Raw genomic sequence first — 72,089 nt, 5'->3', positions numbered from 1 at the left:
GCCTGACCCTTGCTCGTTTGGCTGCTGGGGTGTTGAAGAGTATCTCTTTACTGGTCATGGCGTATCTGGCATAATTTTTTCTCGATCTGTTCGAATCTCCGGCCAACGTTGGGCCCCCAGCTATCACCCTCGCTGCGGGCGGCTCGCGTCTCAAGATTCCTTCACTCTGCTCCCCTTCATCCGTTGTGGCCACCATCGGGAAAGTCCCATCCATAAACTCGTCCAGGTACCGATTTCTCACCAAATCTTCGACCTGGGTCTTGAGATCTCTACACTCTGCTGTAGTATGGCCATGGGTGCCATGGAACTTACAATAACGTCCTCTATCCCTCCTGTTGGGTAGCTTTGTTATTGGTGTAGGGAGGTGCAGCAGCCCTCGACCCTTTATGGCCTCGTACACCTCATCCAGGGGCATCTTCAAGGGAGTGTACCGCCCATAGTCCTGGTTCCGGTCGACCAGATGCACTGCTCTTTCTCTGTTTGCCCCACTGTGAGTTGGGGGCGGTGGGAGTGCTTCTGGTCTGCTCGTCCTGCTACCGTGGGAATGTTGATGAAGATCGCCGGATGCCGGATCATGTCTTCTCCAAGGCTCCCTAGCTGGGGAACGAGGAGGCGGCGCCCTGCTGCGCTGATACTGTGGCGGCCTCTGATGAGGCTGGTAAGCAATTACCCTACCTCCTGCTCCACTACCGGAGATCTGGTGGTCCCTCCTCCTGATCGGCCCATTAGTTGGTGATGCTTTCTTCTCTTTCCTCCCTAACCCTTCCAATTGGTCTGTCTTGATCCGTGCAGCCTTCTCCTCCTCAATCTCGATGTCTCTTTTAGCCTGTTCGTATGCGGCTGCATACGTTTGAATAGCTGGGCTTCTCAAATTGTACCACAGCCTTCCTATCTTCACCCCTTCTTTCAGTCCCCTTAACGCCTGAGGGTGGTTGAAGGCTCCCAAGTCGAGGACAGCCCGATGAAACCTCTTGATGAATTCCCGAAGGGTTTCTTGCTCCCCCTGTTTCATGCTCTTCAGCTCCATCATGTCATCTTCCGGTGACATTGCCCCACTAAACTGCTCTGCGAATTCCTGGCACATCTGCTCGAAGGTTTTTATGCTGCCCCGAGGAAGTTTCCTGTACCATTCTCGTGCACGTCCCTCAAGGGATAGTGGGAACACCCTGCACCTTTGGGACGGAGATAATCCCTGTACCCCCGTTATGTCGTTGAAGCGCTCCATGTGCATCAGCGGGTCAGTTCTTCCCGTGTATCTGAGGTCGGGGAGGCGGAAATCTCTCGGAATAACTGCCCTCATGATCTCTGCTGCGAGCGGTGATTCCCCGTCCAGCATTATCCTCCAACCAGGGGCTTTGTTCCTCCCTTGCATGTCATCAATTATTTGCGCTAGCCTTCGCACTTCCTCCTCCAGCTGTCCTGCGCGACCAGGGTCGCGCGCTGCAGCTTGATCCCGCTCTCGCTCTACATCATGTAAGTGTTGCCTCAGTTCCGTTTCCTCTGCATTCACCACCCCGTCGCCCCCGTCACAAGTCTGTCTTACCGGGGACTGCTCTCTTTCTCTATGAAATTCTCCTCGCAGAGGTACGTTACCTCTCTCACCACCAAATCTCCCAGCGGTTTGACTTCTCTCCGCACTATCGGTACCTGGTGCCGCTCCACCGCCTCTCACCCTTCCCTCTTGGGTTACCCTTCGCTCGTTCCGCAGCTCATGCAGGATGGTTGTCAAGGTTTCCATCTGCTTTTCCATTCGCTCCATCCGGTCGAACATGACTTTTTCCCGTGCTTCGCTGATTACCTCCCTCAGCGTCACGGAATCGTTAAGCCTTATGTCACCCCCTTGTGCGCTACTTCCTCCTATCTCCATTGCCTTTCGCTTACTCCACCCCTCTTCTTGCTATCGACAGAAGCTTTTTGCTCTGGATCCCCACAGACGGCGCCAAAATGTTGATGCGAGATTCCGGTTCTCCTCGTTCTACGATCAGGATCTCTGCTCGATCAACTTCGTCACTACCAGGAGGTCTCCTCGCCAGGCTTCTTCTCCGGAGGTCCCTGCGTACACAGATAAGTCAGAGTACGCCGGTTGTTTTCCCGGCGCAAACCCTCCGACGCTCAAGTCAGATATGAAGGTTCGGGAAAAGCTTGCCACAGGTCTTATGGCGTTTCTTGTGGTTTTCTCCCCTTTTCTCAAGAATGCCAACCCTTTTACCTTCGTTGGCTACCTTTTTATAGGCTTCCTCTGAATCTCAGTCTTCCGCTCTTTTCGAGACGGTATGGGACTTCAACTGCTGCGTTATGGGCAAAACATGGGATCTAGCGTGTTACGCCACGGTTCAGGGGAAAGCGTGGCTGCCACGGCTCTGTGAGACCTTGCGTGTTACGCCACGGTTCGGGGGAAAGTGTGGCTGTCATGGCTCTGTGAGATCTTGCGTGTTACGTCGCGGTTCTGGGGAAAGCGTGGCTGTTGTGCCTAGATTCTCGTGCTGGAGAGCACGTCTTGCCAACTGCCGTCGACCGGGTCTCCTCGCCTCTCGATCTCTAGCCGGAATGGCCTCATGCCTTTTATAGGAATTGGCCTCGCGGACGACAACATCGTGGACGAGCAGGATGTTTCTGATCCTGTTCTTCCACGCGCTAGGCTTTAACGGAACACATCGGTTCACAGAACTCCGCCATCAGATGTCTGCTCGTCATTCCTGGTCCCTTTGACGCATTTGTCCCAAACAGTATCCCTCCCAAACAAACATCACAAGCCAGGTGCTGAAGTTTGCCTAGCCATATCTTCACTGGCTCCTCCTTCGTCTGCTTCTCCATGGCATCATCTAGGACCTCCTTAATCTTCACCATCATCGTCTTCCACCCAATCAGATCGGCCTGGATCTGCGCTTGTCGAGCAAAGTGCCCAAGCCAATCTTTAGTCAGCTTCTGTAGTATCGTCTCAATAGATTCAGAATGAAAGTTAGAGACGGTTTCTCTTTTGCTGCCAAAACGAAAGGAATTAGCAAGAGTGAACTTTGGCATTTTTCTTTCTTTTTTTTTTTCTCTGTCGATCGATCGATCTGGTGGCTTCTTCTTCCTTAATTTAAATGGAGGGAATTAACAACCAAGTTACTGTGATTGAGCTTCCTGCTCCTTTTACATCCGACGCGCTTTCCTTTTGCCCCTTTTTTTCCCGCCGAACAACAACCGTTGGATGCCGGATTAAAAGGATGGCATCAAACGGCTAGAATTAAAAGTTAGGATTTTAGTAAATTTGTGGTGATTAATATAGGGATGACAAAAATCTCTACGGGGACGGGTACCTTCGAGGATTTTTCCCATTCGGGGAGGGTATGAGAATAATTTCATACCCAATTTCTTATTTGAGGAAGGGACGGGGAAATTTTTTTACCCAATTTCTTATTCGGAAAGGGGACGGGGATGAGGTGGAATCCCCATCTCCTACCCATTTTTCCATTTTAATTTTTTATTTTTTAAAAATTACTAGTAAATAAATTATAAAATTATAAATATTGGTAAAAATAAAAAATATTAAAATATTTATATTGTTAAACTTTTAGGCCTAATTAACTAATTAAAGTCCTAAATTTTTATTTAGGACATTAAAAAAGGGTAAATTCTATTAGCCCAAAAATTTTGTTTTAATTTTAATATTCATTAAATGTTTTAAACTTAAATCTATTTTTTATTTATTTTTAGATGTTATAATTACCCACAGTGAATCACAATTTTAATATCTAATTTAATCTAATCTAATCTAATCTAATCTAATATTTACTCTTGATTTGCTCCGACTTAACTATTGTGTTGTAAAGGGAATAGTCCACATTTATAAAGTGTCCACGCCACCATTGAAAAAGTTAAATTTTGAATTTAAATTCGATTATATTTGTAACAATTTTGTATTAGGCTATTAATTTATTCACAATAGTTTATAAAAGAAATTTGTATCCCTTACATGCTGTGTTACTTACTAATTTAATGTATGTGACTTTTGTAATAGATATTAATGTAAGATATATTTCAAACTTTACTTTTATTTGAATTTTTTATTTTAATATCATTAACTCAAAATCGAAAACAAAAAATGTATTAGTTATTTGGGGATCGGGGACCCTTGGGAATCCCCTGTTATTATTCGGGAAGGAGATGAGAATTCTCTCAAGTAATTCTGACGGGAACAGAGAGGGGACGGGGACATGCGCAAAATATCAGGGATAGATACATGGAGATTGGTCCCCTCTCCTCCCCTCCCCTCCCCTCCCCTCCCCATTGCCATCCTTAGATTAATACCAGGGTTGGCAATGAGACAGGATGGGATGGGATTTACCAATCCCAGTCCCATCGAGTATATACAAATGGGATGAAAAAATATCCCAGTCCCGTTCCTATATTTTTTTGGGACAAAAATATATCACAATCCCATCCCAAAAGAGATGGGATCCTGCGGGATCTCATCCCAATTGGAAAAATTTTCATTCTTAATCCGTAATTAGACGGGATGGGATGAAATTTTTCAATCCCACTCCCGTCCCGCATATGTAATTGGGATAAAAAAATATCTCACTCCTGTTCCTAAATTTTTTTATGGAATAAAAATATATCTCAATCCCATCTCAAATGGATCCCATCCCATCGAAAAAAATTACCATCCCTAATTAATACTAACTTAATCATTTGATTTTACGCGGCCAGACTTGAACTGTTTATATCTGTATCAATGCACTCAGTACGCGGTTTATTTAATATTTTAATCGTCACATGCTGCTTTTTCATTAATATTTTCAAGTTTAATAGTCGATAATTATCTTCGGATTTTTCATATAAATTACAAAGGATAGGTGATTGGTCCCAACCATCCCACCTTAATAAGAATTGCCTACACGAGATTCTTTCAGATAACTGAGGACGTGCACATGAAAATCCAATCGGGAAAGAGAGGAATAAAGTCATCATCTGGAATCAACACGGTTTGTCATATTGTCTTTTTTTTTTCCCCTAAAAGGTTATTTCTCGGTTGCTTCACTGTTTTATTTTTATAAAACAAATAATTAGCCAACTGTGAACTCATCGAAAGAAAAAAAAAATCGATATTTAAATCCATTGAAGAAAAAATAATCAGCATTTAAATCTCATTGATTTTAACCAATCATTACTCATTATTTATTTGAGCTCGGACTCAGGCCGCTGAGTGCATTCAACACAGGGTTAGCAAAATACGTTTTTGGACTTGGGCTTGAAAAGGGAAAGCGTAAATGTTAGGCTAGGTTTGGCTTTCACTGTTTCTTTTAAATTTTTTAAAATTATTATAAACTTAAAATGAATTGATAATCAACAAATTTTTTATAACAAATAATGAATTATAAAAAATAAATATTTTAAAATAAAATAATAAATAAAAAAATAAAACAAATAAAAATTTAGAAAATTTATTTTTTTAATACTGTAATCTTTTGTTCAAGCAACCTCCTAATTAATCAACGCTTAAAAGAGGGTTTAATACTATAATTTTAGAGTTTTTGAATCATTATTGATTTATAGATTAGGAATTTGAGTTTTCTTTTTCTATTTTTTAATTTTAATTTATTACTCTAATTTATAAATTTATCTTTAAAAAAATAGAGGGTCGGACTTAGCTTGAGCTTTTTTTTTTTTTCCCCTTAAGTCCTTGTCTAAGCCCTCGTGTAGAGGGTTGGGCTAAAACCCCGTAGCTTGAGGTGGTTAGGCTGGGCTTGGGTTGGTTTGGGCTTTTCTTCCTACCCTAAATCAAGAGAGCTTTTGTCTGGGAGCGGTTTAAACTAGTCAAAATGATTGAAAATTGCTCTTATGAGCTTATTATTATTGTGTCAACTAGTGGAGAGATTCACTTGTGGATCCTTGACTTAAACTAACTTGTTTTAACTAATTAGAAAATCATGTTTACACCAACTCAAATCTTGACTTAACCTTTTTTTTTTTTTAAAAAAAAAGAAAACCACTTAAGGCAGGATCGAACTCCTATTTATTATATAAATCAAATAATGAAGAAAATATAAGGAGGAGGGACAAAAATCAAAATCTCCTAACATAAGTAAGAGTAACAAGCAGTCTACCAAAAGTTCCAAAAACAAGCAAATAAATAAAGCGAAATCAATGTCGAATGTGTGGGATCTTGAGAATATCCAAATGAAAAATACCATACAAATTAACTAAATGGTTTCCTAAACCCAAAAAAAGAGAAAAAATGAGGGGGTGTGGGGGGACTTAAAAGACTCCTGAAAAATAACCATGCTACTGCCACAACCCTGACAACTCCTAAAGCAATACTGTAGCCACATCCACCACAATTCACAAAGTTATATTTAGAAACACTTTTGCTGGGCAAACATTTCATCACGATTATTGGCAAAGATCCCAAACTTTGGGTCTTCAATTATTTATCCCCATATTTTCATTGTTATTGAATTCAGTCTTCTCTGGTTCCTCAATATTTTCTTTAAAATCAGTCTCTTCTAATTTATCATATTCTTCAACTTCATCCACTTTGTTCCAAATTCTCTATTCCCACACCAAAATTTTAAAAAGAAATTTCTTATAATATGTATCTCGATCTCATACTCTAGACCTTAATCTCATCACACATTGATTGGCCTCTTGCTCATAGGGCTCAGATGTTACTCTTGGGCCTGAATCTCATTACATGAATCTAAGGCTCATAATCTTGGGCTTTGAGCTTGTAGTACGAAACTCAGCCTAATACACTTGGAAGTACTACGGTGCCTGAGTTCAGTTATTTTTTCGGCCCTTATTGTAGCATGAGTTCAATTATTTTTTGCTCTTGTTGTGGCCTAAATCTAATTATTTTTGCCTTTACTGCGGCCTGAGTCTAGTTATTATGGCCATTGTCGCGGCCTCAATTTATCGTCTATATTGTGGCATCATCTTACTTTAATGACCCTTATCACAGCCTTATCTTAATTTTATTGCACATGTCGCAGCATTATCTTACTTTAATGGCCCTTGTCGCGGCTTTATTTAATTTTATGGCCCCTATTGTGACATTATCTTACTTTAATGGCACTTGACACGACATTATCTTAATTTTATGGCCTATATCAAGACATTTTAGATCTCCCCATGTCATTCGAGTTATCCTCATGACATTTGAGATTTTCACATGTCGTTTAAATTGTCTTCATGCTATTCAAGTTGTCCTCATGATATTCGGGATTTCTCATGTCATTCAAGAATTGCTCATGAAACTTGAGATGTCCTCACAACATTCAACGAGTGATAATCCAAAAATTTAACATACTATAAACTATATCAATTTACAGCATTCACTCATAAACTTGTGAATATTATAAACTGAGGGCTCCTGTTATGCCCATATTTCTACCAAACTCAAGCCCAAGGACCCACATTCAATAATATGTCCTAATCTAAATAAGATAAAGTAATACATGTTCTAATCCTTGTCAAACTCGAATTTTACAAGATAACAGATAAGTTTTCCTAACTCAATTATACTTCTGATTATTTCTTTTATATAAAGATGTCACTATTTAAAGAAATACAATACAACACAAAGATATACATGAGAAATGAGTATATTGGAGGAGGGGGTACATATCTTTCAAGCGTTTTCTCTTACTCTCTTTTATTTCTTTTATTATATATTTATTATCGTGTCGCTCTCAATCTTTGACTTAAGCATTGAAATGTCTATGCTGGTAACACCCTTGGCAACCCTTGATGGGTTATTGTTTTGCGAGATTCTGACCATCGAGCCCTTCACTCTCAATAATAGCAATACTAAGGACATCACGCTCTTTCCCAACCTGCTTCCAAGTAAAAGAGTTTTTTTTTTTAACTCTTATCTTTGAGCCCCACATATGCACGCACACACACATGCACACACCCACATTCTCGCGCGCGCGCACACATACGTGCATGCGTGCACTCGCGGGCACACGGACAAAGGCAAGCTTCTCAATAAAATCAAATGGGGCACGGTGCACTGAAAAGGGATTGTGGTACGTGAAATAGTTGGTCAATGAAGATCAAAGGATGTACTCCATATAATTACAGTCCCACACCATTAATTATATTTTTAACTGGCGGTGGATTCATGCTGTTCTATTACGTCGTACTCTACTCCTAATTCATCAACCTCAATGCACATTTGATGACTTATCGTGATATTAAAATAATAAAATATGGTGGAATTTTGTGGTTCATTGTGTCACTTTCTCAGAGTAAAGCGCACTACTAAATTTTTAATGCTATTGAGGACTTTCAAGCAATTGGTATATATGGGAACTTTATTTTTTTAACTAAATATTTGAAAATGACTTCGGTTTTCCCCCCTGAGCCTAGTTATTGAGGCTGCCATAAGACACTATCGGAGTATCAGTTGTTATAATATTTATTAATTTAGCAATTTTTAGTGAAGAAGAGAGAATAAGATGATAAACAAATTGAGTTGTATTAACGTTAAAATATATATATATTTTTTAAAGGAAAAATATTGAAGTTTAGAGAGATTATACTTATTTTTTTTATTATATAATTTTAAAAATTTTGTTTAACCGATAGAAAGCAGGTAAAATAAATTTTAAATAACTAAAATCAAAACATTATCATAACTGACTACTAATTATGTGAATTGATGGTTAAAATCAAAACATTCTCATAACACCATTAACTAACTACTAATTTTTCCAACCCTAATTATTGGCAGATAAATAGTAAATTGCTTGTCGTTTGCTTAAAATCCCAACAACTAATAATTTGCACAATCAGCTAAGTTTTACACAAATTTACTCTTTATAAATATACATCCATATTTAAAAGTAAAAATTTGTGCAAGGGATCGCAGATCCATTCCGTACGTATATATTTATTCTCGTTATTACTTAAGTCAAGGTTAAGATAAGGAAAGTAGAGGAAAATCAGACGCACAAAGGTAAATAAAGAAATTGAAAGCGATAAAAATGTAAAATAATTCAAAAAATTCAAAAAACCATAGAAGAAAGAGAGTTACAATTGGTTCTCCATTAATTACTGTATCTACTTTCTGCTATACATTCTACCATATAAGACTTAATTTGAATTCTAAGTGATGTGGTATTTATCTATTGAATGGTGATTAAGTAATTTTATAAGTTATGACTTATGAAATCAATCATTCAATAAATAAATGACACGTAATAATAGGACTCAAACTGAAACTCAAATGTTAGAATTTCTAACATTATTATATCAACAAAGTAAAATAAGGGCAAACTAGTTCATTAATCTAGCTAGTTTTTACTCAGTTTTTTATTTTTTTAAAATATCAAAGCCTATCAACAACGTTACAAATGGTGCTAGCTAATTTTACGGTAAAACTTGTTGAAGTAAGATTATATGTTTGAGGTTCAAATCTATTCACACGAGTAGACAAGAAATCGAGTTATCGTAGGGCAGTACATTAATATATATATATATATATATATATATATATATATATATATATATAAAACTGGTGTCCGGTGGTGGGTTCATGTTGTTCTATTATGTTGTTCTTTATTTCTAATTAATTAGGCTAAACGCATATTTGTATAACCTATGTTGTAGTACTATAATGTTCCTGATTTTAAAATCATTAAGGGCCAGTTTGGGAGTACGGTTGAAATCCAATAAACAGTTTATTTCATAATTTTTTGATAAAAATAGTGATTGGTAAATTTTGTAAAAGCAGATTATTTCATAATATTCTCCATTTTGTCAACAGCTTTTAAAAGCAGGTAGGGCCCCGGATGGCAACCAACCCAGATAATCCGGTCTGGGTTCAACCCACACCGAAACAATTTTAATGCAGCATCCGAATTGGTTTTTTAGAACCCGTATACTTTCGGGTCCGGATCCGATTTCAGGTGAACCTGCAAATTCGGAACCCGGATCCGGATATTGTTTATTTTAATATTAATTTTTTTAGAAATTAATAAATATAAATAAAAAAAATCCTAGCTCTCTCTCTCATTCCGTCATTCGTAATTCGTTCGTTCCTCTCGGTCTCGGGCACTCGGCTCTCTCAAATCTCAATCTCTCTCGTTCATTCCTCTCTTGATCTCTCACTCTCTTCAACTCTACTGTAATTTCTCCTCTCAATCTCTCATCTGTTGAGTTCCTCTCTCAATCTCTCTCACTCTCTCTTTAAATCTCCTGTAATTTCTCTTCTTCAAATCAGATCCTTCGCGGTGTGGTTGTCGTCACCATCACGGTGCAGCTATGTTTCTTTCATCACTCATCAGCATTAGCATCACTCGCCTCATCTCTCACTCTGTCGCGGCCAGTAAAAGGGGGTGGATTTCGTGGCTGTGTTCTGTGTTAAGCTGCCACTGTGAATATTTGTGAGTCTTGGCTTTTCTCTTTACAATTTATGCTCTATTACGTTTTGATTATTCACTCTTTGCAATTTAATTATATTGTCTTTACAATTTACCTGCTGTTATGCTCTGATTATACTCTTTTTGGAATTTAATTATATTGTCTTTGTAATTTATGTGTTGTTATGCTCTGATTATACTGTCTTCGTAATTTAATTAGATTGTGTTTGCAATTTATGTGTTGTTTTGCGCTATTTATGACTTTGTGTCGTGTGAAGGAGGACTTCATCTGGCTGCCACAACATAACAGAGTAGCCGTAAAAAATTAAAATAGAAATTATATGACACATACAATAAAAAATTGACTATGACATTACTTTGTAACTTTAATAGCTAAACTCTATGATTTTTAATATCTATACTATGTTATGCTTCAACTTTATTATTTATAGTTTATTTATTTTTGAATTATTTTTTATTGTTGTTGTTAATAGAATAGAAATGGTGATACCATACGAAGGTCGTCAAGAGTATTAAAACCAAGCACTAGGTATGAAGGTTACACGTGAAGCATAATGGAATTATGCATGCAACATGCAAGAAGCATACCAAACGGTGCATGGAATTATGCATGCAACATGCAAGTAGCTAAAGGATAAGTCTGGAGCAAAAGGATAAGGCTGGAGCAATCTTGGTGAGATCGTTGCCGACTTGGTGGAGAATCGTTATTGATTTATTTTATTCTATTACCCGACTAGTTAGGATATTTAGTTAGTTGTTGAGTCAAGGTTGTTATCTTAGCCTACAATCTCGGTTGTTTAGTTGAGTTGTTTTGTTGTATTTCTTTTACTATAATAAGCTCCAGTACTCATGAATAAAGGGAAGAGAATTATTCAACTTCAACTTGTGTGGTCGTTCTTACCCTAAACAGAACAACTATTATTAACGCTTTGAGTGGGACCTTTATCAGTGGTATCAGAGCGAGGTTAACTATGACAACCAACAAAGAATGAATTGAGTACTTAGAAGGGGAGCACGGTAACTTACAAGACAGCATGAAACACATGGAGAGTTAGGGGTCAACGACAAGCTGCACCACCTTGAGGAAACACTTAGCAAGTTGGCTGACGCCATTGGAGTTTCCAGGGGAACGCCAAGCCATAGTATCCATGATCAGACGGAATCGTCACGGCCACCTCGCGAAGAGGCTGAAAGGGGTCGCCAGCAATTCGTGTCTCAAGCAACCAAGCTGGATTGTCCGCGGTACTCAAGCGAGGATCCAACAAAATGGTACAACTGGATAATGCAATTCTTTGAATATCAAGAGGCAACAGATGAGCAGAAAGTATCACTAGTTTCTTTCTATCTTGAAGGGGAAGCCAATCAGTGGTGGCAATGGTTACGACGGGCCTATCGAGAAGAATAAAGGGCAGTTACGTGGGAAGTATTTGTGGAAGAATTATGGGCCCGTTTTGGTCCTACAGATTGTGAAGACTATGATGAGGCACTATCAATGGTGATACAGACGAGTTCACTTCGTGACTACCAAAAAGAATTCGAAAGGCTTAGGAATAGGGTGCAGGGCTGGACACAAAAGGCGTTAGTGGGAACTTTTATGAGGGGGGTTGAAACCGAAAATATCAGTAGGAATCCGGATGTTCAGGCCAAAAACATTAAAAGAAGCGATTAACTTAGCCTGTATGAAGGATGATCAATTATCACGATAGAGAAGGTTGTTGCGTTATCCATATAACAACCGTACAACAGCATCATTATCGAACAACGCTCGTGCTATATTACCCAGATCCATCAAAAAGCTATCATGGGACGAAATGCAACGCCGGCGAGCGCAGGGGCTTTGTTTTAATTGCAATAACAAATTCACGGTAGGACATAAGTGTCAAGGCCCATAATTATTACTTCTTGAGAGTGAAGTAACAAATAAAGACTCCACATGTGAAGAGGTACCTGATGAATTGCAGAAATGATTAGAACTAGCCGACCCAAAAATTACCTTATATGCACTGACAGGATGGGCAGCCCCCCAAACTATGCGTGTAACAACTAAAGTAGGACTTATTGACATCATAGTGTTGATTGACAGCGGCTCAACTCACAATTTCATCAACTCTCGGATGGCTAACATGTTGCGGCTACCAATTGTGCCCACTACTGGATTTTCAGTACGGGTCGCAAATGGGGAAACATTGACATGCACAGGAAAATTTGAAAAGGTCCAGATTTTATTATAAGGTGTTCTTTTTACATTAACTCTTTATTCACTTCCTATTACATGATTGGATATGGTTTTGGGAATTCAATAGCTCGAGATGTTGGGTTCGGTGGTTTGCAATAGGAAACTCCTCACCATGGATTTCAATTGGGAGAACCAGAGACGATAGTTACAAGGGATGGACCCCAATTAATTCAGACGACTTCTTTAACCGAAATCATCAAAGAACTAAGACAGGGGCAATCAAGTTTTGCAACATACTTTCACATGAACATGGAGGAGTCCCCAAAGACGGCACCACCAGACATGCAGAAATTAGTAAAAGAATATGCTACTATATTTCAGGACCCAAGTCAATTACCACCTTCATGATAGATTGACCATTGTATCACATTGAAGGAAGGAATCAAACCTATCAACGCCAGGCCTTACCGCTACGCCTATTTTCAAAAGGCTGAGATTGAAAAGTAGGTACATGAGATGTTGAATTCAGGGTTAATCAGGCCTAGTTATAGTCCATTCTCTTCACCGGTATTATTAGTCAAGAAAAAAGACGAAAGCTGGAGGTTTTGCATCGATTACAGATCACTCAATGAAGTCACTGTCAAGGACTGATTTCCAATCCCTACCGTGGAAGATATGCTGGACGAATTATATGGGACCAAACTAGATCTAAGGGCTGGATATCACCAGGTACGGGTAAATCCCTCCGACATTCATAAAACGACTTTCCGCACACACAATGGCCATTATGAATGTCTGTTAATGCCATTTGGCTTGTACAACGCACCATCAACATTTCAAGCCATTATGAATTCTATTTTTCGTCCCGACCTGCGGAAATTCATCCTTTTTTTTTATGATATACTAATCTATAGTCCTTCTTCGAGTTGTCATCTTGAGCATGTCAAACAGGCACTGGAAATTCTCTAGCAGTACCAATTTTTCATTAAAGTAAGTAAATGCAATTTTGGCCAACAAGAATTAGAATACTTAGGCCACATTGTTACTTGTCACAGGGTACAGGTGGATGGAAAGAAAATTATTGCCATGATATCGTGGCCACAACCGAAGACTATTTCAGAGTTAAGAGGATTCCTTGGTTTAACCGGCTACTACTGCAAATTTGTGCAAGGATGTGGGTTGTTGGCACGACCCCTCACCAATCTTCTCAAAAAGGATAGTTAGGATGGAACCAGGAAGCAGAGACAACGTTTGACAATTTAAAGAAGGCCATGACGAGTACACCCACACTAGTTATGCCGGATTTCAACAACATTTTTATTATAGAGATAGATGCCTCTGGTGATGGCATAGGCGCAATGTTACAGCAACAAGGAAAACCTATTGCTTTTATGAGTCAGGCACTTGGGGTTGCAAAAAAATCATGGTCAACTTATACAATTGAGATGCTTGCAATCGTGGAAGCCATACGAGCATGGAGGTCATATTTGCTAGGACGTAAATTCATTATTCGGATAAATCAATGCAACCTTAAAGATTTTTTGGAGCAAAAAATTACCATGCCCGAACAACAACAGTGGCTGGCCAAATTGATAGGATACGATTATGAGATACAGTATCGTCCGGGACGCGAGAATGCCGCTGCAGATGCTCTCTCCCGCCGTCTGGATAGTCCCACTATTAACAATTTATTTGTGCAACAGGTATCAATCTGGGAGGAGATTAAAATAACTGCTCATGAGGATGATTATATGAAGAGACTCAAGTTCATGGCTCAATCGCCAGATACTGGCCCATATTCCATACGCCATGGGCTAATATTTTTTCAAGGCAAAGTCGTAGTTCCTCTGAGGTTACGGGAGTCATTAATATTCGACGCTCACGACACTAAAATGGGTGGTCACTCTGGAGTCCTTCGTACATACAAACGTTTGGCGCAACAATTTTATTGGTCTTCAATGTTTCACACGGTGCAAAAGTATGTAAGCAAGTGTGAAGTCTGTCAAAAGACTAAAGCATCTACTTTAAAACCAACAGGACTCCTCCAACCACTACCCATACCTTGTCAAGTCTGGGATGATATTACTCTTGATTTCATTGAAGGATTGCCGCATTTGCAAGCAAAAGACACCATCATGGTTGTCATTAATAGACTTAGTAATTATGCCCATTTTATATCTTTGTCTCATCCATTTACGGCTAAGATGGTGGTAGAAAGATTTGTTAATGGCGTTGTCAAACTACACGGCATGCCAAAATCCATCATCAGTGACCAAGATCCAATCTTTATCAATAAATTCTGGCAAGAGTTTTTTACCATGTCAGGGACGCAATTAAATATGAGTTCGACATATCATCCGTAAACTGACGGCTAGACGGAGGTAATTAACAGGTGCTTGGAACAGTATTTACGAAGCTTTGCTCACCAATGGCCACGCAAGTGGCATTTATTCATATCATGGGCAGAATTCTGGTATAATCCTACTTATCACGTCTCGACGGGGATGACTCCTTTTTTAGCCTTGTATGGACAGCTGCCTCCTACTATGCCACTGTATCCCGTCGGGTCATCTCTAGTGCATGACGTCGACTAAGCTTTAATATGCCGAGATGAGCTACTGCTTCAGTCAAAGAAAAATCTAAAGGTTGCCGCTAATTGTATGAAACAAATGGCTGATAAAAAGAGGCGCGATGTTGAATTTCAGGAAGGTGACATGGTGTATTTGAAACTTCAGCCTTACCGCCAGTCAACTGTTTTTCGACGAGCTAATCAAAAGTTGACTAATAAGTTTTTTGAGCCATATAAAATTCTACACAAGTTCGACAGCGTTGCCTATAAACTTCAACTACCACCGGAGTCGCAGGTTCATCAAGTATTCCATGTTTCATTGCTTAAAAAAGCATTTGGAGAATTCCCTACCCCTAGCATTGAGCTGCCGGCGATTGATGATGAAGGTGTTCTCATACTTGAGCCTGATGTTATTATTGATACGCGTTGGCTCAAACGTGGTGGTAGGTTTCACGAACAGAGTTTGGTGTGCTGGAAACGGTTACCACATGAGGAAGCAACATGGGAGGATACTACAATACTCAAGCAACAGTTTCCTCATTTGACCCTTGAGGATAAGGTCCACTTCGTGGAGGGGGTATTGATACGATATGAAGGTCGTCAAGAGTATCAAAGCCAAGCACTAGGTATGAAGGTTACACGTGAAGCATAATGGAATTATGCAAGCAACATGCAAGAAGCATACCAAATGGTGCATGGAATTATGCATGCAACATGCAAATAGCTAAAGGATAAGTCTGGAGCAAAAGGATAAGGCTGGAGCAATCTTGGTGAGATCGTTGCCGACTTGGTGGAGAATCGTTATTGATTTATTTTATTCTATTACCCGACTAGTTAGGATATTTAGTTAGTTGTTGAGTCAAGGTTGTTATCTTAGCCTACAATCTCAGTTGTTTAGTTGAGTTGTTTTGCTGTATTTCTTTTACTATAAATAAGCTCCAATACTCATGAATAAAGGGAAGAGAATTATTCAACTTCAACTTGTGTGGTCGTTCTTACCCTAAAAAGAACAACTGTTATTAACGCTTTGACTGGAACCTTTATCAAATGGTATCTCTAAAATATTTATAACTTTTACTGTTAAACATAGCATATAAATTGGAAGAAGTTGCTGGAATTAATTATGTCTTGACATAATTTTTGTAGAGTGAAAAATTGATATGGAAAATGAACAAAGAATTGACTTGGATGCCTCCGAAAAAAGTGATGAAAGTGTTCGTTTGAGAGTTAGGACAGAATCATAAAATAATAATGATACAACTGTTGAATTAGAACAAAATTCAACAGCCGCAGTTCAAGGGAGTATTCGTGGCCGTGGCTGTAGGGATAATACTAATCCTGTTACTTCACAAAAACGAGGTGGTGGTGGTGGTAGAGTAGTCTCTGATGCTTGGAATCATTTTAAAAATATTAAGTTGGGTGAGGAAGTTCAGGCGATTTGCAATTACTGCGGGTTAGTTATGCAAGGACATTATTCGAAGGGTACTAATCACTTAATAATTCATGCTAAACGTTGTCCTAGAAGGTCATTCAAGAATGTACAGCAAATGCACCTATCTTTTTCTTCTAAAGTTAATAGAACCACTTCACTTAGTAATTGTAGTTCTGAATCAAAATGGGATATGGCTACAGTAAAGCTTTTTGTGGCTAGAATGATTGTACTACATGAGCTCCCCTTGGCATTTGTTGAGTACGTTGGGTTTTATGACTTGTTGAAGCTACTCCAACCTTGTATTGAGATTATTAGTAGAAACACCATCAAAGCTAAAATTTTAAAGCTTTATGATGTTGAAAAGAAGAAGACAATGAGTATTTTGGAAGCTTGTGAGAGTCGAATCGCAATTACTACAGATATGTGTGTTAGCCTATATGACTATAACTATTGATTTTAATGATAACAAACCACATGTGTTAGTTAAATAAAGATTTATGAATTGTGCTTTTATAATAAGAAAATGATTTTATGGAATTAAAGTGTTTTGGACTCAAATGAAAGTATTTTATAATCTTTGATATTGTTTTAAAATTTCAGATTTGGACCTATTTGAAAATATTTAAATATTTTAGGTCATTCTATAATTTCACATAGTTTGGGTGATATCATAATTTCATAAAGTTTTGGTATTGATAAAGCATTATTTAGAAATTCTGAAATTGGACCTATTTGAAAACTTTCATAACGTTTTGGGCGATAATATAATTTTATAAAGTTTTAGGGTTAAACTGTAGTTTTAGAAAATAGTTTACTGTAGCAGTTACTGTAGCAAACGGCTATCCGAATTTTGGGCAGTAAGCTTCTGGAGCATAAACGACTATCCGAATATTGAAAGCGGCATGCCGGATGTTCTAAAATTTAAATTTTTGCCTTAACGGTAACATAAAAGCGGCTAACCAGATTCTATAAACAGTAAGCCGGTTATCACCAAAATGTGCATAACGGCTAGTTTTTGAGTTCAAACTACATAAACTCAAATCCAATTCATTTTCAATCTCTCTTGCAAGAAAAATAAAAAAGCACACAACGTTCATTGAGCCCTCATTTCGCAAATCATAAAACCTTGAATCATCTTTTGTTCTTCAATTTGTATATCTACTCTTTAAGAGAGTTTTTATTGTAATCTTCAATTCCTCATCTTAATTGTGAGTGTTTGAGTGTGTGAGACACTTGAGTGAAGAGATTGAGAGATAATCTCTTTGTTGTAAAGGTTCATTGACACTTTGAAGTCAATTGTAAACATTTGAAGCCTTGGAAGGCTTGGATCACTTGGAGGCGTGGACGTAGGCGGAGATTGCCGAACCACGTAAAATTTCATGTGTTTGTTTCTCTTCTCTCTTACTCATTTGTTATTGTGCTTTTATTGAACTTATTGCTTTCAAATTTATTAAGGCATTAGATTGGATTGTTGTGTGATTTTGTTAGGATAATTTTTAAAATACCAATTCACCCCCCCTCTTGGGTTGCACACTTGTATTTCAATGTGGACTGCTAGTAACAAAAAAAAAAGGATACATGGTTATTATGACACATTACATTGATAGCTTATGGGTGTTGCGAAGTCTTATTATGAAGTAATATTCTTAAAACTTATTTTTTTAAAGCATAAATTAGTGTCATGTCTAATATTTTAATTTTTTTTTTCACATTGTTAGGTTTATATATGTGCCAGCTCCACATAGTGCTGAGGTAATGTGTAATGAGTTATATGGTTGTTTCATGGATTGGAATATATGTTAGCCTAAAGGGCTACACATATTGTAATTTTGATGATAACAAACATATGTATAAAGTGATTTAATAAATATTGTATTTCACATTTTCACTAGTTTTGTAAGGGTAATATTTATGCAAGTGAAATCAAGCTCAAGACACTCAATGGACAACGGCGAAATCAAGAATAAAGTTTAGAGCTCAACGGATAAATTAGTGTGATAAATTCTTGTAAAGCCGATATGATTTAATTGATGCATGATTTAACATTTGAGAAGCTCAAGAGATTAATTTAATTAAATACTTTTCATAAACTAAAAGGTTTTATTTTTATAAAGTAAAGTATTTTGTGGATTTGAGTAATTTGGACTTAAATGCTAAGTTTTGAAATCTTTGATTTTAATAAGTATTATTATTAAATTTCGGAGTTGTACGTTTTTACAAACATTTGAAATGGTTTGGGCCATACTATAATTTATGAATATTTTAGACTAAAGTGAAAGATTTTGAGAACTTTGAAAAATATGGGTATTATGTTGAAAATGACCTTTTTACAAAATAATAATATCTTTAATTTCAAAAAGTTTTGGAAAGACAACTATTCTTAGGAAATTCTGAAATTGGACCTATTTGTAAAGTTTTATGACGTTTTGGGCTGTAGTATTATTATAGAAAGTTTTGGGCCAAAAGTGTAATTTTAGTGAACAATATTACTGTAGTAATTTCAAAAATAACGGTAATATCATTGTTCATGAGCGGCTAGCTGGATAAATCAAGCGGCTAACTGCTTGGGCGCGGGAATTTGCTTATAACGGCTAGTTTCCGGGCTTTAACTATAAAAACTCAACTCAAACTTCATTTTAAGAACTAATGCAAGCAAATATAAGATCATATAACATATATTGAGCTTCCAAAACACAAATCATCATAGATTGAATCATTTTTGAGCTATTATTTGCATATCCATTCTTAAAGAGAGTTTTTGTTGTAATTTTTATTTCTTATCAAATTGTGAGTGTATAAGTGTGAGAAACACTTGGGGTAAAGAGATTGGGGAGATAATCTCTTGATTGTAAAGGTTCATTGACACCTTATAAGTCAATTGTAAGAACTTGAGGCCTTGGGAGGCTTGGATAGTGAAACCCTCGAGCTTGGTTGGCTTGGAGGCGTAGACGTAGGCGGGGATTGCCAAACCACGTAAAAATCCGTGTGTTTGTTTTTTTCTTCCCTTACTCTTTTATTTTTATGCTTGTTTGAATTTATTGTTTTCTATTTCATTAAGACGTTAGATTGATTTGTTGTGCGAATTGTATTGCATAATTTTTAAAAACTCAATTCACCCCCTTCTTGGGTTGCGTTACTTGCATTTCAATATAGATAGAAAGCTGTCCACTGCAACTGTTGATAATTGTACTGCAAATGATTCTATGATTGCCTTGTTGTTGGGCAAATTTTCTGCTAGTTCAATGATTATGGGTGACAAATTCTTTCAATACGTTGTTGTGCTCATATATTAAACTTGATAGTTAAAGATGGTTTGTCTGTGATACAAAATAGAGTTGAGAAAATTAGAGATAATATTCATTATTGGACAGTAACACCAACTAGAGTTGAAAAATTTGAGAATGTAAAAAAAAAAATTAGGTTTTAAGGAAACCAAAAACTTGGTACTTGATTGTAAAACTAGATGGAACTCCACTTACTTGATGCTTAGTACTGCATTGTTCTATAAAGATGTATTTGATCGTTTAAAGGAACATGAGAGAAATTATACATCTTTACCTAGTGAGTCAGAGTGGAATTTGTCAAAGCTTATGTGTGAGTATCTAAAAAGCTTTTATAAGTTGACAGAACTTTTTTCGGGGACACGATATCCGACATCTAATTTATTTTTTGACAAGATTTGTGAAATTAGATTGTCAATGAATGCATGGATGCAATCACCAATTGAGGGGATAAAAAATATGGCCACTAGGATGATTGCGAAGTATGAAAAGTATTGAGATGTTATTCATGAAGTTCTTGCAGTGGGGACTATGTTAGATCCTAGGCATAAAATGTTACTAATTAACTTTTTATTTCCTAAAATATATGGGGAAAAAGCTAAATCCGAAATTGAAAGAGTGCATAAGTTATTTGTTGATTTAGTGCATGAGTATGAAGTAAAGCATCTATCAAATTCAAGTGGGGGGGTTAATGGTGCCAATTCTCAAGCTGCTTCAGGAGGGGATTCTATTATGTTGGACTTAGATTTGGATGAAATGGCTTATGAATGGGCATTATTTAGAAATGAAAACACATAGAATACTCATTCCAAATCAGAATTAGAACTTTATCTTGAGGAGAGTACTTTGCCTTCAACTAGTCAATTTGACATTTTGTCATGGTGGAAGAATAATCAAGGCAAATATCTTATACTTGCAAAGATCGCAAGGGACTTTTTGGCCATTCTTGTATCAACAGTTGCTTCGGAGTCTGCTTTTAGCACTGGAGGTAGACATTTGAGCCCTCATCGCAGTAGACTTCACCCATCCACAGTGGAGGCATTGGTATGTACTCAAAATTGGTTTTGGCTTGAACAAAGCCTAAAAAGTATGAAAAATTTATGTATTAGAATCAAATTATTTGTTGTACTGTTCTTATTATCAATTTATCACTAATTGGTTGTCTTGTTCATTGTGTTTATGGTTTACATATTTTTTGTAGATGGAATTCCAGAGGAAGCAATACTTTCTGCTGAGCATTTGATTGAGGAAAGTTGGATGAGTGAGCAACAGTCAAATGAAGTGGATGATTGAGAGTTTAGTCTTTAGCAATAGTGGTTTGAAATTTGAACTTTAAATTGTAGAATTATGTTATGGATTTATATTTGTGGATGTTTATTACTTTAAAATTTTGAATTTTAGATTCTATATTGTGTTGTATTTGTGTTAAGAACCTGGATAAGTTATATGTTTTGTATTTGAAATTTTGTTTATGGGTATGCATGCTCTATGAAATTGTGTGATGATGTTTTGATGTAAAGCTTCTGTTTTTATTTGTCTGGAGATCCTGTTGGACTTGAATTTTGATGTCATTTAGTGTTGTGCTTTTGGGTGTTGTTTGGTTTCCAAATTTCTTTGATATTTTTTATGGGTTATTTGGTTGGTTGTTTTGTTATCACCATTGTTGTGTTAAAAAGGCAACCAGGACAATTGGAAGCGGTGGATTATCTGCATTATTTGAAAAATTTTAGTGGTTCAATTTTATGGATATTTTGAGCTTTTTTGTTTAATACTTGTTGTAGTTAGGGGAGAAAATATTGAATTTTTGGCTTGTAAAATTGCTTGGTTTATTTTGTTTTATTGTATGGTTCTGATACAAGCAGCATGGAAACATATAGCGTCCTTTCTATCAGAAACATCAAAATCCGGAAACCCGAATTTTTTCAGGTTGAACCTGGACCGAACCGGACCCGGATGGAAAAAAATCGGGTTCAATGAGGGTCCGTTAATGAGAATTTAGTGATCGGGTCCGAATCCGGAACGGCCAAACCCGGACCCGGAAATTGCCATCCCTAGGTAAGGGGTTGTTTTTCACAAGTAGGTTATTGAATAAGTTATAACACATTTTTAAAATTCCTATTATAACCCTGTATTTTAATAAAAAAACAATTGCATCTCACTTATGCATAAACCCTTATATATAAATCATCAAATATCATATTACCGCCATAACCATGTACGTTCTCTCTAGTTTTGATCTAGTAAATTCATATTATAATTTCATAACTATGGCTTTAAAAGTTTAATCTATATTACATATCTAAGGGAAAAAAAAGATATGTCTAAGCAATTTATTAAATATTCTTTAAAAATATAAAGTAATTAAAACTTATATCTATTTTGGTCATTATATAATAAAACAATACTTTCGTAATAAAATTGACCAAACGCTTACACTATACTTTTCAAATTCACAGTAACCACAACAATACAGTTTACAAAACACCAAATAACTTTTTTAATCAGCAACTTATTTCATCTGAACAGTACAAACAACTTATTTCATTAGCCTCCGTAATCCCAAACTGACCCTAAATATGGTGGAGTTTTGTGGTTCATTGTGCCGCTTTCTCAAGAGTAAAGCACACCACTAAATTTTTACTGCTATTGAGGACTTCCAAACAATTGGTGTATGCGGGAACATTTTTAATTTTTTTCTAAATATTTGGAAATGATTTTGGTTTACCACGGGAGCTCAGTCGTAATATTTATTAATTTAACAATTTTTTTTTGGGTGAAAAAAAAAAGAATAAGATGATACATAAAATTGAGTTGTGTTAATGTTAAAATAAATATTAAAAAAAGTTATACTTGTTTCTTTTTTAGTATATAATCTTAAAAAATGTGTTTAACCGGTACAATAACAGGGAAAACAATTCGAAATAATTAAAATCAAAACATTATCATAACTAACTATTAACTATGTGAACAGTTAATTAAATTTTATGTCACTATTAATACTGTAATATAAATAAATTATAACATCATATAATGAGATTTGGATTGAGTGCTGAGGTGATTTTTTTAGTAATTTTTAAAAAAGATAAAATTAGTAATTATTAGATAAAAATATAAAACTCCTAAAATCATACATAAGTACCACAACCCCTTTGAGATACTTTACTGCTTTTCAGTTTCTACGCCGATTTCCACTTTTGATCTCTTATCTTCGCTGAGAATTTTAGCCTTTCATAATTTTCTTACCTTTATAGTGTGCGGGTTGAGGCGGCTTAAGTGTTCCCACTGATAATTTTTTTTCGCCTATGATTATGAAATATAAAGACATCTTGGACTAGCTAGCTGGTAAATAAATTAAAAAGATCAAAAGCGAACATGATTAGCTGCTGTTGAAGCAGGCTTTTCTGAGTTTTTTCTTGACCTACCTACAACGCGTGGGCTTTATCCTTTATAGATAATATGGAAAGACAAAATAGAAAATCTATAAAGGAAAAGATAATAGGAGTTCTTACTTAGTTTTAGAATCGAATTGAACCGAAATAAAAATTTTCTTTTTTGAGTGATCTGATTGTGCGATACCTTTTTTCTTCTCATTTGAGATATTATGGGAATGAACCCACCGCTGAACCTAATGAGTTAAAAATATAAAGTAAATAAAATAAAGTCAAAAAGAAATAAAAAAGAAAAAAGTAAAGCAAAGGTTATTTAAAGTATTAAAGTAAAGAAAAAAGTATTATAAGGTGGTCACTCTGTCTCTCTCAATGTGTGTTAGCATATGCTTATAGAACGAACTACCAACATCGAGGTGTTCTTGCTATTTTTCTTATGCAAAATGAAAGGCTTGATATGTTGCCAGAAACTTATGACTGCTGAAATATAGCAAGCATACCACATTTCGAAAATTGTTTCTATTTTGTAAAATGACCTGAACAGCTCTGTATCGATTAGATAAGTGAAAACTCAGATGGGATCGTAATTGTACAACTTAATTAGAGAGCATGCATTGTTCATCATAAGTGATGTTGTTATACTCTTGTACATTTTCAAAAAATCCACATCGTTAATTATTGCTGAATCTGAGACAACATGCACCTAACATGTCTCTCCTTTGGATCATCCAAAGTGCAAAAGCAAGCAGTCTTCAAAACAAGAAGCATTTGCTCCTCATATCCATTGCCGAGGAGCTTCGAATCGATAGCCCGCTTAGGATTCTCAGAAGTCATGACATTTCTCATCCATTTAACCAAACTCATCTCTTCTGTATGTTAGAAAAAAATCATCGGATGGGAGTTTTCCCATCACTAAACCAGCTAGCAACACCCCAAAGCTGTATATATCACACATGTAAGTAATTGACAGCGTCTGCTGATACTCTGGGGCTATGTATCCCGCCGTTCCCACCACGTCCGAAGTTGTGATATGTGTATGAGCTTCGGGGAAAACTTTTGCAAGACCAAACTCAGAAATCCTGGCTTCCATATCATGGTCTAGAAGTACCTTCGCTGGCTTGAGATCTGTATGGATTACACCAGGGCTTGGTGCATATGCAGATACTCAAGTCCAGAAGCTATTCCTCGCACAGTCCTGTATCTAGCTAGCCAGTCTAGTTGTCTTCGTCCTCGTGAGACATCATTCAGAATGTCTTGTAAACTTCCATTCTTCATGAATTCGTAAACAAGCAAATGGCAGCCGGGCCTGGCCAGATGAGCCAGCAAAGGAAGAATATTCCTGTGCCTAATTTGACCCAGGGTGACAATCTCTGACCGAATTTGCATCATTTCCTCGGTTAGTAGCTTACTATCTGCTTCAACCAACGCCGTGGCATCCATCGGAGGCTGAACAATCTTCCTAATAGCAATCATCTTTCCCTTGCGTCTTGGTAGTTCAGCTTTGTAAACATCTTATCCTCACCACCTGATCCTATTTTCTCCAAAGAAGCGAGCGCATATTCATTTTCCAAGAAAGCTAAGTCGTCAGCTTTCTTGAGGAGTGGACTGAAAACTGCTGGATTTCTACCTACACCTCTCACGGCCGACAAGATTAACTTAAAAAGAACAATCTCAACTTCAGCTTTTCTGGATTTTCCACGAGAAATTGCTTTCAAATCTAATAGGTCTATCTGCGATGCAATATCTTGCAATCTAGCACTGACCTCTTTTATTTTGAACATCACATCATCATCCTGCAGCAACATCCTCTGGAAAGCTTCCGTTTGGAACTCATCCAACAAGTAATCAACGTCGCAAGCCAAGATCTGAAGTTTGCATAGCCACATCTTCACGGACTGATTAGTCGTCTGCTTTGCCATGGCATCATCTAGCACCTCATTAATCTTCAGCAACATCTTCTTCCACCCAATCAGGTCGGCCTGGATCTGCTCTTCGCGCGCAAACTGCTGAAGCCAATCTTGAGTCAACGCTTTTAGTAGCGTCTCGATAGTTCCCGCGAGTAAGTTAGAGACCGTTTGTTTTTGGCTTCCGAAACGATCGAAAGGAATTATCGAGAGTGAACTTTGGCATCTTTTTTCTCTGTCGAAGGTGCGGTGGCTTCTTATTTCTGATTCAAAGGGAAAATGGAGAACTTTAATTAGTAATTGTGTAGAGTAGTGAGCAGCAGCTAGTAAAAGAAAAGAAGATTGATTGACTGATTTAGGTGTGAGCGTACGACGGCTTGCTTGTCTGGGGTCAGGACCGTCCACCACCTAAAGACAACTGGAGAAATATTTGTGTTGGTCAATCTCCTTATTAGGATGGTAAGCCAGCCATTCACATTTTGTCATTTAGTAAGTGAGTCTCACTGTAAATTCAAGCTAATCTTATAATAACACTTATTTATTGTATTAACTAAGTGATTGGTCCAACCATCTCACCTAGACAAGAATTGCCTACACGAGTTTCCTTCATATAAACTGAGATCGTGCGAACAAATATCCACTAGGAAAAGAAAGGAATAACGTTATCATGTAGGATCAACACGATTTTGTCGTATTGTCTTATTTACTTTTTTTTTAAAGTTTACTTCCCTGTTGCTTCACTGTACTTCAAGCCTTATTCTCTTACCATTTATCTTTGTTGTCGCTTGTTGGGAGTTAAGATACCAGAAAAGTGTTTGGTATCTGAGAAAATGAAGAGAAAATAACAGAGACTTCAGGGAGAGATAGAGAGAAACGTAATACTCAATGTATTGTTATGATCGTTACAAGATGATTTATATGTGAGCTGTGCTTAGCTAATACATGCATCAGCTGATTGCTAACAAACTTACAGCACAACATAACTAACATTTTGCCAGCTCATCTTACACGTCAGCAACCATAACTAACAATAACGAACTATTCTTAACATCCCCTCTCAAGCTCAAGGTCTTGGAAGGACATTGAGCTTGGACCTAAGATAATTGAACTGATCAAAGGCTAAGGGTTTGGTAAGAACATCTGCCACCTGATCACAACTTGAAACATGACTGATGTGAACTTCATTACGAGCTATGTGATCACGAACAAAATGCAAGTCCAGCTCAATATGCTTAGTGCGTGAGTGATACTTGGGATTATTGGCCAGGGCTTCAGCACTCTTATTATCACAATGAAGAGCTGGAACTTGTAATGGTGACATCTTCAATTCTTTAAGCACATATGATATCCAAAGCACTTCAGATACTGCTAATGCTAAAGCTCGATATTCTGATTCAGCTGAACTTCTTGAAACTATTTGTTGTTTCTTGGAGGACCAAGAAACTAGATTGTCACCTAAGTAAATGCAATATCCACTAACAGACTTTCTGTCATCCAAGTCTGATCCCCAGTCTGCATCTGAAAATGCTGTAAGAGTAAGTTTTCCAGTACTGAAAAATTGTAAGCCAAAGTCTGCTGTGCTCTGCAAATATCTCAAGAGTCTTTTACATGCTTGCCAATGAATGACAGTTGGGGCAGCAAGGAATTGACTTAGTTTATTCACTGTGAATGCAATTTCAGGTCTTGTTAGAGTAATATACTGTAAGGAACCAATCAGACTCCTATACAGTGAAGGATTCTCAAAAGCTGCTCCTGTCTTTGACTAGTTTGTCACTTGAACTCATGGGAGTTTGACATCCTTTGCTATCAATCATCTGAGCTTTCTTGAGTAAATCACCTATATACTTGGTCTGAGAAAGATGCATCCCAGCAGCTGATGGTGTTACTTCAAGACCAAGAAAATAGTTAAAATCTCCTAGATCTTTTAAAGCAAATTCAGATCCCAATCGAACAATAACTTCCTCAACAAGCTTATTATCAGAGCCAGTGATTAGTATGTCATCCACATAAATGAGCACCACCACAATGTCACCTGCCTTATGCTGAAAACATAGTGAGGTGTCTGATCTGGAAGTGTGAAAACCCCAGTGTTGCAGAGATGATTTCAACCTGTCATACCAGGCTCTTGGAGCCTGTTTAAGTTCATACAGGGCCTTGGTTAACTTGCATACATGTGAAGGATATTGAGGGTGCAGAAATCCTTCAGGCTGGTGCATGAAAACCTCTTCAGTAAGGATGCCATTTAGAAATGCATTATTAACATCAAGTTGCCTGATTGACCAATGGTTCATAACAGCAATGCTCAATATAATTCTGATAGTGCAGGGCTTAACCACAGGACTGAAAGTCTCAAAGAAGTCCACCCCTTGGGTTTGATGAAAGCCTTTTGCAACCAACCTTGCTTTGTATTTGCTGATACTGCCATCAGGATTATATTTCACTCTGAACACCCACTTATTTCCAACAATCTTGCCAGCCTGTTCTTTGGGAACTAGAGTCCAGGTTTTGTTGTTTTGTAAGGCATCAAACTCTACTTTTATTGCCTCTCTCCACTTAATATCTATTAAGGCTGCCTTGACAGATTGTGGTTCAAGGTTTTGAGTGACTGCCAAATAGGTTTTAGGTTTGAATATGCCAGCTTTAGACCTAGTTACCATAGGGTGACCAGTTTGAGCTAATAAAGACTATTGTGCAAACTGAGATGATTGTTCAGGAGGTGATGCTGTTGTTGGATGCTGTACTGGTGAGGGTAGATGAGAAGCTGTAATGTACTGATTTGGAGAAGAAGCACTAGAAGCAGGTCCTGCATCTGGAACAAGTGAACTAAAATAAGGTTGTACACTGTTACCATCTTGAATGACTGTTGTGGAAGGGACAAATGTAAGAGGTGTGGAATTCTGCTGAGTGACCGACACATTTTGAACAGGTTTGTGAGAAGGAAAGAGTTCAGAAAAAGGAAACTCAGACTCATTAAACCTAACATGCCGAGCAATATAGATCTTCCCAGTAGAAGTAAGACACTTATAGCCTTTGTGTATTGGGCTATAGCCAATCATGAGACACTTTTGTGTGTGGCAATTGAACTTATGCTTGCTATAAGGTCTGAGGAAATGATAGAATGCGCAACCAAATAATTTTAGGAACTGATAGTCAGGTTGTCTGCCATGAAGTTTGGTGAAGGGTGAAATGTTGTTTAAAACAGGGGTTGGTAATCTATTTATAAGAAAAGAGGCTGTGTAGAATGATTCCCACCAAAAAGATAGAGGCATTTTTGCCTGACCAAGAAGGGTAAGCCCTGTTTCAACCAAGTGTCTATGTTTTCTTTCCACCACACCATTTTGATGATGTGTGTGTGGACAGCTATGTCTAAACTTTATCTCTTCTTCTTCAAGAAAGCTTTGGAAACTTCTATACTCACCCCCCAATCAGACTGTAATGATTTCAGAGTATATCCAAACTGTTTTTCAACTAAGGTTTTGAAATATTTGAAGGTGTCTAGAACTTCTGATTTGAGTGTCAAAGGAAAAATCCAACAATATCTACTATAGTCATCCACAAAGCTAATGTAGTATCTATAGCCATGTAGAGATGGTAAGGGTACTGGACCCCAAAGGTCAGTGTGTATAAGCTCTAAAGGAACTTTAGTTTTGATTCCAGATGAGTAAAATGACATTTGATGAGCTTTACCATACTGACAAGCATCACAAAAATCAGGTGCTGAAATATATGAGTAATCAACAGAAAGAGAAGACAAAATAGATTTCAACACATGTTTGTTGGGATGACCAAATTTTTGATGAAACAAGTTTGCTAATTTGGTTGAGTTCACTTGAAACTGTGAATTACAGACATTATTTGCAGCTGTATCAGAAGTTTTACAAGCTGGATTATTTAAAACAGAAATCATAGAGCTAGATGCATAGGTAAGACAACTGGAGTTAGAAACAAAGTCATTCTTTGACAGCAATAGGTACAGTCCTTTCTTAGCAATCCTTTGAGCCAGATGCTATTCCTTCCTCTTGTCCTTTATGAAACACATATTGGCAACAAACTCAATGGTTATATCAGTGTTATCTTCAAGTAATTTTGAAACACTTATGAGATTTTTGGTAAGTTTAGGCACACATAAAGTATTTCTTAAGTGTAAAACTGCACTGCATGATGTTTGAAAGCATGCATAGCCAATATGTGAAATATGCAAGCCCTTACCATTTCCAACAAGAAGCAACTGATTACCTGAGTATTCATTTCCAATTTGCAGGTTCTGTAAATTGTTGGTGATGTGATGCGTTGCACCACTATCAATGTACCATCCTTGGTCAGCTATTGCTCCCTCAGAGGTTGCAAGAAAAGCAGCCCTTGGTGGATTCTGATATGGATTGTTAAAAGGAACATAGTCCTTGTTGAATCTGTTCCTGCATTCAGCTGCAGTGTACCTTGGTTTAAAACAAATCTGGCAAGTAACATTAGTAGCAGCCTGATCCAAAGCACCTTTGCCATTTGCAAAACCACCATTAAATCCTCCAGTCTGGCCAGGATTGCCATTGTAATTACTTCCTCTGCCTCCTTGTGGAAAGTTTCCAAATGAACCATTCCAGCCACCATTCCAGTTTCCTCTTCCTTGTCCTTGTGGAAAGTTTCTACCATAACCACCTCTGCCTCCAGCATATCCACCTCTAAAACCACCATTCTTGTTCCAATTGTTATTGAATTAACCACCAGTCTAATTGTTATTGAACTGACCACCTGGTTTCTGATTATTATTATTATTAGTTCCAAATCCAGTTTGAGCAATGTTAGCAGCATAGTTCAGCTTAGCTTCCTTGCTTGCACTTAGCTGATTTGCTTCTAATCTAGCTTCGTGAGATAACAACATAGAATATGCTTCATTGATAGAAATCTTAGCAAGATTTGCTTCAAGATAAACTACAACAGGATAGTAAGGCTGACCTAATCCAGAAATTAGGTGAGTAAGAAAATCTAGAGAACTTATTGGGTTACCAGCAATGGCTAACTCATCAGTAATTGTTTTTAGCTTGCCAAAAAATTCAGTTACTGTCATTGATCCTTTTCTAAGATTATTGAGCATTATTTTCAGATGAACCTTCTTAGCAGAGGTTTCAGATCCAAACTGTCGTTCCAAACTAGTCCAAAGTTCTAATGAAGTTTCAGAGTTTACCACAAGACTCAATATCTCAATGCTGATAGATGACATCAACCAGCTCAGCAGCAACTGATCCTTTCGTTTCCATGTGGTATATGCTGGATTCAGCTCAGCATCACCAGAAGCACTTTCAGTCTCACTTTGAAGGAATTGATCTGGACTGGTTTTTGATCCATCGAGTAAATCTTCAAGACCATTGGCACGAACAAATGAAAGAATTTGAGACTTCCAGATCATATAGTTTGATCGATCGAGTTTGATTGGAGAAGTAAGAGTAAATGATGAAACCGTAGTATTTATACTTGAGTTTATGCTTGAAGATGCCATGAGATTGAAGATCGGTAGCTCTGATACCAAGTTAAGATACCAGAAAAGTGTTTGGTATCTGAGAAAATGAAGAGAAAATAACAAAGACTTCAGGGAAAGAGAGAGAGAAAACGTAATACTCAATGTATTGTTATGATCGTTACAAGATGATTTATATGTGAGCTGTGCTTAACTAATACATGCATCAGCTGATTGCTAACAAACTTACAGCACAGCATAACTAACATTTTACCAGCTCATCTTACACGTCAGCAACCATAACTAACAATAACAAACTATTCTTAACATTGGGTTTGCCGTAATACTGATGCAATGGGTTTTGGGTAATGGGCTCTAAGTGGGCCGGATAGCATAAATGAATCCTTTAGGGGAGGTTAGTCCCACTCCCGGTCTCCCTTCAATATACTTTTCTGCTTTTCGATTTCTAGCCTCCAATTCCTCTCTTGATGTCACTTGCCCTTTCCACGTCACAATGTGTTAGAATATGCTTATCGAATTGAGTTGCTTTTGCTATACATGGAAAATAAATAAAATGCTTACGTTTTGCAATTGACCATCCTTTGTTGAGTTGTAAGGATGTGTTTTCAGAAATTAACATGACCATTGTATGTTGAAATAGAAAATATGCCACATTTCAGAAATAGTTTCTAGTTTCTAAACAATGTCGTGAACCACATAATTGTACAAACTTAAAAAGTAAACTCAAGATGGGGATCATAATAATTGTACCGCTCAATCAGAGAGCATACATTGTTCCTCACAAGTAACGCCCCAACAATCTAGACTTGGTAATATATTGTTCACTTTCACTTTGGACTGAGCAAATGCCACTTTGTCCACTTCCATTCTTCATGAATTCGTATACAAATAAAAGGCAGAACGTTCAAGACCTTGAGTCAGGCCTGGTTATATGAGCCTGCAAAGGATGAATATTCCTGTGCCTAATTTGACCCGCAGTTTTAATCTCAGACTGAATTTGCATCATTATCATGTTCAGTAGCTTACCATCTTCTTCAATCTACTCTGCCGCATCCTTCGGCGGCATGACAATCTTCTCAATAGCAATCATCTTTCCATTGCTTCATGGTATCTTGGCTTTGTAAACTTCTCACACCAACCTGATGCTATTTTTTCCAAAGAAGCAAGACAGTAAGCTACTGAACATGATAAGCTTCTGGTGGACAGTAGTGGTCCTATCACATACTGTAATAGTTCTCAAAATCATATGACACCAGTGTCCAGTTGGGAAATCACACCCGTCACTTATGTTGATGATTCACCTAATAATTGCTCTGTCTCTTCACTGTTTTTCTGTGCCCAAAAATTTTCATGCAACCTTCTCAAACTGTCAAGCTGCTCAGAAACTTGCCTCATTGTTGGCCTTTCGGTGCCACTAGTTCTTAAGCATTTACTGGCAAGCTTAGCAACAATTTCTATCTCCTCCATTTCATTTTCATCAGCAACCTGAAAGTTAAGAATCTGACGCAAACTATTATTTTCAATCGGATATGGAAAATATGGAACCATCCTAGTCATTTCATTGGATGCCAATGCCACGTAAGAGCGAGGGTGCTTGCCGGTTAACAATTCCACAAGGACAACCCCAAAGCTATACACATCACTCTTCTCTGTCAATTCACCTGTCATTAGTTGGCTGCTAATTAGCTTAATTGTTAAAAAAAATTTTGGATGGCAGAAAAGATCTAAGGTTCATATATTGTCTACATAGAGGAAAAAAATTGGACACGCCATGAGGCTATCAATGAAAAAGACAAATTTCGTGGGAAGAAAAAGAATTACCTGTCCAAAAAAGGTACTCTGGATCTAACCAACCAACGGTCTCGATTTCCTTTGTTGTCGTCGCAGTTTGATCATGTGACGAAATCAACACTGAAGACGCAAAATCAGCCACTTTTGCCGTATAATTGTCGTCCAAGAGTATGTTGGCGGACTTTACGTCTCCGTGAATGATGGGAGGGCTTCCTAAAGAATGCAAATAGTCAAGAGCTGAAGCAGTTTCGGCCGCGATCCTCAGACAAGTTTTCCAAGTTTTTAAAACTTGTGAACTCTGATAACGGACATGTTGAAACAGAGTTCCGTTGGGAACAAATTCATAAACCAGTAGAGGCACTTTGGTTTCCAGACATACCCCTAATATCTTGACCACATTCTTATGGTTTATTTGTGAAATAATTCTCATTTTGTGCTGAAATACCTCATTTATCAGAATCTTATCTACCATTTTGGGCTTCTTTACTGCAACCAGGGTATTGTCAGGTAAGACACCTTTGTAAACAAAGCCAAAACCACCTTCACCAAGAAGGTGCCTTTTATCATAATTTTTTGTGGCTTTTACCAGCTCTGACTTGGTAAAAAGTTTGAATTGCGCATGCCAGAAATCTAAGCCTGGATTACTATAGATTGCAGCGCCAGGATCTCTACCTCCTGCTAGTTTTGGCAAGATAAATCTACGGACATTTAAAGACTTTCCACCTGATTTTTTTCCCAAATCTAGTAGTTCTATCTGCGATGCAATATCTTGCAATCTAGCGTTGACCTCCTTTACTTTTGACATGGCCATAGGAGCATCGGACTTATCCACGGCATCAGCAACATCTTCTTGCAGTAACATCCTCTGAAAAGCTTCCGTTTGAAACTCATCCAACAAGTAATCAACATCGCAAGCCAAGTCGCGAAGGTTGCCGAGCCACTTCTTCACTGACTCCTCCTTCATCTGTTTCTCTACCGCATCAGCTAGCACCTCATTTATCTTCACCAACATCTTCTTCCACCCAATCAGATTGGCCTGGATCTGCTCTCCGCGTGCAAACTGCGCCAGCCAATCTTTTGTCAACTTTTTTAGTATCGTCTCGATAGATTCAGAGTGGAAGTTAGTGACAGTCTCCCTTCGGCTGCCGAAACGAAAGGAATTATCGAGAGTGAACTTTGGCATATTTTCCAATGTTGATCGGTCCCGGTGGCTTCTTGCTTCTAATTCAAATGGAAAATACGGAGGGCATTAACAAGTAATTGTGCAAATTAAGCAACGGTTGTAACTTAACAAAGAGAAGAAGATTCATTGACTTAGGTGTGGGTATGTGACGCAACCGCGCGCACAAAAGTCCACAAGTGAAAGAGAGGAATAAGTCATCATCTGGGAAATGGTTCTCTGCCTCTATTTTTTCTTTTAAAAAAGGGTAATTTATCGTCAGCCCCTACATGTTTCAACAATTAGCGCCGTACACCCACATGTTTCAACCATGTGCGCCGCAAACCCATTTCCGTTAAATAACTAGTTATTTGCAACAGTGTAGGGGTAAAAATGGAAATAACTACTCTGAAAATTTTAAAAAAATTATTTAGTTTCCAGAATCAAATCTTAACTAATCATTTCAACCTTTGTAGCTTTACTATTCCTTCGTCATGTCACTGAGCTTGCTTGTACAAGAAGCTCAGCTACTGGAAATTGAAGGGAAATCCAAGATGAAGAGAACCAAATGGCGGGAAAACCACCCATTATCACCTACCACTCTTATATATATTAAGGAGATAATTTTTTTTGCTTCGTAATTCAGAAAATGCACTGATGTAACAGAGGTTTCAGAGCTAAACTAGTCACCCGTCCTTGAAGGAGTTAAGGTGAGTGAGAGCACTTTTTTATTTAATTTTCGTTAGGTATACTGATTTGCATGTCAATTTCAATCGCTATATTTTGTGATTTGAATCAGTACAATTGCATTTTTAGATTTGATTTTATTATGGATGGTTGTGGCATTGGTTCTATTTAATTTTCTTTGGTCATTGATCATTGCTTGTTTGGAGAATGCTGAGATGGTTGTTGATAATTCGTTGGGTGAATGCCCTTAATCGATGAAATTAACAAGGATTTCTGTGTTAATGTTGTGTATACAGTTTGTTAAAAGTTTTATATTGACTGAGATTTATGTTTGTTTCACGAATTAAAGGTCTTGATAATAATAAAGTAGGTATCGTGGTTACAGGAAATCATGGATAAAGATGATGATACCACTATCTTTTTTACTTACAAGGATAAGACACATAACCTTGGTATTATTGATCGAGACAAATTCAGTAGAGTTTCTGTGATTAACAAAGTTATGGTGAGAGTGTATGGAAGGAAGATGTTATTTGAAGAGAAGTTCAATTTGAGTATTTGGCAACCATGGGACTGTAAAGAAGCACAAATTGATACTGATAAAGACCTCACCTTTTAGCTAAAAGAGCACAATCATCATCTTATTTACTATATGCAGCTTTACCTTGACAAAATACCCCAAAGCGATGTCTATGCCGCAAAGAGAGTGTTATTCCAACCTTTTGAAGTTAACTCATTTACAAGTCCACAAACCAACAGTCCAGCAACTTTAAACCTTAATGACCCAATTTTATTACCCCTACATAACTCAACAAACTGAACTGACTCAAACATTATTCAATGACACACTCTTACCTAAATTAGAAGATGAAATTCCAATCAATGCCACAACCACTATCATGAAACGTTTGGTTACACCAGATTCTGTTCAATCACAACCCAATTCACAAAAAACACCATCCCTTACTATAACCAAGATTCAAAACAAATTTGATGCAAACTCTGATTTATTTGAGGATTTCTTGGACACTTACTTCAGATCCCCTGCACAAAACCATGCAATATTTCCAACATAAACACAAGAAGTCACCTCAACTCAAACCAGTGATACAGAGCATATGCATGAAGTCAGTGATAACAATGGTGACAAAACTTCATGTTACACTCCAGAAAGTCCATCTCAGCAGTTCCCACAAACCTTTACCCAATCTCCAAACCTATCTCCTTTGTTGAATGAGCACAAAGACATAGAACAAACATCTGAAGCTACCTTTACACCCGTTTACCAAAATGACATGGCATCTTCCCCACTTACTCAAATCCTGAATCACAGCCTGTTTATGCTTCCAACCCTTTTAATGATTCATCTGAACAGGCTGGTATACTCAACTCCAAGTCAGCAGCAGCTGCTAAATATGACTCAGAGGATGGTGTTTTCAGCTTGCTTGATAGTGATAAAGATCCAGCTCATCCATTAGATGCTCCTAATGTCATTAATCTAGCTGCGAAGACTGTGTCAGAGCCTCAATTGGCTTTTGTGCTTTCTGATGGCAGTGATAGGGATTGTATGCTTTCTGACTATGAAAGTGATAATAATGATTTAGGCATTGTGTCTGATGATGAAGTTGATGGTGTTTTGGCTAAAATGGAGGCAATTGTTAGAGAAAACATGTACATTCCAAGTTGGAATCCTGTATTATTTAGAGTAGGGATGTATTTTAGAAGCTTTAGAGAGCTTGCATGGGAAATCAGGCAATATGCTATTGAAAACAAGTTTAAGGTCTATAGGTATAAGTTTGAAATGGCTCGAATAACTGTTGGTTGTGCATACTACAATTGTCCTTGGTTTTTGCATGCTGCAAGAATCAGATTTGGAGGTGTTTACCTGTTGAAGAGACTTCATAATGTACACACATGCTCGCGAGAGTTGGACAATCCTGAATGCACTACTGAGTTCATAGCTGCTAACTATGGATAAACCTTTATAGATCACCTTGAGACAAAAGTTGATTTCATTCAAAATGAGCTTAGATGAATATATGGTTGTAAGGTTAATAGGTTTAAGGTGTATAGGGCAAAAAAAATCGCTTTGCGAAAAGCATATTTAAATCATGAGTCAAGCTACAGGCTCATTAGAACTTATGCTCAGATGATACTACACAAAATGCCATAGGCTTCGGCATTAGTTAGTGTAATTAGGTTTCCAGGGGAGCAATCTCGAACTCACTTTGATAGAGTGATCCTCTCATTTCCAACCGTTAGAGATGGTTTCAAAGCTGGTTGTAGACCCTTTATTGGGATTGATGTCTGCCATTTGAAAGGTCCTTACAAGGGTGTGTTGTTGTCGGCAGTAGCAGTTGATGCTAACACTGGAATTTTTTAAATTGTTGTCTGTGTGTGCAATGTTGAAAACACCAGTACCTGGACATGGTTTCTGTGCCATTTGAAAACATTTTTTGAAGATAGAAGGCAACTAACATTCATGTATGACAGGCAGAAGGGCATCCAAAATGCTCTGGCTCTTGAGTTCCAAAATGCTCATGTTAGGTTCTGTGCAAGACACATTCTTGCAAACTTGAAAGCAAAACATCCACATACAAACTTCAAAGCTTATTTTTGGTCAGCTACAAGGGCGTGCAACAGAAGGGATGAAGGTAGACGAGGGTGTTTACAAGACATTAAGAAGATTACTAGTAAAATTCTGGTCAAGACATGCTTTTGATAATAGCTGCGAGACTGACCACTGCACAAATAATATGACATAATCTTTTAATGCATGGCTTGGGGTTCAAAGAAAGGTGCCATTGCTGATTATGCTTGAATGGATAAGGACAAAGCTAATGAAGAGGATGGTGAACAGAAGGAAAAAGGCTGAGGCTTGGGATTCTGACATTCCGAAGAAGATCTACGACAAGATGATGAAGAATCTGCAAATTGGGAGTCCAAACCCTGTAGCTCGAGCTAGTGAATGGCTGTATGAAGTATATCACAACCACAAGACTTATATAGTTGACCTAGAGTATCATGTCTGTGACTGTGGCCACTAGCAACTAAGTGGTATTCCATGCATTCATGCAATGCCATGCATTTTACATAGTAGAAAGGAGCTCGGGCAGTTTATTAGTCCATTATTGAAGCGAGGGAGTTATTTAAGCACATATGCTGGAATGATCCACCCCATTCCAGATAAGTCTTCATGGCCAATAACAGCAGGTGATGAGATTTTTCCTCTAATGATAAAAAGGCCTTCTAGAAGGCCAAAAATGAATAGGAGAAGGGAAGCTGATGAGGTTCCTGCAGAGAAGAGAAGATATAGGATGCAATCCAAGTATTGCAAAGAGTATGTCCATAACAAGAGAGGCTGTCCAATTAATCATTTGAATGCAAATAAAAGTACAAGGCATTATAAGGTTAGTGCAGTTTCTTCCTTTAGAAGTTTCATTATGTAATATTGAACCTTATTTTGTACACTTGTGTATGTCCATAGAGTAATCTTAAAAGCTACATGACAAGGATAGGGTCAGCAACCCGAGGTATTATTTTGGAATTATTCAAGTTTGTGTTGTTGATATCCATAAGTAGTTGATTTGTTGATATTTAAATATTTATTAACTAATTTTTCAATATTTAAATGTTCATTATCTCTTGAAATTTGTTTATATTATTAAGGTTAACTATATAATGTTGGACATTATGACATTTAAATGAAAAAATCACATGTTAGGACTACAAGGCAAGGCAAATAGTATATTTGACAGTGCACCAGACAATGGGTCCAATGTTAGCCACATGCAGGCACATGAGCAAGTGAGAGTAACGGTTGAGGTTCATGAACTTCAAGAAGTGCAGATGCCACCAGCAAAAAAGAACAAGATTGGGAATCATGAAGGGCCTTAAGGTACAAAGAAAATAATTTCAAGATTACCAACAAATGTTCAGCCTGATGCTCCATGGTTGGGTGTACAAGGAAAGAAGATAATGGCAGTTGGTGGTATAACTTTAAGGGAAAACCACAATGGTCTAAAAAGGTCTGAACTAAAGAATATTGACAAGGGCAAGGGACCAGCATTCCCACCTTATATGGTAAGGCAGTAATTCTAAAATGAATGGTTTTAAAATGAATATTAATTTACAGCTGTTAGCTTACTGGGTTAGGACTACATTACTGACATTATGTTGTTGTCATAATGTAGTGATTGTTGGAATGAATTGGAGACATTGGCAGCAGTAACAGTAAGTAGTAGTGAAGGTAAATAAACTATTTTTTGACACCTTCCAGAATGCCACAGTAAACCAACTGATGATTTGAAGAAATGGAAACAGGAACTTTTTGGTTAGTTATCTTGGTTTTATTTTGATATGTCATGTTAGTTTACTTATGGAGCTTAAATGTATCTAGTGCTTGCACACTAAGCATGCTAAAGACAGTGGCTATCTTATTTTAACTAGGCTTTAGATTATGTTATAAGGGGTTTGTGGCATTATGAAAGTTGTTGGCGAAGTATATTTAACACTCATGTGTAGGTAGACCAACAATGTCTTTTTTGTTTTTTGTTGGATACATTGCTTTGTAACCATATAGGGGATTAATACACCATTTCAAATGCTGCCAATGTATATTAATCCATCAACTATTTGATATTATTAAGTACAATGAATCTCAGCAGATGTTACACTTAATTTTTCTACATTTTCTGAATCTACATTACTATTTTGAATACATATGTCATGAGTTACAATATATGATAGCTGCAACGAGTACTAAAATAACCATTGTCACGAATTGGTACTTCTTCAATTCGGAAAGTAGAGTTTCAATTCTGATGATCTTGTGATCAAAGTCGGCCATGTCAAGATTCATAATATTGTTGTCATTGTTGTAAATATCTTGCTCTTGAAATAGGTTCATTTGACTTGCAAATTCTGCAATCTCTTCTCTAGATGGTGCCCACCATATAAAGAAACCGCATGCAGGATTATTAGGACAACTATAATATAATCGGTTGGGATTTGGCTTGGATTCTGATATTTTGATTGCTGCCCTGACTCTACAATAGCATGCCTTGTTGTGGAACTTGAAAATTCCCCCATTTATCAAATTCTTATCTGAATTAGGTTTTGATTTTCATGAACTTGAAGCACCCCTGAAGCTAGACATCCTTCTGCCAATGTATGTGTTGAATATGTTGTTGCTTGAATAGCTAGTAATGCTTGTGTTATGCTTAATAATGATCAAAAGCTCGACAACAAACAAGTGCTGTTTGAATCAATATGCTAGTGAGTTTTGCCAGTCATGGTGAAGTTAAGGAGGGTTGCACAATATAAATATTTATAACTGGTGGAACCCTCTTGCCGTTATGTTGCCGTTGCAAAGGAACTGTAAATGATGCCACCCACTGCCTATATATAGCCGTTACAATGCACAACTGCACATGCTTTACCTATGCTTGTAATGTTTATCTAATGCCACATATGTATTGTACTGAAATTGTTTTTGAAGGGTAAAAGTGTTTTCAAATTCAAACTCTCGGCAATTATATTTTTTCCATTTTTATCCCTACACCGTTGTAAATAACCGTTTATTTAACGGAAATGAGTGCGCGGCGCACATGGTTGAAACATGTGGATGCGTGGTGCTAATTGTTGAAACATGTGGGGGCTGACGATAAATTACCCTTTAAAAAATAATTCGTTAGTTCAGCCAATCATTGGTGGGACTCTGATTTCACTAACTCGGTTTGGGTTCAAGAAAAAAATCTATTTGACATTACATTCACATTCAATAAAGGCATTCTGGAAATTTCATTTTTTAGAATCATCGGATCTACAGAAATTTTCTTAAGAAATCCTCAAGCTTTTGAGAGATCCCATTGTGGGGGTAGCAGGTTCATATGTGAACCTGTTACCATGATGACTTACTTCATCAACACGACAAAGGATTTTGAGTTAATTTGTTCAAAACCGAGTTAGTGAAAATTGGCAATGGGACAATGATGCTGTATCGACTCTTTTTCACAACCCCTTGTACAAAGAAACTTCGTTGACTGCTATAATTTTCAATATACTGATCTTGTTGAGGATCTGGAGAGCAGATACCGTTGGCATAGGTGGAAGGCAATATTGAAACAAGATTATTTCAATAGTCAGTGGGTATCTATCTCTGTTATTGCAGCCGTTGTTCTCCTTCTAATCTCTTTAGTACAAACAGATTGCTCTGCCTCTTCAATGTTATGTGGTTCTCTGTTTCTGTTTTTTTTTCCCTTTTTTGTGAGCAAACTCAACGGTTCGAGGGAAATTTTTTATTTAAGATAAAATATGACACTAAGTCAGGAGATGTAATGAGCACGACCCTCATAAAACATTATTAATTAAGTTTATAAAATGCGGGTTTGAGCTTGGACTTGAAAAGGAAAAGCGTAAGGGTTAGGTTAGATTTGGACTAGCCTTTTACTGCTTTTTTTTAAATTTTTAAAATTATCATAAACTTAAATGAATAGATAATCAATAAATTGTTGTAACTAATAATAAATTACAGAAAATAAATATTTTAAAATAAAATAGTAAATAAGAAAATAAAACAAATAAAAACTTAAAGAGTATTTTTTTTAATACTAGAATCTTTTATTCAAGCAACCTTTTAATTAATCAATGCTTAAAAAATGGTTTAGTATTATAATTTTAGATTTTTTGTAAATCATTATTGATTTATGAATTAGAAATTTGAGTCTTCTTTTTTCTTTTTCTATTTTTTAAAATTTAATTTATTATTCAAATTTATAAATTTATTTTTTAAAAAATAAAAGATTGGGTTTGACCTAGACTTTTTTTTTTTTCCTTAAACCCTTGTTCAGGCCCTCATGTGGAGGGCTAGGCTAAAAGCCTACAGCTTTAGGCGGCTAGACTAGACTTGGGCTGGTCCGAGTTTTTTTGCGTATCCTAAATCAATAGAGCTTTTTTCTAGGTGCAATTTAAACTAGTCAAAATGACTAAAAATTACTCCTATGAGCTTATTATTATTGTGTGAACTAGTGAAGCGATTCACTTATGGATACTTGACTTAAATTGACTTGCTTTAACTAATTAGAAAATCATATTTACACCAAGTCAAATCTTGACTTAATTTTTTTTTAAAACCACTTATGGCAGTTTGGTCGGACTCCTACTTATTATATAAATTAAATAATGAAAAAAACATAAGGGGAAAAAAACCAAAATCTCCTAATAAAAGTAAGAGTAACAAGCAATCTATCAAAAAATTTCAAAAACAAGTAAATAAAGCGAAATCAATGTCGAATGTGTGGGATCTCGAGAATATCTAAATGAAAAATACCATACAAACCAACTAAAAGGCCTCCTAAACGAAAACAAAATAAAAGTTTGGAGGGAGGGGGGGGGGAGTCGGCGGGACTTAAAAGACTTGTGAAAAATAACCATGCTACAGCCACAACCCTTACAACTCCTAAAGCAACTCTGTAGCCACATCCACCACAATTCACAAAGTTATAACTAGAAACACCTTTTGTTGGGCAAACATTTCATCACGATTACTGGAAAACATCCAAAACTTTGGCTCATCAATTTTTTGTCCCACATTTTCATTGTCGTCAAATTTAGGTTCCTCAATATTTTCTTCAAAATCAGTCTCCTCTAATTCATCCAATTCTTCAACTTCATCCACTTTGTTCCAAATTATCTATTCCTACACCAAGATTAGAAAAAGAAATTTCATTTGTATTAAAAGTAAGTAATAAATAACAACATGAATATATGCAAGTTTCTGGGCTTTATTAATTACTTGTCCCAATTATTTTATAGCACAAGAAACCTCACTTAAGCTCCCTTACCCAATTGTTCTATAATAAATTCAATCATAAAATTGTAGAAAAAGATTTGAAATCTAAAGTTCAACTTATAGGAGTAGCAGCGACCGTAATTGCTAGGTGCAGCGGGTTTTGATCTTGAATTCGAGTTGTGTGGCTTGTGTGTGATCTTAAATTGTGGTAAAGGAAAATTATTTTTTCTTTATTTATTTTTATTTGAATAATGAGCTAAACTGTATCGTATTTGGTGTTTATTTTCAAAATCAAAAGTGTGTCGTTTTGGTCTAGGTCAATGTCTGACTTGATGGGAGTATCAACGCGCACATCCGCATAAAGATGATTTTGTCAAAATAAATTTCTCATGTATATGCAATACACATTGATGTTTCAGATCAAAGTAAGTTTTTCTCGTACCCTTTAATTTATGAGGTTTCCGATCCACATTCCTGTAGAAATGCATCTTTGATTATTGTCTATTGTAAGCTAGAGATAGTTTAAGATTTTTTCATCATCAAAAGCGAAATGTGAAACACGATTGGTAGCTTTTGAAGGAACATTTGACTAGAATACACTTGCCTGCAACCTTCCCTTTCTCACAAGTCACTCAATACGCGTTAGAATATGCTTATGGAATTGAGCTGTTCTTGATATACATTTTTCTTAACGAACAAAAAGATAAAAAATAAAATAGAAGGTTTAGGTTTTGCAATTGACCATCCTTTGTTGAGCTGCAGGGATGCGTTGTCAGAAACTAACATGACTATTGTCTGTTGAAATAGATGATATGCCACATTTCAAAAATAGTTTCTTGTTTGCAAACAATGTCGTGAACCAAATAATTCTACAACATAAAAATTAAACTCAAGACAGGATCATAATACATTGTTCATTACAAGTAACGTCCCAACAACCTAGACTTGGCAGAGATGTTGTCCACTTTGAAACCTAGCATTGACCTCCTTTACTTTAGACATCACATCATCATCTACCAGAAACTACATCTGAATTTTCTTTCAATCCTAGTTGGTCTATCTGCAATGTAATATCTTGCAATCTAGCATTGACCTCCTTTACTTTAGACATGGCCGTAGAATCAGCGGACTTATCCACGGCATCATCAACACCATCTTGCAGCAACATCCTCTGGAAAGCTTCCGTTTGAAATTCATCCAACAAGAAATCAACATCACAAGCCAAGTCACGAAGTTTGCCTAGCCACTTCTTCACTGACTCCTCCTTCGCCTGTTTCCGCACCGCATCACCTAGGACCTCATTTATCTTCACCAACATCCTCTTCTACCCAATCAGATCGGCCTGGATCTGCTCTCCGCGTGCAAACTGCTCCAGCCAATCTTTATTCAACTTTTTTAGTATCTTCTCAATAGATTCAGAGAGGAAGTTATTGACAGTCTCTTGTCTGCTGTCGAAACGAAAGGAATTATCGAGAGTGTACTTTGGCATCTTTTTCCAATGTCGATCAGTCCCGGTGGCTTCCTCTTTCTGATTCAAATGGAAAATAGAGGGGATTAACAAGTAATTGCGTGAAGTAAGCAAGGGTTCTAACGTTATAAAGAGAAGGTGATTGATTGACTTTGGTATGGGTCAAAAGTCCACACAGGAAAGAGAGGAATAAGTCATCACGTGGGACCAAAACGGTTTTGTTTTTTGTCCTTTCTTTTTCTAATAAAAAAATAATTAGCTAGTTCGGCCAGTCGTTCGTGGGGCCCTGATTTCGGTTGACTTGCTTTAAGCTATTTCTGCCAGCTGGAGTACTCAAGTGTCAATTTGGGTTCAAGCAAAAATCTATTTTACATTACATTCGGTAAAGTCACTCTGGAAGTTGCACTATTTCGAATCAGCGGATCTACAGAGATCCTCAAGCTTTAGAGATTTTGCATTGTGATGGCAGCAGGTACATAAATAAACATGTTATAATTACGACTTACCTCGTCAATACCACACAAGATGTTGAGTTACTTTGTTCAAAACCGAGTCATTGAAAATTGGCAATGGGACGATGAAGCTGTGTCGGACTCTTTGTCTCAACTCCTTGCCCAGGAAACTTCATATTGTCTGCAAAAATTTCAAATATACTGATCTTATTGAGGATCTGAAGTGCAGACACCGTTGGCATAGGTGGAAGGCAATATTGAAACAAGATTATTTCAATAGTCAGTGGGCATCTATCTCTGTTATTGCAGCCGTCGTTCTCCTTCTAATCTCTTTAGTACAAACAGTTTGCTCTGTCTCGTCAATGTTATGTGGTTCTTTTTTTTTTTTTTTTTTTTTTGGACGAACCTCAACAGTACGAGGCGAATTTATTAATTAAAATAAAAATATGACACCTAGTCAGGGACGTAGGGTGGCTTACCCCTTATGAGATCCACGACGCTGCAAAAATGCAAACCTAGAGCTAGAAAATTAAACAAACATGGATGCAACAATGTAGTAAAAATAAAAACTAACAGAAACGGTATATTTACGTCTTACGTTGTATATGATCCTGATAAAAAATCATATAACATGGTGGAGTTTTATGGTCCATTGTGTGGCTTTCTCAGAGTCAAGAATCCTACTGCATTTTTTAATGCCGTCATGGACTTTCAAACGATAGGGGGAACCTGAGGTGGGTGGTATCCTCCCTTACTGAAGGAAGCTGCTCAACTCCATAGTATGCAAAAGAGAGCAACTTTTTTCTTTTAAATATCTAGAAAACTTCGATTTTCTTGAAACTAACTGTTGAGGCTGTGCCATAACATATTTCATCCGAACAGAGTGCCTCTACACCTTTACTTCTGGAGGGGGAGGGGGGTGGGGGGAACATGCGAACATTTGATTTCATACTTGTGCTCAGATTTGCTTTTCTTATTCAATGAATTGGCCTTTTGTCTGAAAAAAACAAAATGGGGGAAAAAATGCAACCAAATGATTGAAATAGGAAATATACCACATTTCAGAAATAGTTTCTTGTTTGTTCAACTACAATTTCATGAACCACATTATAAATCATTTAAAGTATAAACTCAGAAGGGTCATAATAATTATACAACTTAATTGGAGAGCAATCAATGTTCATGACAAACATCCGTATGTCCGGTAATTAGTGCTGCATCTGAGACAACATGCACCTAACATCCTTGCTGTTAGGTCTCTCCTCTTGGTCATCCGGAGTTCAAAAGTAAGCAATCTTCAAAACAAGAAGCATCTGTTCACGGTTTCAAAAGTCACACAAAACGTGTTAGAATATGCTTATCGAATTGAGTTGTTCTTGCTATACATTTTTTTAATGAATAAATAAATAAATAAAAGGCTTAGGTTTTGCAATTGACCATCCTTTGTTGAGTTGTAGGGATGTGCTGCCATAAAACTAACATGACTATTGTCGGTTGAAATAAAATTTTTAGCTTGTTAACAATGTCGTGAACCTCATAATTATACAACTTAAAAAGTAAACTCAAGAAGGGGATCATAATAATTGTACAACTCAATCAGGGAGCATGCATTGTTCATCACAAGTAACGTCCCAACAACCTAGATTTGAGCATATTGTCCACTTTGGACTGAGTAAATGGCATTCTGTCCACTGAGTAAATGGCAGTATATGAGCCTGCAGAGCATGAAGATTCCTGTGCCTAATTTGACCCGTAGTTTTAATCCCAAACCGAATTTGCATCATTATCATGTTCAGTAACTTACCATCTTCTTCAATCAAATCTGCGGTATCCATCGGAGGCAGAACAATCTTCTTAATAGCAATCATATTTCCATTGCTTCATGGTAGCTCGGCTTTGCAAACTTCTCACACCCACCTGATGCTATTTTCCCCAAAGAAGCAAGACAGTAAGCCACTGAACATGATAAGCTTCTGGTGGAAAGCACTGGTCCTATCACGTATAAGCCACTGAACATGATAAGCTTCTGGTGGAAAGCACTGGTCCTATCACGTACAGTAATAGTTCTGAAAATCAAATGTCCAGTTAGGCAATCACATCCTTTGCAGAACTACAAGAAAAATAGTCTTTTTCGACCAACATTATTAATTATTAATTGAAGGAAAAATTTAGTCGAAGATATGCTTATTTTCGATTGTAAAAATTAGTTCTTCGCTAAAAGAATAAAGTAATATCCCATATTTTCGATACGGACAAATTGTAAAAAAAAACTTAATAATTAATCGATAATATTTATTTTTTTGTAGGAAATCAACAGCGCCAATACCATTTTCAATGATAAGAAGTTACCATAAAAAATGTGACAATATTTTCAATACCTTTGTTAAATTTTTAGAAATATATGATTATTTATGACCATATTGTTTCACATTTATTAATAGAAGTTTAATTTCGACCAATTATGAAATCGGCTAAAAATAACTAGTGAAATTTTGAAATGTTTGATAGTAGGCATTGGTGCCACTGTAATTTACAATAACAAGAATTCAACAATCGAAAATGTCGTATCTTTATTATTATTATTTGTTTTTTAATCAAGTATCAAGGTGGTCACAAGTGAGTATTATAACTCAATAGGTAGTAGAATTTGAGCTATGAACATTTTCAACTTACCAAACTTATGATAGAAATAAATTACTATTTTTGATAACTATTAACCATTGTCAAAATTAATATTTACCACTATGCTAGATAATTGATCGAAGATAGTATGAAATTGTTCAAGAGGAAAGATTGCGCCAATATTATTATTTAATTAGTATTAAATATTAAAAAAAGTTCAAATGTATTTTATTGGACTTGTACTCTTGATTTGTTGCTTTCACTGCCAAACATTAACCAATTAAACTATCATTAGGAGATATAATAGTAATAAAAATATAAAGTATATATTTTTATATGTACTTTATGTGATTTGTATGTCTCCCATTTATTTAAAAATAATGATAGCATGAGCATAAGGAGCCAGTTGCATTAAATAGATCTTTGTTCCTTTTCCTATAAATTCACCTTATATTTGTTGAAGTAATTAACTTAATTACTACTAGAATTTTCATGATCATAGTATAATTAAGTAGCCACTAAGACGTATATGATGTAGATATTACTATTTTACTTATATTAGTTTTATCACTCCATTAGCTTTTATATAATGTTTAATTTGTCCATTTTACTTTGAATATAAAGTAAATATTGGAATAAAAATTTGAAGTTTATGTTACCAACGAGAGTAAAAGAAATGTCCAAACTATTATCTTGGGCCGTTGGATATCTGTTGTTGTACAGTACTATAGATTTGAGATATATGCATACACATATATAAAATTTAGATTTTAGTATATAGTCTCAATGCAAATAAGTTTGATTAATAAGATATGTTAATTAACATGACATTTGTAATCTTGTTTCATGTTGTTAATATCCATGTTCAACATTTTACATTAAATATTAGACATATAAATATTATATATAATGTGAGATAACTCACATTATGGCTCAAATTCAATTGCTTTAAAGTAATATTTTATGCTTATTTAGCACATAATTACTCTATTACATTTGTAATCTCATTCAATCATCCAAATAAACTTTAAAAAGCAATAATTATCAGTAGTATTGATTGTTATTACTGAATCAGTTTTGAAACTAATTATCATATTACTTAGATTTTATAGAAAAATATTCTAAGAAATAATATCATATGATTGATAACTATCGTCGAATCAATTTAATTTTAAATAATAAAATTATGATAGTGTAATATCCAATAATAATTTTTATTAGATTTCACAAATGGATCATGTTTTTTTATAATTAATATTTAAAAGATATTATTAAAGAAAGTAGTCTAGAATGATCATGCAATTAACTTCACCATATAATGATAATTATTTTAAGATGATCATACAAATAACTGCACCGTATAATAAGAATTATTGCAAGAATTTATTTATACATTATAACATAAATAACATCTTTTTTTTTTGTTAACTTATTAAATTTTAGTGATATTTTCTTTACAGTTCTAAAAAAAAAAATTATTTGTCTAGTAGTTATTTATTTTTATCCAATCTAATCTAGTACTTTTTTTTCCGAATATTTATCTCATCTAATAGTTTAAAAGATGTACTGTCATCCATCTTGTTAATCTTTATTAGCTAAATTCCAGTTCTTATCATCATAAAACTAGCTTACTGGGCTAAATTATATTATTTAATAATTAAATAGAATTACAATTTGGGCTATACCCCACGTTCCTCATTCTCTCTTTAACCCATATTCTCACGCCACCAAGTCCATAATCATAGCAGAATTCATATTCTCGTCTTGTTGAAATTATTAATAAAAGACTGTTACAAAAGATTTTAGTAGACTTTTTTCTTTAATTTTACAACTCTTATTGATAGATCTTTGTTGGCCAAACGTACTTAAAATGGCTTTTGGCCGTTGATGTCTTATTTTCAATAATAATTGATCAAATAAAGAGTAAATAATTATTGATGACAACGATATATGGTCATAACAAAAAACACTAATTTGAATGGATAAAAGTTCATTTAGTTCCTATATTTTAATATTAGTATCCGTTTAGTCCTTGTATTTTTAAAAATACCTCGAAACATCCCTGCTGTTAAAGTATTGATACCCGTACCGTTACTTTTTATTTCTTTTGGCTTACTTTTACAATATTACCCTTTTATTATAATTTTTTTGTTTGGACATTAATAAAAAGAAAATAATTAAATTACCAATTTTACCCTAGAAAATAAAAAAATTATATTAATTTTTTTTGCAAGCACCATTTGCACACTTGGTAGTTTGCATACAATTTTTGACAATTAAAAATTAATATATATATATATTTTATTTTTTAGGGTTAAATTGATAATTTAATTATTTTCTTTTTATTAATGTCCAAACAAAAAAATTATTATAAAAGGGTAATATTGTGAAAGTAAGCCAAAAGAAATAAAAAGTAATAATTTAATTTTTTTACAATTAAAAATTAATATAATTTTTTAGGGTTAAATTGGTAATTTAATTATTTTTTATTAATTTCCAAATAAAAAATTATTATAAAAGGGTAATATTGTAAAAGTAAGCCAAAAGAAATAAAAAGTAACGGTAGGGGTATCAATACTTTAACGGTATGGATGTTTCGAGACATTTTTAAAAATATAGGGACTAAATGGATACTAATCTTAAAATATAAGGACTAAATGAGCTTTTACCCAATTTGAATAATAGATTCATTATTTTCGACCATCAAATTTGTTGATTACCAATTTTGTTGTCATTTTATGCTCATAATTCCATTTTCGATTATAATTATTGGTTGAAATCAATTATTTTTTTATTAAAAATTAATATATATTCAACTGGGCTAAGAGATTGAAAATAGAAGTTTGAAATTTGATAATTTTATTTGTGATTAATTTTTTTTTTATAATGACATATACAGCTTGATAGCCAGTTAGAAAAAGAGTATTTCTACCCCCAAACATTAACGACAGCCTTCGGTGGCCCCATGCCATCAAATATACCAATTTTCAACGGCATGACACTTATTTCAACGGCTTTTGGCCAGCATAAAAAATTAATTTTCTTGTAGTTATGATTCACCTAACAAATGCTCTGCCTCTTCTCGGTTCTTCTGTGCCCATTAATTTTCATGCGAAATTTTCAACCTGTCAAGCTCCTCCGAAACTTGCTTCATTGTTGGCCTTCTTCTGCCGCTAAGGCTTAAGCATTTGCTTGCAAGCTCAGCGACGGTTTCTATCTCCTCCATTTCACTTTCATCAGCAACTTGAAAGTTTAGAATCTGACGCAAACTATTATTTTCAATCGAATATAGAAAATATTGAACCATGCTGATCCCTTCATTGGATGCCAGTGCCATGCCGGAGACAGGCTTCAAGCCGGTTAACAATTCCGCAAGGACAACCCCAAAGCTATACAGATCACTCTTCTCTGTCAATTTACCTGTCATTATTTGAGCGCTTATTATCTTAACTAGTAAAAAATTTTGGGATGGCACAAAGGATCTGCGGTTCAAAGTGAATTACATAGAGAAAAAAATTGGGCATGGCGCAAGGCTATCAATAAAAAAGACAAATTAAAAAAAAAATTACCTGTTATTACGTACTCGGGATCTAAGTTAAAAAAAGTCCCTATTTTTTTTGTGGTCATTGCAGTTTGATTATCTGACGAAATCAGCATTGAAGATCCAAAATCAGCCAATTTTGCCTTATAATTGTCATCCAAGAGTATGTTGGTGGACTTTACATCTCCGTGAATGATTGGTGGGCTTGCTAAAGAATGCAAATAGTCAAGAGCTGAAGCAATTTCGGCCGCAATCCTCAGACAAGTTCTCCAATTTCTTAAAACTTGTGAACTCTTATCATGGATATGTTCAAACAGAGTTCCGTTGGGAACAAATTCATAAACCAGTAGAGGCACTTTGGTTTCCAGACATACCCCTAAAATCTTGACCACATTCTTGTGGTTTATTTGTGAAACAACTCTCAGTTCATGCTGAAATACCTGATTCATCGGAATCTTACCTACCGCTTTAGGCTTCTTAACTGCAACTGGGGTACAGTCAGGTAAGACGCCTTTGTAAACAGAGGCAAAACCACCTTCACCAAGAAATAGACGTGTATCATAATTTCCAGTGGCTTGTGCCAGTTCTGACTTGGTAAAAATTTGCACTTGCTGATGCAAGAAAGCTAAGTCCTTAGCTTTCTTGATTAATGAACGACTAAAGTTTGCAGGGCCAGGATCTCCACCTCCACCTCTTTGTGCATCCGAGATTTGCTTTAAAAAAGAAAACAAAACAAAACGGAATTAGCATTAGCAATTAGTCTTTATTTTTCTCGCATAGCAGTTTAACAATCTCCTCTTTATCTTTTTTCTAACATAAATTGGTGAAAATGCTAAAGAGAGCCACTTTAAAACAGTGGCAGAGCTAGTGGAGTTAAATTTTATTACTCCAAGAATTTGATCCCCGTTTAAGTGTTTTAATTAAATTTTGGATATAATGTATATATTTAAGTTGATTTTGGTGATGAAAATGTAATTTTGTAATTTTTTTTTCGTATTTTATTCAAAGCTAATGGGGAAAAATCACAAATTTTGCTAGAGAGAAATACAAAATTTGGGTGAAATTAAGAATTAAAATCTTTTTTTAAACCTTAGGTGGCACTGTCATTGACTAACAAAACAATGCCCAATTTATTTTATCTTATCAATTAAATGAGTAAACAGCTTTTAATCACTGTTTTTTGTCAGCATTATTATCAAAAGCATTATATCAAAACTTTTTGTTTGAATATCAAAGTACCAACACATTGGCTTCACTCACCGAAGGGGTTGTGGGTACTCTTTGCCTGGCATTTCTTGACTTCTCGACTGAACTTTCTTTCAATCCTAGTAGGTCTATCTGCGATGCAATATCTTGAAATCTAGCATTGACATCCTTTACTTTAGACATCGCCATGGAATCAAACTTATCCATGGCATCATCGCCTAGCAGCAACTTCCTTTGGAAAGCTTCCGTTTGTAATTCATCAAACAAGTAATCAACATCGCAAGCCAAGTTCTGAAGCTGGCCTAGCCACATATTCACTGACTCCTCCTTCGTCTGCTTCTCCTTGGCATCATCTAGCACCTCGTTAATCTTCACCAACATCTCCTTCCACCCAATCAGATCGACCTGGATCTGCTCTTGGCGTGCAAATTTCCAGAGCCAATCCGAAGACATCCTTTTTAGTAGCTTCTCAATAGTTTCAGAGTGTAAGTCAGAGATGGTTTGCTTTTGGCTGCAGAAACGAAAAGAATTATCGAGAGTGACCTCTGGCATCCCTTTTTCTGTAGAACTGTGGCTTCTTCTTTCCGATTCTAGCGAAGGGCATTAAGAAACATCGTGTCTATACAAGTCAGCAAAAACTCTTTAAAGACAAATTAATTGTGGAACAAACCCAAACTTATTTTTAACGATGACCTAGATCCGATCACGTACCGTAATAGTTCTCAATATCGATCGACACCACAGTCCGAGCGTCTGGTTGGGCAATCACAGCCGTTGCATATGATGATGATTCGCCTAATAAATGCTCTGTCTCTTTATTTTTCTTCTGTGCCCAAAAATTTTCATGCAACCTTCTTAACCTGTCAAGCTCCTCAGAAACTTGCTTCATTGTTGGCCTTTCGGTGCCTCTAATTCTTAGGCATTTACTTGCAAGCTCAGCAACAATTTCTATCTCCTTCATTTCACTTTCATCAGCAACATGAAAGTTCAGAATCTGACGCAAACCATTATTTTTAATCGAGTTTAGAAAATAAGGAACCATGCTAATCTTCTTATTGGATGCCAATGTCATGCAAGAGCCAGGTTTCTTGCCGGTTAACAATTCCGCAAGGACAACTCCAAAGCTATACACATCACTCTTCTTCGTCAATTTACCTGTCATTGTTTGGTGCTAGTTAGATTAACTAGCAAAAAGTTTTAAGGCGGTGCTGGTACAAAAGATTTGGGGTTCAAACTGGATTATTTAGAGGAAAAAAATTGAACATGCCATGAGGCTATTAATAAAAACACATTTTTTTTAAAAAAATACCTGTGTTTATACACACTGGATCTAAGTAACCACTAGTCCCTATTAGAATCGTGCTCATTGCAGTTTCAGCATCAGACGAAATCAACACTGAAGACTCAAAATCAGCCACTTTTGCCGTATAATTGTCATTCAAGAGTATGTTGGCGGACTTTACGTCTCCGTGAATGATGGGAGGGCTTGCTAAAGAATGCAAATAGTCAAGAGCTGAAGCAGTTTCAGCCGCTATCCTCAGACAAGTTTTCCAAGTTTTTAAAACCTGTGAACTCTCGCAGCGGATATGGTCCAACAGAGTTCCATTGGAAGCAAATTCATAAACCAGGAGAGGCACTTCGGTTTCTAGACATAGCCCTAATATCTTGACCACATTCTTATGGTTTACTTGTGAAATAATGCGCAGAAGCTCCCGTTCTGTTATGCGGATCTTATCTGCCCGTCTATACGTCTTCACCGCAACCTGGATATTATCGTGTAAGACACCTTTGTAAACAGAGACAAAGCCACCTTGACTAAGACAGCGACTCCTATCAAAATTTTTGGTGGCTCTTATCATCTCTGACTTGCTAAAAATTTTCATTCGCAAGAAAGCTAAGCCTGGATGACTATGGATTGTTGGGCCAGGATCTCTACCTCCTCTTCCTCGTCTTACTGCCGACGAGATTACTCCGCGGACATTTCTGGACTTTCTACCTGATTTTTTTCTCAAATCTAGTTGTTTTATCTGCGATGCAATATCTTGCAATCTAGCATTGACCTCCTTAACTGTAGACATCACATCATCATCTAGCAGCAACATCTTCTGGAAAGCCTCCGTTTGAAACTCATCCAACAAGTAATCAACATCGCAAGCCAAGTTTCGAAGTTTGCCTAGCCATTTCTTCACTGATTCCTCCTTCGTCTGCTTCTCCAGGGCATCATCTAGCACCTCATTAATCTTCAACAACATCTTCTTCCACCCAATCAGATCGGCCTGGATCTGCTCTTCCCGTGCAAACTGCCCAAGCCAATCTTTATTCAACTTTTTTAGGATCGTCTCAATGGATTCAGAGTCAAAGTTAGTGATACCTTCTCTTCGGCTGCCGAAACGAAAGGAATTACTGAGAGTGAACTTTGGCATTTTTTTCTCTGTCGATCGGTCTGGTGCCTTCTTCCTTCTGATTCAAATGGAAATTGGAGGGCATTCTATATTTTGGGCCTTGGGCGAATTGTTTAGGAGTGTAGTTATTCGGTCCAGCATTTCATTTCATGAGACTCCTCTAATATCGAAATTACCATAAAGGACAGAAATTGTGCTGTATTTACTTTTCAATCGAACTCAGTAACCCAGCATCTCTTCTCTTATGCATTTTTACTTGCATGTCATAAGGGTCAAATGTATTTATTTTTGGAAACAAAGTATTCCATTCATTCTATAGCGGTTTGATGAGCAGTACAACGTAATCTCACTTTGACTTTTTTTATTTTTTCTTTTTCAATCTAAAATATTGAACTTTAGAAATTTATTTGTTCTAAAAGAGCCTCTAATAAACACTTACATAATAGACGATTAATTTTTTTCAAAAAATAAAATAATGAAGGATAGACTTGCATCTAAGTTTGTTGATACAATTCTTTAAAAAGAAAAAGATAATTTTGATAGAAAATAAGGGAATTTAGAAGTAGATGGTGAAGGGAAAAAAAAAAGGGTCTTGTGAGATAATATGTGGTGGTTGAATATCAGTACTCTTCTATTAATTAGGCTTTCCAAAATATTTGAGGTAAAATATATGATTTGCTTTTATTTAAGATTTATTTATTTAAAATTAAATTTTTTAGTTTTTTGAGATGCGAAATTATTAATGTGTTATAAAATATAGTGTTTTTTACCAAAACATTGAAAGTATAGTGTTTTTTATTAATGTACCTGATGAAAGCAATTTTTTCACCAAAACATTGAAAGTATAGTGTTTTTTATTTTCTATTGGAAAAAGATATTAACGGATAATAATTTAACAAATATGTGGTTTTTATAGAGTTTTGAATGAAATATATAATGTTATAATTTACAACATTAAATAGATATTTTTTAAAAAATAAATGGATTAAATTTGTTAATTATAATGTTGAAAGGAGATTTTGTATGAATTTAATAGTTTGTTTATGGAAAATATATTATTAAATAATAATAAATATAAATTAACAATTAATAATTATAATTTAGGAATAAAATTAGGACTCTCGTTTATAGTGCCACAATAACAAGTAATTGCGTAAAGCAAGGGTTCTAATGCAACAAGGAGAAGAAGATTTGACTGACTTAGGTGTGGGTATGCTACGCAACCACGCGCACGAGAGTCCACAAGGGAGAGAGAGGAATAACTCGTCATGTGGGACCAACACGGTTTTGTCATTTGTCTTTTATTTTTTTCAATAAAACAAATATTCATTTGAGCCGATCGCTGGTGGAACTTCAATTTAATGAATTTGAATTGATTTGGTTTAAGCAATATCTGCCAAGCTGGAGTCAAGTTTCACATTGGTCTCAAGCAAAAAGCTATTTGAAATTACTTTCAGTTTCAATAAATGGCATCCTGGAAATTCCACAACTGAGAATCAGCCAATCCTCAGAAATTTTGTTCAGAAATCCTCAAACTTTTGAGAGATTGTATTGCGGTGGCAGCAGGTACACGCGTCAACTTGTTATAGTCATGACTTACCTCGTCAACACGGCACGGGATGTTGGATTACTTTGTTGAAAACCGAGTTATTGAAAATTGGCAATGGGACAATGAAGCTGTGTCGACTCTTTTTCACAACCCATGTCCAAAGAAACTTCGTCGTCTGCTAAAATTTTCAATATACAGATCTTGTTGAAGATCTGAAGAGCAGATACCCTTGACGCAGATGGAAGGCAATATTGAAACAAGATTATTTCAATAGTCAGTGGGCATCTATCTCTGTTACTGCAGTCGTTCTTCTTCTATTCACTTTAGTACAAACAGCTTGCTCTGTCTCCACAATGTTATGTGGTTTCTCTGTTTCTGTTTCTCTCATTTTTTTTTCCTTTTTGGTTTTGTGGGCAAAACCTCAACGGTATGAGAGAAATTTATTAATTAAAAAAAAAATATGACACCTAGTCAGGAGATATAATGAGCATTACCCTCATGAGATGCAAGGCGCTACAAAAATGCAAACCTAGAGCTAGAAAATTGAGAAATATGAATGCAGCAAAGTAGAGAAAAAATAAAAACTAGCAGAAACGGTATATTTTTGTCTTATGTTGTATATGATCCTGATAATAAGCATCCTACTGCATGTTTAATGCTACCATGGACTTTCAAACATTTTGGGAAACCTGAGGTGGGTGGTATCCCAATTCTCTTATTAGAGGAAGGGGCTCAACTCCCTAGTATGAGAATATGAGAGCAATTTTTCTTTTAAATGTTTAAAAAACTTCGATTTTCTTGAGCCTCATTTTTTAGGCTGTCATAACATATTTCATCCGAACAGAGTGCCTCTAGACTTTTACTTCTAAGGGAGAGAGAGAGAAGAAGAAAAAAAAAAAAAAAACACTTGTGAACATTTGATTTCATACTTGTGCTCACATTTGCTTTTCTTATTCAATGAATGGGGCCTTTTGTCTGAAAAAAACAAATTGGAAAAAAAAATTCAATCAAATGATTGAAATAGAAAATATGACACATTTCAGGAATAGTTTCTAGTTTGTTCAACTACAATGTCATGAACCACGTTATAAATCATTTAAATTTTAAAGTATAAACTCAGAAGGGTCGTAATAATCATACAACTTAACTAGAAAGCAATCAATGTTCGTCACAAATAAAGTTATAATTCTTGCACATTTGAAAACATCCACATGTACGGTAGTTAGCGTTGGCTCCGAGACAACATGCACCAAACATCCTTGCTGTTAGGTCTATCCTCTGGGTCATTCAAAGTGCAAAAGTGATCAATCTTCAAAACAATAAGCATCTGTCCACGGTTTGTTGCTTTTGAATGAACCTTTTCTGGGAATAACTAGAAAACACTTGCCTATTGCTTATCGAATTCAGTTGTTCTTGCTATACTTTTTTTTTTAATGAAAAATAAATAAATAAATAAAAGGCTTAGGTTTTGCAATTGACTTTGTTGAGTAGTAGGGATGTGCTGCCATAAAACTAACATGACTATTGTCAGTTGAAATAAAAAATATACCCATGAAATAAAAAATATACCACATTTCAGAAATAGTTTTTAGTTTGTTAACAATGTCATTAACCTCATAATTATACAACTTAAAAAGTAAACTCAAGAAGGAGATCATGATAATTGTACAACTCAATCAGGGAGCATGCATTGTTTATCACAAGTAACGTCCCAACAACCTAGACTTGGCCGCATATTGTCCACTTTGGACTGAGTAAATGGCATTCTGTCCACTGCGCAAATGGCAGTAAGGCCTGGTTATATGAGCCTGCAAAGCATGAAGATTCCTAATTTGACACATAGTTTTAATCTCAGACTGAATTTGCATCATTATCATATTCAGTAACTTACCATCTTCTTCAATCAACTCTGCGGTATCCATCGGAGGCAGAACAATCTTTTTAATAGCAATCATCTTTCCATTGCTTCATGGTATCTCAGCTTTGCAAACTTTTCACACCCACCTGATGCTATTTTCCCCAAAGAAGCAAGACAGTAAGCCACTGAACATAATAAGCTTCTGGTGGACAGCACTGGTCCTATCACATACAGTAATAATTCTCAAAATCAAATGACACCGGTGTCCAGTTAGGCAATCAAAGCCGTTGCATAACTACAAGAAAAATAGACTTTTCGGCCCAACATTGCTAATTGCAGGAAAAATTTAGTTGAAAATATGATTATTTTTTATTGTAATAATTAGTTTGTCGCTAAAAGAATAAAGTAATGTCCCATGTTTTCAATAGGGAATAACTGTTAAAAAAAAAAACTTAATAATTAATTGCTAATATTTATTTTTGGCAAGAAATTAATTGTGTCAATACCATTTTCAATGATAGGAAGTTAGCATCGAAAATGTAACAATATTTTCAATAGTTTTGTTAAATTTGTTATAAATACATGATTATTTATGACCATACTGTATAATAATTATTAATAGAAGTTTCATTTCGACCAAAAATGAAACCAGGTAAAAATAACTTGTGAAATTTTGAGATTTTCCGGCAGCAGGCATTGGTGCCATTGTTATTTGCAATGACAAGAATTCAACAATTGAAAATACCATATCATTTTTTTTTTCAAACCAAATACTGAGGTGGCTACAAGTGAGCATTATAACTCATTAGGTGGTATAATTTGAGCTATGAACATTTTCAACTTACCAAACTTGTGGCAGGAGTAAATTACTATTTTCGATGACTATCAAAACTTTTTGTTTGAATATCAAAGTACTTACACATTGGGTTGACTCACCGACGGGTTGCACGTACTCTTTGCCTGAAATTTCATGACTTCCCAACTGAACTTTCTTTCAATCCTAGTAGGTCTATCTGCGATGCAATATCTTGAAATCTAGCATTGACATCCTTTACTTTAGACATCGCCGTGGAATCAAACTTATCGACAGCATCATCGTCTAGCAGCAACTTCCTCTGGAAAGCGTCCGTTTGAAACTCATCCAACAAGTAATCAACATTGCAAGCCAAGTTCTGAAGTTTGCCTAGCCACATTTTCACGGACTTCTCCTTTGACTGTTTTTCCACTGCATCATGAAGCACTTCATTGATCTTCACCAACATCTTCTTCCACCCAATCAGATCGTCCTGGATCTGCTCTTCGTGTGCAAACTGCCAGAGCCGATCCGAAGTCATCTTTGTTAGTAGTGTCTCAATAGTTTCAGAGTCTAGGTCAGAGATGGTTTGTTTTTGGCTGCCATAATGAAAGGAATTACCGAGAGTGAACTCTGGCATCTTTTTCTCTGTAGAACAGTGGTTTTTCCTTTCTGGTTCTAGTGAAGGGCATTAAGAAACATCGTGTCAATACAAGTCAGTAAAATTCTTCAAAGACAAATTAATTGTGGAGCAAACCGAAATTATTTTTAACGATGATCGAGATCGGATCATGTACCTTAATAGTTCTCAATATCAATTGACACCACAGTCTGAGTGTCTGGTTGGGCAATCACAGCCGTTGCATATGTTGATGATTCACCTAATAAATGCTCTGACTCTTCATTGTTCTTCCGTGCCCAATAATTTTCTTGCAACCTCCTCAACCTGTCAAGCTCCTCAGAAACTTCCTTCATTGTTGGCCTTTCGGTGCCTCTAATTCTTAGGCATTTACTTGCAAGCTCAGCAACAATTTCTATCTCCTCCATTTCACTTTCATCAGCAACCTGAAAGTTCAGAATCTGACGCAAACTATTATTTTCAATCGAATCTAGAAAATATGGAACCATACTAATCTTCTCATTGGATGCCAATGCCACGTAAGAGTCGGGGTTCATGCCGGTTAACAATTCTACAAGGACAACCCCAAAGCTATACACATCGATCTTCTTTGTTAATATACCTGTCATTAGTTGGGTGCTAGTTAGCCTAACTAGTAAAAAAATTTGGGAAGTCGCAAAAGATCTGGGGTTCAAATTGACTTGCGTAGAGGAAAAAATTGGGCACGCCATGAGGCCATCAATAAAAAAGACACGAGAAAGAAAAGAAAATTACCTGTGTGTGCATACTCTGGATCTAAGTAACCTACAGTCCCTCTTATCATCGTGCTCATTGCAGTTTCATCGTCAGATGAAATCGGCACTAAAGACTCAAAGTCAGACACTTTTGCCGTATAATTGTCATCCAAGAGTATGTTGGTGGACTTTACATCACTGTGAATGATTGAAGGGCTTGCTAGAGAATGCAGATAGTGAATAGCTGAGGCAGTTTCGGCCGCAATCCGCAGACAAGTTTTCCAATTTTTTAAAACTTGTGAACTCTTATCATGGATATAGTGAGACAGAGCTCTATTGGAAACAAATTCATAAACAAGCAGCGACACTTTGGTTTCTAGACATAGCCCTAATATCTTGACCACATTCTTATGCTTCACTTGTGAAATAATGCCAAGAAATTCCCATTCTGTTATCCGGATCTCATCTGCACACATATACTTCTTCACCGCAACCTGGGTATTGTCAGGTAAGACACCTTTGTAAACAGAGCCAAAACCACCCATACCAAGACAGTGATGAAAATTTTTGGTGGCTTTTAGCAGCTCTGACTTGCTAAAGATTTTCATTCGCGAGAAAGCTAAGCCTGGAGGATCTCTGCCTCCTCCTCCTAGCCTTACTGCCGACAAGATTACTCTGCCGACATTTCTAGACTTCCCAGCTGATTTTTTTCTCAAATCTAGTGGGTCTATCTGCGATGCAATATCTTGCATTCTAGCATCGACCACCTTTACTTTAGACATCACATCATCATCATCTTGCAGCAACATCCTCTGGAAAGCTTCCGTTTGAAACTCATCCAGCAAGTAATCAACATCGCAAGCCAAGTTGCGAAGTTTGCCTAGCCACCTCTTCACTGACTCCTCCTTCGTCTGTTTCTCCACCGCATCATCTACCACCTCATTAATCTTCACCAAAATCTTCTTCCACCCAATCAGATCCGCCTGGACCTGCTCTTCGCGTGCAAACTGCCCAAGCCAATCTTTAGTCAACTTTTTTATTATCTTCTCAATAGATTCAGAGTGAAAGTTAGTGATAGTTTCGTTTCGGCTGCCGAAACGAAAGGAATTGTCAAGAGTGAACTTTGGCATTTTTTTGTCCGTCGAGTGTCGATCGGTCCGGTGGCTTCCTTTTTTCTGATTCAAATGGAAAATAGAGGGCATTAATGACTAATTAAGTATTAAACTACCCCTTTCAAAAAAAAAAAAAAAGTATTAAACTACCCTTTCATTTCTCTTTGCCAAATTCATTTTGAATTTCACGGTTGACTTTTTGAATTTCACGACAACCGTTGGATTTTGAGCAATTGTATCTAACGGTTTGGATTAAAAGTTAGGATAATAGTGTAGTAGTGGGTAACTGGTACCATGGAGATTACAAGTTACAACAGTCCACGAGGGGAAGCTAAAAGCAGAAAGGCTAATTTGGCCGCATTGTTGGTGGACCAGCATTTGTTAGGTTTTTTTCTACTAGATCAATTTTTTTGGGGAAATTATCACTCCACCAGCTCATTTTTGCCTTATATTCATATAACCACAAAACAATTTTAACATTTTCTTTACATCATTTTTTTTTTAAAATTTGTATCAACTAACCACTTTTTAATTAACATTATTAGATAATTTAAATGAAATAACAATTTTATCCCTAAATAAATTAAAAGACCATTTTATTTTACAAAAACTTTAAAAAATAAGAAAATTATAATTATAAAAATACCCTTAAATTTAATAAAAAATAAATCCCAAAATTAAAATTTTTTATTTTTAATAAAAATCTAAATAAAAATTATAATTATAAAAATAATTGCAAAATTTTGGGATTTAATAAAAATCCCCTAAATTATTAAAATTTTGGGATTTATTTTTTAATAAATAAATTCAGTTATTTTAATAAAATTTTGTAAAATTATAATTTTTTAATAAAAATAATTATTAAAATTTTACAAAATCTAAATTAAATAAAAATCAGCTGAGCATCTTTGTTTGAAATTTATTTTTATTAAATTTAGGAGTATTTTTATAATTATAATTTTCTTATTTTTTAAAGTTTTTGTAAAATAAAATGGTCTTTTAATTTATTTAGGAATAAAATTGTCATTTCATTTAAATTATCTAATAATGATAATTAAAAAGTGGTTAGTTGATACAAATTAAAAAAAAAAAGGTGGTGCAGAGAACATGTTAGAATTTTTTGGTGATTGGATGAATATAAGGCAAAAAAGAAGTGGTGCGGTGATAATTTCCCTAAAAACTATCTAAATACCCTAAAAATAGAATTTATCAAAATTTTTATCAATACCCTTTAAAAACTAATATAAAATTACTAAACTATCCTCATTTTAAAACACTTCAACTCAAACATAACTACTTTGCTCAAAAAACACTCATACTTCACACATGCTAAATCGAATATCAATGCGAGCAAATCGAGAAGCCTAGTTCGTCACTGCACAATCGCCGGAGAGAGCTAATCCTTTAACTATTGGAGGTAAGTAATTCCTTATAATTAACTTTCTTGTTGATATTTATGGAAAAATAAAAAAATTAGGGTTTTATATTGAAAAATAGATTAATTAGTTGTAGGTCTCTCATAACATATTCAAAAATAAATTTTTAGTTGTTTTGCTGCATGTAAATTGTGAAAAATTGATAGATTGTGCCAATTATAATTTGGTCATGTAACACATCATTTGGTCTTGTAAGGTCACATAACAGAGAATTCAATGTTGTGCAATACACGAGTTCATGTAATACACGACCCTCGGTTGTATATGACATTGCTTTTTTTGTAACATTACACGACTTTCAATCATGTATTACAAGATCTTCACGACCTTTAGTTATGTATTACACGACCTTCATCTATTGTTCGATTACTAAACCTTCATTTATTACACGATTTCACGACCTTTATGTATTATTATAGTCAATTTCCTCTTATTGGTATGCTTTTTTCCTCTCATTGATATGCTTTTTTCCTAATTGATTTTATGGAATTATCATATGCAAGCAGTCCTCGAGTGTATACATATATGTTTGGGTAGAGAAATAATGCACTTTTAAAATAAAAAAAGAATAAAATGGCTGTAAGTTTTTTGTTTGTACTTTTTTAATTACTATGTTTATTAGTGTATCATATCCAAATATTAAAAAATCTCGAGAGAACTTTATTTGTTTATACTGATTACTCTAATAATTTCTCGAAATGTTGGACATGCAAATTTAGTGGACTTGTTGCAATTTTAGATTTCATTTCATTTACAATTGGGGTGACTTGAAAATTATAAGCTATGGTAAATCATGTATAATTAATGAGTTGATGTATGTAAATATTTTTAATTAACCGTGAATACAACTGAGGTTCTTATTAGATTCTATTACTATAGGTGATACTTACCAAAATAAAATACCATATCTTTATGTAGTTTTTGTTAAATCCAAGTCCCAACACCATACACTAACCCATTAATAATCAATTTATTAATTTGTTAATTTATTTGTAAATGATCAATTCATTCTTTGATGATTGCAAATGTCTCCTTTAATATAATTTTGCTAGGTAGTTGAAATTGATCTATGTTCAAAAGTAGCTTAGAGTGTGTTTCTAAACTCCATTCCAGCTACTTTCTCTATAAAAAAAATCCACATCATCATTGATTTGAATTGTAACTGGTGGCATAGGATCAAATGTCTTAAGCTTAAACTTCATTGTAATTTCAAATTTCCGAAGTATCTATATCAATAACTTGAGTTATCTTCTCCACCAATTCGGCATATGTTGTCGATCGTGGTATCATTATCCCTTTAGCCTTAGAACCTTTGAACTTATACTCATCATTTTGTTCAGTTCATTTACCATTGAAGAGAATAGGCACATGTACCAAAATCATATATGTTGATACAATAAAAATAATAATATCAAATTTCATATATAAAGTAACTACACGACTTACACGACTACATTACTTACATTACCTATACAACCTACACGACTATATTACTTTCATGGCCTACACGACTATATTACTTACATGACCTACATAACTACATGACCTACACGATTGACTACATGACGTACATGATGTCAAAACGAATGCACGACGAGAAACATTTTCGCCATAAATAAATTATATTGCTAAAAAAAGAAAAAAAACCTATATTGCATATATTTCTACATATAAGGAAAAATGGTGAAAATAATTGAAAATGAAACATTCTAATGTGAGGAAAATTTCTAAATTTTCCTAAAAAATAAAAATTTAAAATCCAACAACATTAGCATACCTTATTGGGTTGTTTAATGAGCAATGCACCTCCTTTCAATTAAAAAAAGAGTAGGAGTTAAAGAAGTGAATACATACTTGTATTTGTGTAAAAAGTTATGAGAAATTTTGATAGATTTTAGGAGATTTTGAGAGAATTTCGGTAAAAAGAGATTTGAGTGAAAGAAAACAAAGAAGTGGAGTGAATTTGATGCATTCATTAAGGGCATTTTAGACTTTACATGCATTTGTTAAGGTATCCATGAAAATAAAAAAAGGGAAGGGGTATTTAAATAATATTACAACTATTAAATGGTATTTAATTAAAAACCCCTCAATTTACCTGCGACAAACTTCTATTCACAAAATTTTGAAAACATCAATTTAACTCCTATTTATCGTTCAAAAAATAAGGTAAATAGAGAACACATTTATGAAAATTTTAATGTTTTCTTCATAATAAATGGAATTAATTGATATTTTTAGAATCTTAGGGAATAGATATTGAAGATTATAATTCAAGGTGGGAAATAAACATAAATTTACATTTCTCTTGAAAAAATAATTACCAGTATTTTTCTAATAATAAAATAACTACTTTGAATTGGGTTGAAATCCAAGGATCATTCTAGTAGAAACTAGAAATTACAAGTTATCTAACAATGGAATTTAAATTCATGTGTTCTTTTCATAAACATTCTTTGAGTCTATCTTTTACAATTAGAAAAATTATCTTGTACCTTATTATATCAAACAACCTTGTAGAGGAATGAAATTGCCTCTTAACCTTTGCTTTGTATAATCTCACGGTCATATTTTAGTTTTCCATGTTATATTATACTTGGAGTATTGGGTTAAGTTGGTTGTACTTCTGTAACGGCTAGAATTCTCTTAAGGAAACTTTAGGATTTGATTCCGTGATATGTAGGCAATAAGTTGTCAGTTGATTGTAAGACCTTAATTGTAGGAATCAATCACTATAATTAAACTACTCTCCATTCTTATATTCTTCTATTGCTTTAAAAAGGAAAAGTATGGAGCTCCACGACACAACAACTATTATTATCTTAATAAAAGTTCTCTTCATAAATTAGTTTTTTTTTTTGTGTGATCTTCTTCTTGGTCACTCCATTTGGTATCAGAGCAGCAATCTTGACTTACATACCAAGTGCAAATGGCGAATGGGACTAGAGCACAGGAAGTCAAACGGATGGAAGAGGTCGTTTGACAACTGAAGGAAAATTCTGACAAACAGGTTACTGCCATCACAGAATTGACGACAATGAACCTTAAGTATAAGCAATTGGTTGCTAAATTTGCAAAACTTGGAGAGTTGTCGGAAGGTGCTAGAGCGACCAGGCAACCCCATGGACAACAAACTGGCATGAATCAATTCCAAAAAAAGTTTTCAAGATTGAATTTCCCTATTTTTAATGGTGAAAATCCAAGTGGTTGGGATTATAAATGTAAACAATTTTTTAAGTATAATGGAGTTCAGCAGAAGGAGATGGTGAATTTGGCGTCAATTCATTTGGAGGGGAAAGCCTTAGAATGGTTTCAAAGGTATGAAGTAGGCGCTAAAAATTTGAATTGGAGGGTTTTTACAACCGATGTGATTATAAGATTTGGGCCTGGTAAATATGAAAATCCAGTGGGGCAACTTATCAAGCTGCGACAAATTTCTACAGTCAGGCAATCCTAAGAACAATTTGAGCTACTGATGGAAAAAACTAAAGGATTGTTGGAGGAATTTTTTGTGGACTATTTTATCAGTGGCTTAAAGGAAGCAATAAATAATCAGGTGGTCATGTTCTAGCCTAACACAGTTTCTCAGGCAATTGGACTAGCACTTTTACAAGATATCGCCATGGAGGCTATGATCAAAGAGACACAGGCATCACTTAAAACTTAATTCAATCAATCAGGACCACCGAAGCATACCTCAAATGGACAACTACCACCAGTGAAAAGGATTTCAGCAGTTGAAATGCATGAACAATGAGAGAAGAAACTATGTTATTATTAGGACGAAAAGTATGAACTAAGACACAAATGCAAGAAGAGACATATTTTCCTTCTCAAGGGAGTTGAAGGTGATGATACGATTGAAGAGAAAGAAGATGAAGCCGATGAAGCTGAAAACACAGAAGAACCTGTTGTCTCTCTCAATGCTTTAGCATGAGCCACAACTCATCAAACAATGACGGTACGAAGGAATATCAAATGGAAAGCTACAACAATCCTGATTGACTCTGGCAGCACTCATAACTTCCTTAATCCAGTAGTTGCCAAATGAACTGGATGCACAATTCATCACACAAGCCCTTTAATGGTAATAGTAGCAGATGGCACAAAAATTACTAGAACTGGCATTTGTAGGTAGTTGCAATGGAACATAAAAGGAAAGGAATTTTAGGCAGACATGAGACTTATTCCTTTAGGAGATTGTGATATGGTGCTTGGAATACAATGGCTGGCAGAACTTGGACCAATATTGTGGGATTTTAAAAGGCTATGGATGGAGTTTAAGATTAATAGGAAAAGACATGTGCTGAGGGGTGCTACTATAGGGCCAATTAAGTTAGTTTCTCCAGACCATATTGAAGCAAACTACTCCTACTACAGTGGCTAAATTATTTCCAATCCATGTAGATGATTCGCTTATAGAAAAAAACAAAGAGATGGGAAGATGAGCCATCAGAGTTACAAGAACTATTGCAGCAGTACGAGGACATGTTTTCTGAGCCTAAAAGCCTTCTTCCATCTAGAGCACATGATCATCGAATTCCTCTCAAGCCAGGAACTGTACCACCCAATGTAAGGCCTTACTGATACCCTTATGTTCAAAGAACGAGATTGAGAAAATTGTCGAGGAACTTTTGGAAACTGGAGCATCCAACCAAGTGTAAGTGCTTTTTCTTCACCAGTTTTATTAGTTAAAAAAAAGGATAGTAGTTGGAGAATGTGTGTAGATTATCGAGCCCTTAACAGTGTGACTATCAAGAATAAATACCTCATTCCTGTGATTGATGAGTTACTTGACGAATTGTATGGAGCTACAAGTTTTTCAAAGTTAGATCTGAGATCTGGTTACCATCATATTAGAGTTCACCCAAAGGATGTGCCTAAAACTGCATTTCGAACTCATGAGGGCCATTATTAATTTCTTGTCATGTCATTCGGTGTTAACCAATGCATCTTTTACTTTTCAAAGTCTAATGAATGAGGTCTTTAAGCCGTATTTGCGAAAGTTTGTTTTGATTTTCTTTGACGATATACTGGTTTATAGTAGGATCTGGAAGGATCATTTGAGTCATCTCAATCTCACACTTGAAGCACTTAAGCAGAGTCAGCTTTATGTCAAAAAATCCAAGTAGTCATTTGCGAAGTAGTAGCTAGAATATTTGGGACATTTAATTACTGAAAAGGGGGTTGCAACAAATCCAACTAAGGTGGAGTGCATGAAACAATGGCCTAGACCGAAATCATTGAAATTTTTACGTAGATTCTTGGGTCTAACAGGCTACTACAGACGCTTTATAAGGAATTATAGAAAAATCAGTTGTCGTTTCACTAATTTACTTAAGAAGGACAATTTTCATTGGTCTGCTGAAGTAGAGAAAGCTTTTGAAAAGCTTAAGGTAGCTATGTCTTTTGCACCTGTACCAGCCATGCCTGACTTTTCTAAACAGTTGTTATTAAGTGTGATGCATCAGATGGCAGAATTAAGGTTATTCTTATGCAAGAGGAAAGGCCCATTGCTTTTGTTAGCAAGGCATTATCACCAAAAAATTTAGGTTTATCAACCTATGAAAGGGAGGTGCAGGCAATAGTATTTATTGTACAAAAATGACGACCGTATCTGTTGGGAGACAGTTCAAGGTATGCACTGATCATTTCAGCCTTAAGTATTTGTTAGAACAACATATATCAACACCGATGTAGCACAAATGATTAACTAAGCTAATTGGCTATGACTTTGAAATGTCGTATCGAAGTGGAAGGGAGAATAAAGTAGCTGATGCATTGTTAAGGCAGTCTGATGAATCAATTGGTATTATAGCTCTCTGTTTTCCAGTGGCTGAGTGGATTGATCAACTTAAAAAAGAATAAGAAGGAGATTTGAAGGTTCAGAAGCTAATAAGGAAATCCAAAACAATCCCTTAGCTAATAAAAAATTTTCTTGGGATCACAATCAGCTTAGATATAAGGGACGATTGTGGTGTTGGGAAAATATGCTCTTTAAAAACATATGTGTTTATTTAATTGTAATATACAATTTTTCTGATTAATAAAATAAATGAGGTATTTTATTCAAATATCTTAATTATATTAATATTTGTATTGAAGTCCATTTAATCATATTATATGTATTTATGTGATCACCATGTGGATTCACAGAAGACATAAATACAAGTTATCTTATGATTAAATAAATTTAGTTCGCAGTTGATAAATAAAGTTAGGCACTTTATTTAGGTATAGACTGTAATAAATTCATTGAATGATTTGTCTTAATCATGTATGAATTTATTGATATAGTACGACTACATTGAACAAGATCACATATGAGATTTAATTAACTTTGTAATAACTGTCAGACTTATTAAATCTCATAGGCGTTGATTTTACTGTAATCTTAATCTTGAGTTAATTATGATTTCATGATTGTAATTGTTATTCCATTTGAGTTACCAATGGGCACGACACATCCTTGTGGTCAAGATTACCCGGTATCTTGGTGGGAGCAATTATGAGTATTGGAGTTATAGATTAACAATATAGAATTTGTACAACACATCTTTTGATAGGTTTTCGGCACTTGATCATAGAATTCTCTGGCCAGAGTGTGTCAACATATTTAGTATGCTGAAAATGATCATTAGAGAAAACCAGTAAGGATCAATGAATAAGATGTTATTAAATTGATTGGACAGTTGAGATATCAATTTAATTAACGATGTGGTATAAAGGATTGTGCAGTAAAGAAATCAATGTGGCTTGGGACGAATTATTATTCGAGCATACAATTATGGAAGTCAGTTCCAATCTTTTAGTGGAGTAGATTTGGAATTAAATAATTGGGTTAGTTTAATTACAAGCCTAATTATTGTAGCCACTATTGTATGTTCCCAAATGATCCCCGGGTTAGCTCTTTTAATTGATTGCACCACTACTGGACTAATAAATAAGATAACTAGCTATTTGGGTCAAAAGCCTAAATATATTATTTAGTGGGAAGCTCCATTTAATTAGCTTTTGTGTAAGGGGCCTTATGTTATTTTACAAGGTAGGTCCCCTATTGAAAAAGAAAATAACCTGGGTTTTGTTTTTTGATTATTTGGAGCCTAGGGTTTTCACTAAAGGGTGATATAAAAAGTTTATTTTCTCTAAAAAAAAAGTTAGCAGCCACTTATACAGATCGGAGAAAAAGATTTTTCTCTCTATTGTTGAGAGAAAAATTTTCTCGTGCTAGTTGCTTTGGTAGTGATAAAAGCGCCCATACGTCAAGTGCAGATCGAACCTGAGTCATAACCTGGAAGATCATTGGTGATAGTTCGTGATCTAACAAGCGTGGTGGTGACGGATCGTGATCCAAAAGGAGTGGTGGTGGCGGATCGTGATCTAGGAGCCTAAATCACTTCAACGGAAAAAGTCAAATCGGATTTTCAAGGTACGATTTCTAAATTACAAATTCTTATATATTATATGAGAGCGATCTTCAAAAGGTTTTATAAAAAATTTAAAAACCTAATTTTTCCCCAACATGTGGTTGGTGGCAAATTCAAATCTAAAGATGGCATTGTTACAGGAAGCTCATAACGGGCCAAACGGAGGTCACTCAGGTGTTAAGAAGACTTTAAAGAGAGTTAAAAGAGCTTTCTATTGGAAGAAGTTAAAGAAAGATGTTTGTGCATTTGTGGCTGAATGTGATGGTGTCAACGAAATAAGACAGAAAACATCTCCACTCCTAAACTACTTCAACCTCTGCGCATTCCTGATCAAGTATGGACTGACATTTCCATGGACTTATTGAAGGCCTGCCAAAGTCTTAAGGAAAGGATGTTATTTAGGTGGTCGTCGATCGGCTTAGTAAATATGCTCACTTTATGACACTTAGCCATCCTTATACCACTATGGATGTAGCACAATCATTCTTGGATAATATTTACAAGTTACATGGCATGCCGAGAACTATAATAAGTGATAGAGATCCGATCTTTTGTAGTAAATTCTGGCAAGGTCTGTTTACACTTCAGGGAACCTAGCTTCACATGAGTTCAGCCAACCATCCTTAAACCGATGGGCAAACCGAGATTGTTAACAAATGTTTGGAGCAACATTTGCATTGTATGACTGGAGATCGGCCAAAACAGTGGGCAAAGTGGTTAACCTTGGCTGAATGGTGGTATAATACTTCATTTCATTTATCTACTAAAACAACTCCTTTTAAGGTTATTTATGGAATACCACCCCTCAATTATACCACATATAATCCAGGAGAATCTAATGTTACTACTCTTGAGGAAAGTGTAATTGCCAGAGATGCTATGATTAGGTTGTTGAAGGAGAATTTGAATCAAGCTCAGAATTGGATGAAGCAAGCAGCTAATAAAAACAGAACTGAACGAGAATTTGAGGTAGGTGACATGGTATATCTCCGTCTACAACCATTTAAACAAACAATGATTGCTCTAAGATCAAATCAGAAGCTTTCCCAAGGTTTTCTGGTCCTTACAAGGTGATACAACAAATTGGTAAGGTGTCTTATAAGCTTGAGTTGCCACCAGATTCTCGAATTCACCCAATTCTCCATGTTTCGTGCCTCAAGAAGCGAATTGGAGAAGCTGTGGAGCCACAATTGGAATTGCCTCCAACATAAGGAGATGGAAGCTTGTAGCTGGAACCAGTTGCTATACTAGATCGCAGATTGGTTAAACGTTGCAATCGACCAACAACACATGTGCTAGTACATTGGTCCAATTCTTTTCCAAAAGATGCAACATGGGAAGACTTACACAAGCCGCAACAATGTTTTCCAAGTTTAAAACCTTGAGGACAAGGCTATTCTTGGAGGGAAGGCTTGTAATGGCTAGAATTCTCTTAGGTGGCGTTTGGTTGGGAGGAGAGAATGTAGGAGAGGAAAGTAATTTAATTTTTTTTTTATTTCCATTGTTTGGTTTGACAAAATATATAAGAATTTAATTTCTATTAGAATTTAATATTCATCATAATGTAGAATTTAAATTTCATACTAAGTAATGAAGTATTTAAATTCCTCTTATATTAGAAACTAAAGTTTTCAAAATTACCCTTTAATTTTTTAACTTATTTAGTGCCATTAATAATTATTATTTATAATTTTATTTTATTAATTTAATATTATAAATGGACCTCCACTGAAAAGTCGCCGGACCACCACCGCCGGCCGCCAGACCACCATTTTATTATATATATATATATAGTTTAATATTTAAGATAAATGATAATTTTGTCTAAAGAAAAAAATTATAATTTATTTCCTTATCAAATCAAACAATAAAATGTAATTTCACTACTCTTCTCCATTTCTCTCCATTCCACTCTTTTCCTCTCCTCCCTTTTCTTTAAACCAAACATGACCTTAAGGAAACTTTAGGATTTGATTCCCTGATATGTAGGCAATAAGCGTCAGCTGATTCTAAGAGATTAATTGTAGGAATCAATCACTGTAATTAAGCTATTCTCCATTTTTATATTCTTCCATTGCTTTAAAAAAGAAAAATATTGAGCTCCACGACATAACAAATATTATTATCTCAATAAAAGTTCTCTTCATAAAATTAGTTTTTTTCTGTGTTCTTCTTCTTGGTCATTACAACTTTCTAGATAAGTTAGACATGTTTCAATTAACCACATAACTTATTGAAAACATCAGCCCACCCCTATTTATTATTAAGAAGTAAAAAAGTTTCATGAAGAATTTTATCATTATGATCCCAACTCATTTATCCTAAATTTTTGAGCTGTAAATAAGAATCTGTTGATGTTTTTAGTAATTTGAGAGATGAGTTAAAATATGTTTAGGAGTAAACTGAAATGTACCCTTTTTAATTAATCCACATGAAATTGAGTTTGAAGCAGTTTTGATGAGTCTAGAAGCTAGATTTCGGGTTTAACCCGTACCAGATCCGGAGGAGAAATATCTGAGTTTACATCTGGGTCCGGTATTAAAAATTATCATCTAAATTCATAATTGGAAAGGCCAAACCCAGACCCCGACCCGAATTGCCAAATCTTTGAGTGAGTTGATGGGTCCAGTATAGACTTATAGGGCGTGAGTCATGGATGTCATAGTCATGTTTTTTTTTAAAAAGGTGTTGTAGTTCTTCATAATCATTAATGATCCACGGTGTTGGATGACCTTTTGTTTATTAATATTTAATGATCCACAACATTTTGAATGTCACGGGAATGTAGAATAATTCTGATTTTAATGTTCTATTTTCTTGAATTGTTGTCTGAAAATTGAACTCCATCCA

General features: G+C 35.6%; 2 protein-coding genes and 1 pseudogene across 18 annotated transcripts; all 3 read right to left on the bottom strand.

Annotated features, from left to right (window-relative positions):
- Window positions 1–23,758: 23,758 nt before the first annotated feature.
- On the bottom strand, window positions 23,759–25,172 carry LOC127900793 (leucine-rich repeat receptor-like serine/threonine/tyrosine-protein kinase SOBIR1; annotated as a pseudogene).
- Window positions 25,173–31,536: 6,364 nt separating this feature from the next.
- LOC102619508 (wall-associated receptor kinase 3-like) lies at window positions 31,537–60,609 on the bottom strand. 17 transcript variants are annotated; one of them, XR_008053157.1, is made up of 5 exons: window positions 59,305–60,484; window positions 58,709–59,152; window positions 58,038–58,589; window positions 57,265–57,339; window positions 45,653–45,857 (listed from the first exon to the last, which is right to left on the bottom strand). XR_008053157.1 is itself a non-coding variant. In XM_052437229.1 (3 exons), the coding sequence occupies exons 1-3, from the start codon at window positions 60,464–60,466 to the stop codon at window positions 31,876–31,878; spliced, it is 1,602 nt and encodes a 533-aa protein (XP_052293189.1). In that variant the 5' UTR covers window positions 60,467–60,609; the 3' UTR covers window positions 31,537–31,875. The 17 variants fall into 17 exon arrangements, 4 of the variants coding, with proteins under 4 accessions (XP_052293189.1, XP_024954562.2, XP_024954561.2 ...); XR_008053159.1 differs by having other exon boundaries at window positions 57,265–57,333; XR_008053160.1 differs by having other exon boundaries at window positions 58,055–58,589.
- LOC102621198 (wall-associated receptor kinase-like 1) lies at window positions 49,399–53,684 on the bottom strand. The gene is made up of 4 exons (XM_052437234.1): window positions 53,681–53,684; window positions 51,364–51,720; window positions 50,132–50,816; window positions 49,399–49,982 (listed from the first exon to the last, which is right to left on the bottom strand). Exons 2-4 carry the CDS (start codon window positions 51,688–51,690, stop codon window positions 49,663–49,665), a joined length of 1,332 nt encoding a protein of 443 aa, XP_052293194.1. The 5' UTR covers window positions 51,691–51,720; window positions 53,681–53,684; the 3' UTR covers window positions 49,399–49,662.
- Window positions 60,610–72,089: the final 11,480 nt, after the last annotated feature.

The sequence above is a fragment of the Citrus sinensis genome, chromosome 3 (assembly GCF_022201045.2).
Source record: "Citrus sinensis cultivar Valencia sweet orange chromosome 3, DVS_A1.0, whole genome shotgun sequence".
Taxonomy (NCBI): Eukaryota; Viridiplantae; Streptophyta; class Magnoliopsida; order Sapindales; family Rutaceae; genus Citrus; species Citrus sinensis.
Note: the sequence above shows the minus strand (reverse complement) of the source record. Positions and strands in the feature narration are given on the sequence as shown.

Coding starts and splice junctions, on each gene's coding strand:
- LOC102621198 (XM_052437234.1), bottom strand. CDS start 51,690: ATGTTGGTGAAGATTAACGAGGTGCTAGATGATGCCAAGGAGAAGCAG. Junction 50,817..51,363: donor GAGTACCCACAACCCCTTCG/GTGAGTGAAGCC, acceptor TCTTTTTTAAAG/CAAATCTCGGATGCACAAAG. Junction 49,983..50,131: donor TCCCGAGTACGTAATAACAG/GTAATTTTTTTT, acceptor AAATAATGACAG/GTAAATTGACAGAGAAGAGT.
- LOC102619508 (XM_025098794.2), bottom strand. CDS start 60,466: ATGCCCTCTATTTTCCATTTGAATCAGAAAAAAGGAAGCCACCGGACC. Junction 59,153..59,304: donor TCCAGAGTATGCACACACAG/GTAATTTTCTTT, acceptor AACTAATGACAG/GTATATTAACAAAGAAGATC.